This window comes from Dicentrarchus labrax, unplaced genomic scaffold (genome assembly GCF_905237075.1).
Source record: "Dicentrarchus labrax unplaced genomic scaffold, dlabrax2021, whole genome shotgun sequence".
Lineage (NCBI taxonomy): Eukaryota > Metazoa > Chordata > Actinopteri > Moronidae > Dicentrarchus > Dicentrarchus labrax.
Genome location: NW_026136711.1, coordinates 17,232,689 through 17,293,819, shown reverse-complemented (window position 1 = coordinate 17,293,819; position 61,131 = coordinate 17,232,689). Strand labels below are relative to the sequence as shown.

Below are 61,131 nucleotides of genomic sequence, written 5' to 3'. Positions count from 1 at the left end.
AAGGCACTTTGTTGACCTCATCATTTAATAAAATACACTGCACTGAAGGAGAAGATTGTTTAACCTTTAACGACATGCACTTAATGCAGCCTATCACAGTTCTGGCTGGACAAACCAATACCTGTTATCTGTTATTTATGATCTGTCATCTTAAGAACACAATAAACTCTTTATGGACTTAACATGTTTATATAAGTAAGGTACAAATCTTGCTTTAAGCTTTGGAGCTTTTTCAAATTTTTATTTTAAAAACAGCTAAAGTGGCCCAATAGTCTGTAGATAAACAAATTAGTAAATAAAATGCAAGAACTTACAGTATAAATCAGAAAACTTCAATGATCCCCAGGAAGGTTGGCATCACACAGGTGTTTAGATAATCATATCTCAGATACATGATGTTTTACTCTCTTTGGCTAGCATCAGCAGGAGATACGGTATTATTAGACCTGGGTATTACTGTATGTGGAATCAAACTGTGGCCCTAACACCAAGTATTGAAGCGGTCAAATACCGTCAAGTACTTGTTCAGATTCTTTATCCTGCTGGCTTGTTAACTGATCAGATGTCAAAACAGAGTCACCTATAAGTCGTATAGTGCGAAAGAAACCAGCTCCGGCCACAGGCCAAGACGTGATATTGAAAAAATATAAATTACTATATCTGGAATGGTTTTGCAACATGATGATGAGCAGACATCATAGGAGACGCAATTCACTCTTCATTAAACAAAATAGTCCAATGCTCATTATTCAGTAAACTATCAGTTGAGAAGGAGATGCTTTTTTTCTGAATTTCAAATTGAATTCAATTGGATGATAACCTGATATTGTATGTTATTGTATACTGTAAATCAGTTTCGAATTCTACATTGACAATAGCATATTAAATGTTACATAAAATATCATGTTTTACACTTTTCTTCTGCTTCCATGCTGTAACATAAGATATATAATGTATTCACCATCTTTAAATGCTCCGTTATATGCTCATTTCCATTTTCATCTGCGAGAGCATGGCTTAAATATGTTCCCTAGAAAATGTGCTACAACATATTATAAATAATAAAGAAGATACATCAGTGTATTTTTAAAATAATTTATTTCAAATGGAATTTCTTAAATATAATACTTTACATTACCCATTTCCCCTATTAATAAGTGTCATATTTTACACTTTTACATGTCCATCACCACTTTACATACATACACTCCACTTTCAACAGGAAATTTTGGTGATGGCTTAATTAAAAAATGTATTTTATCTCTCCAACATAATCAATCACACATCTGTCACACTTGCAAACAAGTGTGAAAAATCTACATTTTGAAATAGTTGTCATGACAATAATTTAAAAATGGAAAGACTCATAATGTGACAGCTCAGACTTTGGTGTCTGCAGAGCTCAGCTGTCCTTTTTCATCATTGCTCATGGGGGTCTTGAGCTCCTCTATGCTGTTAAAGTCAGAGGGCATGTCAAAGAAAAGTTCATCATCAAAGCAGTCCTTGTCAGATGGGGATGCCATGAAGGACAGCTTCATGACCATACCAGTGAGCAGCCCACCAACTGCAGATGCTGCTATGGTGGTGAAGACAGCTGCCACCTGGTAGAGAGCTTGTTCCTGCGCAGTGCGACCCAAGCCTGGTTTCAGCCCAGGAATCAGCTTCTGCAGTTCCAGGAGCTTTGGATCTCCTACAGGTGGAGCACGATGGGAAAAGATCTGGTACATGCTGGGCCCGTAGGTTTCCTCCGTGGCTAGGAGGATGGCACAGATCCCTGCTGTGGATGATATGAGGCCAGTGAGCCCGTGGAGGTTGTGAATACCACACTGGTCTTGGATCCTCATGTGTTGGGCCATAAAGGGGGTCAAGTACCTGTAGCCAAAGAAACATGCTGTGCAGCCCATGACGCCCAGGGCATACGCAGCTACAGGGGAAATCATCATGTCCACAGAAGCCCCAACAGTCACACCACCTGCCAGGGTCACATTCTGAATGTCAGCCATTGTGAGCTTACCTCTCTTATTGAACAGTGCTGAGAGTGCGAAGGCGGTGATAGTGGACGAACTTAGACCAATAAATGTGTGGAGTATTGCTCTGTGTTGATCGTCACCCTTAAAGGTCAGAGCAGAGTTAAATGAAGGCCAGAACACCCAGAGGAACAGGGTTCCCATTACAGAGAGGATGTCGGAAGGATAACTAGTGATCTCTTTGGCATGTCCATTATTCAGGCTTGGGCGGTACAGCATAAATGTCACCCCTAGACCAAAGTAGCAGGCAAACAGGTGAATAAGAATAGTGCCACCTGCATCATTGATCCTGATGTATTTCAATACAGCCCACTCTGTCACAGAAAAGACAGGGATCTCCAGCAAAGCCATGACCAGGAGCTGAACAGGACTGGTCTTCCCAAGCACGGCTCCGAAAGAGATGAGCACCACAGCGCAGGCAAACTCTGCATTCAGCAGGTTGATCACCCCCAGGTGAATTTTACCATCATAGTAAAACTGGAAGAAACCTTGGATCAGGATGGCCCACTGGATGGCGAATGTAGCTGTAAGGAAGTTGAAGACCATTCCACTGAACCCGTAGAATCGGAAGAAGGCCAGCAGGCAGCCGAAGCCTATGAAGATCATCACCTGCACGTCGGCAAAGTATGGATAGTCGCGATACATGGAGTTCTCCATTGGGTTAGTCTCATTGTTCTGCAGCTTAGCGTTGGCATTGTCGTCATAAGTGACAAAGACAGCATAAAGAGTTATAATGACAACCTCCAACACTAGCACGAACGCCGGCAGCCGCACCTTCAAACTTGTAGACACATTCATGATGATGTACAACTCAGTGTTGCTCCCCCAGCTGCAGAAACATCCCCTTTATACTTCTATTTTATCAGATAAGAGCAGCTAATGCCATTGGGTAAGGAGCATAACCCCGCACAGGACACGGTTATTCACCGCTGCTCTACTTTGAGTGGAGACTGTACTTTAATCTTTCAGATTCCTCAAAATTACCATCTCTCCTCCCCTCTTATTTTTCATCACAGTCCTGTCTAAAGGTGGATTTCAAGAGCATGATTTAGGGTAAATAAAGGATTGATAAAAAATACTGTACAATAAAGGCTTGTCTGTGACACAAAAGGAGCAAAATGAAGGGTGCATACTAACAGTAAAGGCTGTGCCAGTCTACATTGATTGAATTTCAGTTTTATTTACATTTATTTTGAGTTTAAAAAGTTTAATTTAATTTGCAATCCCTATGAAAACTGTGTGTTGTATTGCTCAAACTATAATAATACACCATGATAGTCACTACTGTTGCTTTGGGGTTACATAAAATGTATCTAAAATGAAAACTAGCAAACAACAAATTCTTATTTGTTGATATTACGGTTTGTAAATGTTCTTATTTCTCATTTTTTTACTGACAAAGGGCAGATGACGGAAACATTGCACTCTGTAGTAAATACAGTGACTTTAACTTCACATATTTTACAGACAAAACTGATCTTTGCTTAACCTTCTTTTGATCATAAGACCTCTAAGTCCAGGAACAGGCCGACAGGACCTCCAGAGAGTGAGATGAGTGTTGAGTGCCAGTGGACCTTTCTGAAGTTCATCCCCTTTTGGAACCTTGGTCAACTTTGTCCTTTCTCCTATGTTCAAAATGTCTTTTCAACATACACAAGCCTAGCAAAAAGCATATCTAGGTACAGGAAAGAAAGTTGACAGAGGTTCTGACCTGGCTTGCTTAACTGTTATTAAAGTACAGAGCAAAAAGGGGTGTGGGGAATAGGATGGGTCAATTGGTGATGAACCTAGGCCAGTTTATCAATTTATGACCTGCCTTCACAGATTATGCATGGCATCGCCCTAACAAGGACCCTCATAAGGGCCCATTTCCTATGATATCTGGCTTCCATCAAGGACACAGATGTAGATAATGAATGATTAAAAAGGTAAAGTATGTACAGGTCAAATCAGAAAATTGGTCTTAATTGATCAAAATAAGACAAAATGCACATTAAAGGTCCATTTCTGTCTCTAGCACACAGGATGAAGGTGTGTTTATCTATTAACCCCCTCCTCTTAACAGACACATCCCTTTAATAGAAAGACCACATAACTTTGAAGGTCCAGTGTGTAACATTTATGAGGATCTATTGTTAGTAATGGAATATAATATTCATTAGTATGTTTTCATTAGTGTATAATCACCTGAAAATAAGAAAAAGTGTGTTTTTGTTACCTGAGAATGAGCTGTTTTTATCCACAGAGGGAGCGGGTCCTCCTCCACGAAGGTCACCATGTTGAACCGCCATGTTTCTACAGTAGCCCAGAACGGACAAACCAAACACTGACTCTAGATAGGGGCTTTTGCATTTTTCCCATTTTTCGTGGCTTTCGTGACCAATGTAGTTTCTACTACATGCCTGGAAGGCTGAGCTGTATTCAAATGGTTGCAATCTACAACATCACCACTAGATGCAACTAATATATATATTTAATTTAATATAAATATTGATTATTTCTGATAGTCTAAACTTTAGCAAGTGCTAAGATTTAACTTTTAAGGTAGTCATGTATTGATGGAGAATTCCATGCCAATACTCAAGAATTAGCTCATGATGGGCTGAATAATTTCTCTTGAGAGTGAACACAGGTGCAGCTAATAACATTAATTATGGCTAAGCTCCATTTAGCTGCTTCAGTCTTTAATGTTATTAGCAACACCTGTGCTTTTTCTGCTCCGACGGGTTAAAATGTCCGCTGTACAAAGGGCCTATTATATTAGGAGAAGTTGGAGGATATTTTAATTTAGCCAAGAAATAAGAAAGTTTCTGCTAATTCTTCCCAGAGAAAGACATCAATGTTTTAAAATGTGACACTGAGACCTGGAAGCCAAACCTCATTTAGATTTTGTAGATTTCTAAGAAGTGGTCCTATAATTAAATAACACATTCACGTTTACCCTCCGAGCCAGTGGGGGCAGCACACACAGACAACAGAAAGAGAGACGAAGAAGAAAGACAAGAAGAAGAAGAAGAAGAAGAAGAAGAAGAAGAGGAGGAGAGGAGAACGACTCCCATGATGCATTGCACTGCCAACGTATGCAAACAGGAACATGGCTACCGGTGTATAACATCAGCAGTCCGTCGTTACAGTTCACTTCTGTTGGCCTGACACAGTCTGAGACATTACAACCCTCGCTGTGCCTCCGCCACGGAAGAAAAGCCCTTCGTAGAGTTTATCGGCGGAGCCAGCAGACCCTCTGAGACCAGCGTCCTCGTTGTCCATCAATCACAGACAGGTAACGGATCGGTTAGCTCGGTCCACGGCTAACGCTAACTATCAGTCTGCTACATCGGGTCTCTTACATTTTTTAACAATTTGACGAGATGTCCATTTGGAAACGAGCTTCCTAAAAATGATAAACTGGAGCAAGACGCCGCAAAGTCACCTCAATGCTGTAGACGTGTGTCGTTAAAGACAGGACGGAAGCCGGTGTTGGATATGTGTTTGTGACGAGCGGAGGAGCTTTGACACGACTGCACTTGTTGTGTGGAAACCTTACACTGTTTCCACATCAGTGGTTGGGTTTATTTAAGACACAGGACGTATCACGACCATGGTGGACATCAGCAACACGTTGTTCAACTACTTTATTATATAATAATGGCTGTTTGCATGAAGGCCTTGCTTCAAGAGGATCAGACAAAATAAAATGATAGATTAAACAGATATAATTAGCTGAAGCAGCAGGTAGGTAATGTCCATCAAAACCAGTCCGTTAGCTAACTGACTGCAGGAATCTCAAACCCTTGGTTGACAGCAACATTTTTATTTGCTCAGAGAAGCCACTGGTGGTTTGAGAAATGTAAACTTGTCAATCGACTGAGAGTTTCCTCTGCTGGTGTCTCAGACTCACCTGGATGTCTGTAAAGGTTTGTAAAGAGTGCCTCTCAGTGAACACATCACACCTGGCCGAGAACCCGCTCTGATACAGACCCTGCACTGTATATTGTACTGTCTCTGTGGTTATTGGATATAGTAACATCAGTATCTTTAAACTACAGATTAGACGATCATTGTAAATTTAATTGATTTGGGGTTTTTTGCACATATATTTATCACTTTTTATACACTAAACAACTCATCATCATTTAAAACACACCTTACAGTTTAAAGGATAAAGGTTTTTATATATTTTTGTTATTATCATCAAATTACGTATAAAGACCAAAACGAACAATGCGTTCTCTTAATACTTTCTGACTTTCCTACCCTCCTAGAGTCCTTGACACTCGGGCCCATTCATTCCTACTGAATGCATACATCTGTAAAACAAACAGCTGAGCAGTGTACTTTTCAGCTATCTTTATTTGAGCAGGAGTAAATTGTGCATTTGTTCAGGACTATTTACAGCCTGGCATTAATAAACATTTGATGCTTTAGGGAGTATTTACAGCAGTAGGACAGTCTATGTAGGATTGGCTCAAAATAAACTGCTCTGCCCACGTTCATTATACTGAAGGAACATGTCACCCAGTTGAACGTTGTGGCTACTTGTTTTACTAGTTTTGACAATAGACATTTATAGCACAGAGGAATAATATCATAAATCAGGCTATGACTGCATAGATTTCTTATTAGAATTAGTTCATTGTTGGTTTTAGTGTCTTCATGTGATTTGTTGACAAAAAGAAACAGACTTATCATAAAGACTCATATAAACTTATCCTTTGATTAACCTGACAGATCCAATTTGTTCTAGGATGAAAATTAGATGATTAAATGTCTAATATTATTAGTAACAACTGTGCTTTTCTTATGTTGACTGCTGTGACAAAGACCTATGTCTTAAATTAAAATAAAGGTAGGGTTAAAGCTGTGAACATATCACCATCACTGCTGTCATGGTAGTCGCTTCATTAATCACCAAGTGGGTTTGAGGTCTGCCCGGCCTTTGCAGTAACAATCATTGGTAATCACTACACAATGCAGGCAGGTTAGAGGTCGATACAACTTGCTGCTGACCTTCTGTGGCATCACAGTACCGGCTGCAGAAATGTCTTTACTCTAAGATAGTGATATATTTGGGGTGTGGACAATAGATTTTAAATTAAAGAAAAAAAAATCTCAACTATTTCAGAATTAATTAGTCGGTTAACCCATTAGTCGATCAACAGAAAATAACCAGTTTTAAATCTATCAGTTGAATTTTATCCATAATCAAGCAAAAATGAAAAAAACATTCACTTGATCCAGCTCCTTTATATGTGAGGATTTTCTGCTTTTGGGCTTAATATTAATATTGATAATAAACATCATTAGTTGCAGCCCTACTCACACCATATAATGATACTAGTAGTAATTATCATATAGCTTTTCCCTCAGAACATCCACGTCGGTAAACAACAATTATTTGTGACCTATAAAAGTTTGTCAGCAGTAACTTGCAGTCTGATGAATATTTAGGCGACTTCCTGTGTCATTCTGGCACGGTTTTACTGCGGCTTTTTGTTGCTTCCAGACAGCTGCTTTCATCCATTTTCCAGGCGAGGCACAGTTCATCGCAAACAAGCCTGCTGTCTGTGGAGCAGGGCCAGGTTTGCTTTAGATGACATCATCAAAACAGTTTCTCTCACTGCCATCCAGCTTTTAGAGAGACTGCTTCAGATTCACAAATTATATCTGACCTCTATTATACAGTAAACAATAATATGTCACTTCAGTTTTAGGGAGGAATTTGTCTTGGAAGAGGCAGTCCAATAGGAATATGTGGTTTCAGCATGTGAAATAGAGCTCTGGTATTAACACAACCGTTTTACACAATTATATCCTATTCCTTCAAGATGTAGCTTTGTAACATGAAGTTGGGTTCAGTATGGAGTATAACTTGTTTCGAAAGATATTTACATGACTATTTTGATACTCTGCTTTCATAACTCAGTGTTGTACTTACGAAGATCCTCTACAGTTCTCTTTCAGTGTGGGTCAAGATGGCGAGTCCAAGGACCAGACGAGTTCTGAAGGAAGTGAGAACTCAAGATGAGAACAATGTAAGTCTTCATAGCTACGTATTCATGTCGCTTACTTTCACTTCAAAAGTAAGTCAAAATAGTGTCACCTCACTAGAACTTTATAATTCACATAGTGGGTAGCAGGTGTTTGGGAGGCTTTCAATGTAGCACCTTCCCACAATCCTTCAAAAAAAACCTCCCTGCTTTCATCCTTGTTCAAATAAATGGTGGGAGTAATTTTAGGTGAGAACTTCATATCCAGTGGACATCTTGTTGGGCTGCATCTTTGGCTATAACAATAGGACAGATATGTCTCCTAACCCAAAATTAAATATATTATATTAATAAATGTATTATTGTTCTACTGGCGGAGAATATCTCAATATTTAAACATCAATCTGGTACAAAACTAATTTTGATTTTGCTCCCAAGACCTTAATTATGTGAAATGATCCTGTACAATGTTTTATGTATCTTCTTTATAAATGCAGGGTCAGCCTACATCTCATCTTTAATGTACAAACTTATTTACCAATGTGTCATTTTCTGTTTTCAGCTTTGTTTTGAGTGTGGGGCTTTTAATCCTCAATGGGTTAGTGTGACCTACGGGATCTGGATTTGCCTTGAGTGCTCTGGAAAGCACAGGGGCCTGGGAGTACATCTCAGGTAAGAATAGTGGAATGTTTTTACGGTGCAGATTGTTGTGGATTATTATAGCAGTGTTACTTATCAACAGCAGGACAGCCCCGATAAGTCTGTGTATGCCCTTTATTAATTCTCACTTAAATATTACAGCCTGTTAACGATATATTTATCTCTTCTGCCCTGTCTGCAGTTTTGTGCGCTCTGTCACCATGGACAAGTGGAAAGATATTGAGCTTGAGAAGATGAAAGCGGGAGGAAATGGAAAATTCCGCCTGTTTCTTGAGCTCCAAGATGATTATGATCCCACCTGGACTTTGCAGGAGAAATACAACAGCAAAGCTGCTGCGCTTTTCAGAGACAAGGTGAGGTGTGCAGACCTAATGGTCTACGATTTAAAGATGTTCAAACGGCTTGCAGGACGAAAAAACCACAACTATATTAATTATTTACTTATTTCTCATTTAGGACTAAATTCTCCATTATCTCAGTCAGGGAGTTAACACATTTTAGTGGTTTGCCAGTAGAAATTAGTGCATTCATAAGGTTTGAATGTTAATAGAGACAGATAAATTAAAACTACTGACTATGAAATGGACGAAACTTGATTTTAAATTCCTAATTGCAATTGTGTGTGTATGCTAAATAAATAGATGTATTTACATTAAGAGCTGGTGGCAGAATGGTTAAGTTTATGCCTAGCTTTCTATGAGATTTATAGATTGTAATGGTGTCCTCTGTTCACCAGATTAATCACTAACCCTAACCCTCTGTATATGACAGGTGGCCACTTTAGCAGAGGGTAAGGAATGGTCCATTGAGACATCACCTGCCAGAAACTGGACATCCCCTCAACCCAAGACCAGCCTTTCATCCTCTCATCGGTAAAAGTGAAGGAAATGTTGATCACAGCTGTGTGTAATCAGACACAGAACAGGTGTTAAATCAGTGAATTCATGTTTCTGTTCCACAGCTCTGGAGGACCTGGACAAAACTCAGCTAAACCTAACGACAAAGCTTTTGAAGACTGGTTGAGTGACGACGTTAACTCATATCAGAGGTAAGAGGGTCATACTTTTAAAATGTATTTTTATCATGCACTCTTCTGTTGTTTTCTGTAAATGAAGTGTTTTTGTTCTGCTTCTTTAGTGGTGGGGGTTACAGTGGGAATCAGGAGAATCGGTATGTTGGCTTTGGCAACACGGTGACCCCAGAGAAGAAAGAGGATGACTTCATCAACAATGCCATGTCTTCTATTTATTCAGTAGGTTACAATATGTATCTTATCTTGAGTTTTACTTTTTAATGTATTTGTCTTCGCCTGTGACGTTTGTGTGTTGTTTTTTTTTTTGCAGGGTTGGAGCAGTTTTACTGTTGGAGCCAGCAAGTTTGCTACTATCGCTAAAGATAATGTAAGTGTATTTATGCAATAAATGTTATTTGTGCAACATTGGATTTGAGTATTTCTGCATGAAAATAACAACCTGTTAAAAACTAAAGGTAATTAATATTTTCTCACTTTCTCTCCTCATACAGACATCTAAACTGGCAAACCAAGCAACCTTAAAGGTAAGACTAATATAGTCATGGGTTACCTGTTACCAGTACTGCTAATAACATTTTTCTGTCTGGATTACATTTGACTTAAGTTCTCCTCTGTCTTACTGAGTAGTATCAACTTACTTAAGGGGATTAGTAGGCTGTTCACCAAATGTATGCCGTATTGCTTGGTAAATCTCTTAACATATAATGTACACTTTCATGCTGTAATAACTTTGTTACTACTTTAATATCTCTTTGCCTTCTCTGGATGTAGTTAAAGGGCTATAAAGCGCCCCCAGAACCGGTAAAGCAGATAATAAGTGCATGGCACTTTTTCCGCATCATGTTTTTTTAATTTTATTTATTTTTGTCACTGTGTCAGTTCTTTCTGTGTTTTTTTTTTAACAGTAAAACAGGAAAATAGTGAATGTAGTCTTCACATGCTTCTGCTTGGATGTACTAACACAGGGCATTGTGTCTGTCTTGGTACCTGTATTTTGAGTTTATGGATAACCTGTTAAGACAGTCGGTAACTGTATTGTGGGATGGGAAATGATAAAAGGTTATCCATTCATGCATGAGTTTCTGTGTTGACTGCTGTAGAGGGAGGTGTAATGGTATATATGGTGTATATATTTATCAAAACATTTCAGCACACTTCCCTGAAGTTCGACCCTTAATTGAAATCAATGCATAACAACATTTGGTAGATTTGTTGGTGTATAGGTTGCTCAAACATTTTGTTATTTTGGTATAAATAAGTCAACAAGGAAAAATGATAAATCATTTATGCACCATGTTACTCTGCCAAACTTAGGCAGAGTAAAACATCACAAAAAGATGATGTCTTTTACTTTACACTGATGATGTAAGTTTATCTGAACCATTACACCCTCTAGTGGTAGTTTATTGTCATGGTGAACGGGAATGATCAGTCACTTCATACAACTGCAGAACAAGCAGCTCAGTGTCTTGCTCTACTGTGAATGTTAAACTGTTTCATTCAAGTGAATTCTCCCTTCTGACTTCCAACTAGGCCACAGAGTTAGGACAGACATTAAATGAGAATGTTATCAAACCTACCCAAGAAAAGGTAACATTGATGTTTGAAGTTGTTGACTTGGTGGTGGGATAGAGTGCTTTTAGAAAAAAGGAAAAAAAAAAAAAACAGCTTCAGATGTGAATGTGCTATTTTCTACACTGCGTGTATGTGCCAGTTTATCTGCTTTATGCCAGTTTACATTAAACGACAAAAGCTGACATATCCTTTGTTTTTCCCAGTTAGTGACTCAGCTGTGAGATTTGCAGAAGCATACAGCTGTGAACTATTGGGAACAGGTGTGAGTCACTGGACAGGGCTTAAAAGTGCATTAATATATTTTTAGGAGCTTAAAGTCTTTGTTCAGTTATCATGCCTCATTTTGAAGGCATTCAAAGTATCACATTGGTAATTTATTATTTTTTTATTATATTAAAGTAGGTTTGGATGTCAGTTACATTAGCCTTCTTTATGCTACACTGGCCTCAAACATTGTAATCCTAATATAAACACATTAAGATTGCATTAAAAAAATCCAGTTCAGCTTTATAGCTGGGGCACACCCTCCTTCACAGATAAGGAAATCTATATTTAAGATCTTAACCAAATGATTTTCCCATGTCATCCACCGAGACAACTGAATAAAAAATCTCTTATTTGGCCAGAAATGTAAGCTTCACTTCCATGATAAAAGTGCCCTCTAAAAAGCCACAATCTTGATCTTTATGTTTCTAAGTTTCGAGTTCTTCAAACATGAAATGACACAACCGGAGTCCCCTTAACTGACAATTGCTATTGCTTAGCAGATTCAGTGTGTTTGAGCTTTTGCATGAAAATAAGCTTTGTTATTGGCGACACGTATGAACTGAATATTATCAGTCACCATCCTTGAGGTTATGGTGAGTGTTTCCACATACAGTACATGCTTCCACATAGCTGCTCTAACGCTTAGTGTCAAATGGGAAACTCCTGGATGTGTCTTTTCATGAGATCAAATGAGTCCTGTGTAGCTATAAGAAAACACGCTCATAAACCAAAATACAGGAAGATAAAATAACAGTTTTTGATTGAAAGTTGAACATCTCATTCCTGAAAACAAAATGTTTTTGTCTTTTAATGTACAGCTGACATTGGTGTTTTAAGGTATCTATAGTATGTGCTTATATAAAAATCTCTTGCAAAATGGTTGTACCTGTAACTATAACTATGTTTACTGTAGTTATTTTCTCTTGGCAACAATAACATTTTGTTAGGCTCAAACAAAGTGTTATTGTTTCCTCATGATGATTATCAGCGCCCTTAACAAGACACAAATCACTTTTCTCACAATCAAAACCAAACTGTTGCTCACTACATGTTCTGTTTGACAAATGTATGTAGATGGAAATTGCTGTTTTTATCAGTTTTTAATAATAATTTGGCTCATCCAGGTGAAAGATGGCAAATTGCTAGATGAAATGGCAGTAGGCATGACTGAACTGGCAAGCAAGGTAGGATGGGCAGACCTCTGCCATGTTGTACACATGCAAAACCAGTCTCCTGAGCGAGGAACAGCAGCTCTGAACCAACACTTTTCTGGTCATACCTGGACCTCTTATCTACAGATATATGCAAAAACTGCCTCTGCAGTCATAACCCCTCAACGGAGACTGGTTTTGCTGTGATGATGAATGTTTGAACAATACTAATTTAATGTAATCTCTCATTTTCCTTGCTGCCATTTTTAATCTGGTGGTGAGTACTTAGTAGTCAATATTTCCGAAAGTGTTACAACATCTGTGTGCAGTTTAATTATTACTTCCTCTATGACTGTTATGACTGCAGCATAATATTTTCATTTGTTGAGTAAAAAAAACACTGATTGTACTTTAGTGAAGTTCCTTTCGATTATAACTTCTACCACTTATGGTCTTATGATGAACGTTTAACACTTGAAACAACAACTGCATAAAAAATATTGTGAGCTCAATTTTTCTCTGTTCTTTAGGTTCAGGGAGCTGGTGCAAAATTGACTAACCTCTTCACTGGAAAACCAGAAGATGGGTAATAATACCATCTTCCTTTAATTCAAATCTCCACATAAAAACATACTTTTGTATTGTGAGCTTTAATGCTATACAACACGAACTATTCAAGCATTTCTTCATGTTTTGACTGTTCAGGTCTGCTGGAGAGAGCTACCAGAACATGGATGCCACTGAGGGATATCAGGGCAGTTCTGACCAGCCTGTCTCAAAGGACTTTTGGGAAACCTTTGGCAGCAACAACTCCCTAAAGGCCAAGAAATCTCCCAGCAGTGACAGCTGGACCATCCCAGATAATTCTGCAAAGAAGAGCTCTGACAGTTGGGACAATTGGGGCTCCGAAGCAGCGTCCAACAACAAACACAGTACAGAAGAGAGCTGGGAGGCCTGGGACAACAACTGGGATAACGCAGATGGTAAGACGAAGAAGAGTCCCACGAAACCTGCCGAGGAAACCTGGGAGAATGCAAACTGGTAGTGACCTCACAACCATACATCTCCTTACCTTTTCCCACTCTGGCCTTTTCCTTTCTGTTTCTCTTTGTTCATCTCACTGGCACTTTCAGGGAAAGAGCTGCGTCAGCTGACTTCCTGTCAACCCATTCAAAATATATTTATTATAAACCCAAAAAACAATAAATGAAGCCCAGTGTTAAACTGAGCATATAATTATTAACTGAATATTCTTAAAATGTACAACTACATTAAATGGCAGTCATTTATTTTATTGTAAATTACCTTCATTGAAAGGAATTAAGACAAACCAGTGTAGATACGGTCATAACTTTCCCAGATATAATACTCGTAATGGTGAATAAGCCAGTGTTCTTACTGTATCATGGGTTTAATGATACTGGTTTTCAATTCACCACATAAAAAAAATGATGCATGAAAGAGAAAATCTGACATTGTAAATATAAATCCTTGTAGATACAGTATGATTGACTAAACACCAATGACATTATTTTCTGTGTTAAATCAAATTGATTTCTTCTGCCCCTTGACCTTTTGCACATTTCGTATTAGTAAAATTGATTTTGAAAGGCCTTCTTGATAGAATAGAGCTCTTTCCATACTGTAGTCACAACGTGTTATGTTAAATTAAAGCAACAAATAACCACTCTAACAAATTGGCTAACATTAATCAAAGTCTGTATTGATATGTACATTTGAAGTTAAATAATCTAATGTGTAATGGGTTAGGGCTAAGTGATCTTTTATAGTATTATTTGTTTTTGTCTTTTTATTAATATTTTTTGTTTAAAATGTGCAAATAGTCAAGGGGTTTGAAAGCAGAGAGCTGCTGATACAACATCATGTTGTCAAGATTAGAAAATGATACAACTGGATGCTCAATAATTGACCCTCTGGTAAAATGTTTAAGATGCTTTTGGGAAAATACATGTATTGTTTCACAGTGGTGTCGTGCAGACAGACCAAACTTAGCTTTTTCTCAAAATGGATGTATTTAATTAAAATCGATGAGCTGTTGAAACAAATTTTGATTGGTTGATACAATATTGTGTGTTTACTTTTTCCATCTTCACTGTCTGCTGTTACCTCACAGCTGAAATGTTGGGTTGAAAATCAATAAGTATGCCAGAAATTACTTGCAAAATGAAATTCAGAAGCATTAAATTCTAAATAATTACCATACCTGCCATTAGTTATTGATCTGCTGGGGAAGAAGAATGGGACTTATTGGTATGTTGTTCTATGTATTTGTGTTGTTTTTTTTTCTTTTTCTGACGTTGATGCAGGCTGATACCAGTTAAACTGAAATTGCTTCATCGATAATTTCTCAATTTTATTTTAAACAAGCAACATTTGGGATTTTTATTATATATATATATATATATATATATATATATATATATATATATATATATATATATATATATACATACACACAGTTTATTAGATAATTTCATACAGACATCACTTATTTCAGGGTGATATACTGTATACTTTTATATTTCATCTCGTATGAAGCAACTCTGTGTGAACGGCTCTACACATCTGTGCTATTGCACATTGGTCATTATGTATTGTGAGGATTTGGTGTCACAGATATGTTCTCACTCATATTAACATCTGAATTGTGGAGTAATATTAATGTGGATCATTATAAGCTGGATGCTTAGATGGTCATAGCTCTCAAACACTTGTTATTAATTAATTGAATCAACCTTGTGCATCCCTCAGTCAGATGAAATGGCAGCTGCACTCACATGTATCATGAAAAACTCATTGTTTTAACAAGTAGGAATGTAGTCAGTGTGAAATTGGGTATTTTACAAACCTAATACAAAGTTTACCTAAATCTGGTAATCTTAAAATTCAAATAAGCTGTCAAGGTTTCGAACTGGGCCAATTTTGCAGCACCTGCTCCCACTATGTGGCCTTTAATCCCCTATAACATAAGGTGTTGCAATTGTATCATACTCTCAATAATTTCTTTGTACATGTTATAACCTACAGATGCTCAGTCTTCATAAACGATGCAGACCACACCGATTAAACTCAATTTAAATTACACTTGAACCATTTCCAACTCCAGGTTTGGGTTTGATTTGTTTACTACAAGAAGATAAATGTAATGACTAATATCAGAAAACATCTTTCAGGCTAGTGTCTGTGATCATGAAATGGCCAGTAGTCCATTATTAGCTGCCCACCGAGCAGTGTACCAGTGCAATATAGCTGCTGGGTTGTTGTTGTTTGTTATCACATTTTTGCTGTACCTCTATTGGCACTACTCATTAGGCCTCATGATTTGTAAAAAAAAAAACATTTTTTTAAAACAGCTTTTAACATGTGAAGGATAAATCCTGGCAACTTTATTCCATGTCCTACCTCTAAGAAGTCTTCAGTTTACTGCCAAGTTTTCAGTAGTGAACATGCTTTTGTTTCCTTTCAGCATTGTTTTGACATAGACTTTATTACAGCAGGCTTGGTTTGCTGTGGCTCATTTTGTTGACATGTGTTGAAGCAAAGCTACAAAGATGAGTCTGCAGTGTTCTCAGTGACACTACAATGGGGTAAAACAAAAAGATCACTCCTGGAATATTTGTGTCACTGAACCTCTGCAGTCATGTGCTCTCATGTACCTTAACAGCTGTGATTGCTTTCTGTTGATGTCAGTGTGCCTGTGTTTGTCTGATGCAGTGAGGTGCACGTCAGTAAATCACCATCAAAGATAATGTCTAATGATATATTGTCACCCTCAGCTTTCCCTATATTTCTGAAGCTTCATGTCAGTTATTCTGTTTTTTTGTATGAATGGAAGAAGTGCTACGTTATCTCACAGTCTAAAACAAGGGAAATATATGAACAGTCACCTGTCTGGAATCTGTAACAACTTAAAGTTCTGAAACACCATAACTTTGGTGAATGTCCTGCTGGGGTTAATGGTACATTTGATTCATGGATAAACTGCAGAATGTGTCACTGACTGACTGCATACATTAGGTCTTGAGACATGATTTTATTTTATTTTTTATATATATAAACCTGATGTAATCTGAACCTAAATCTCAACTTTGAACTTTCCAGAGCAGCAGTTGAGCTCAGTGTCTGTGCCTGTCAAACATTTGAGATTGGGTATGTCCGTGTTTGTTGATGAAACTATTATGTCAGAAATACTATTTTTGATGTCATGCATGAGATGTAACGTGGAGCTAAAAATATTCAGCTGTTGTTAAATTTTTCAAAAGTTGTTTCCTCGGTGAGTTTAAGTGCAGTTGTCTGCTTGCCCCTTCAAGTTTCACCAGCAACCATCCCATGAGGTGAGCCAGTGTTACCCACTCAGTTGAGGCTGTGGATATTTTTCCTGTACACATGGTTTCTGTGCTCAATAAAAATGTACTGTGCCGTGAATGCCGTCGTATTTTACTGTACTGTGCCGACCCTGGAGACATTTGTGAAGTGAAACTTGACACACAACAATATTAAATGTTCCTTTGGGTCAAAGAGATAAGTTGTTAAATGATGGGCTTGTTTCATTGGCAAAACTTTACACAAGATTCTTAAAGCTTTAGAGATACTGAGTATGTGGGTGGCCAATATTCTCAGTCCCCCAGTAAATGAGAAAATAATAATGGTTCCTATGAGGAACTATCAGCTGACAATTGCAACAGCTGCAGATCTTCTGTGTCTGAATGAACACTGCAGGTTTAATCCCGTTACAGACGGTAGATGCATGTCAGCATGTGAGACTGTAGAAACGTATCATGCAACAAAGAACCTTAAGAGATCACATGAAGCTACATTAATTGCGTTGCTGCCTGATAGACCTTCAGAAAAGACAGAATTTGATTAAGATGACTTAAAAGTATAAATTACCTTTCTTGTGATTGCTACAATTTGTTACAAAAATTACTGACTGAAAATAAACTGGTCTGTCAAATGATTTTTGCTTTATTGTCCTTTTACATTTTTCGAGATGATTTTTGATTATAGCTGCTGGCCCTGACGTTCTCATCTCTAAAATGGTTGCAGGATTTTCACTGGACAGCAGTGTTTGGCTAGTTACTAAAAAATGCTAATTACTGTTTGAGAAAGTCATGTAATTATTACTCCCTGCCAACAGTAATTAGTTACACTATTACTTATATTACTTTTCTGCTATTCCCCACAAAATTGGTCATGGTGTCCTTTCTCCTCAAAATTCAGATTTACGATGATTAAAATCCAGTTTTCCAAAGTAATGGAATATTTCCAGCTGCTGAATGTTTCCATCTTTCAAACTAGTTTCCTCCACGATTACAAAAATGAATCCAAGGATGTGATTGAATTGTTGGATTTTAAATCAGTAGAGGGTGACAACAAACATAATATTTAAAATTATAATACTAGTATTATTACTGAAATTTATGAGGAATTAGTTACACTACTAGTTACTGGGGAAAGTAATATTATTAGTAAGTAATATTATTACTGTTGTGTTATTACTAGTAATGAGTTACTGCCCAACACTGCTGGACTATTTATGGATGTAACACAAAACGACCACACAGCAACTGTTTATGGATCATTAAATATTGAACTAAATGAACCAGACCACATATTTTAGATTTAGTTTTATTCTCAGTTTCTCGGTTTGGGCTTGAAATTAAGGAGTGGGAAATAAAATATTAAATTAGAACATAAAAAGAAATAGATGGATCCTGTGTACATGTACCTAATGAAACCTCACTAATACAACCCTGTCAGTTACTGCACTTACATCAGTCAAACACACACACACACACACACACTCACAACACACTCACTCTTACCTACAGTAACAGTGTATCTGAGTGTGGACAAATGATAGAGATGAAGGGCCTGCCTCATTTGCAGACGGTGACATTTCCATCGTGTCCCGCCTACAAGGCGTGGAAAATGTGTCTCCTTTCCAAAAGTACTCCACTGGAGAGAGAGAGAGAGAGAGAGAGAGAGAGAGAGAGAGAGAGAGAGAGAGGGGGGGGGAGATACTGAGAGCATCATCGATGGCCCAGTCACAGGGTGAGTAACACTGAACATCGACATTAGCAGCTAAGTAGCCTCCAGTAAAATCATACGGCCGTTTAAAGTAGATCCACCAGGACATCATCTGAAGAGCCGCCGACAGAGAGAGAGAGAGAGAGAGAGAGGCTGCATCATGACTGCAATGGAGGAGCAGACAGGCACTGGGCTGGATGACTGAGTAACATTAGCCGCCTTTTGAGGAATAACCCCGGTTCTGACTGTAATAGCGAGTGAGTTTGCTGTTCGGTGTCACTTTCATACAGAGAAATAACAAGAGGTGTATAACTGTCTGTGTTTGATGTTCCGACGCTAATAGACGAGTTGTGATTGATTTTTTTTTTTTTCCGCTGAAGATCACAAGGTTTCAAAATGCAGTCGTTGCTGCATCAGTCTGTGAGCTCCCTCTGGTTACCATAGCTTCAGCCCAAGCCTGATCGATCACCGATAATCAGACCTTAAACATTTTCTTTTTTAATACAAGTTACGTTGAGGCTTCTGACACGAGAAGAAGCGTATTAACAGTGACTGCTGGGAGATAAATAATAACAGATAACAAACACACGGTCCACCTCCTAACAAGTGGATGACTGTTCATGTAAAATACTGTAAATCTGCTTTAATTAAATCATCCCTTAATGAGAAGCATGAAGAAATAAAATTACCAAAGCTGTTGTTTCTGCACTAGACGGAGTCATCTCCTAGTAACCAGAGGGGGCGCCACACCGCACATTCAACTAGTTAACTAACTAGCATATTATAAAAGTTAGGCGCTTCACTGCTAACATGTGTGAGTGTTTAACAGGACAGGACCCCCCCCCCCCAGAAAACCCACATTATAAGTAAAAAAGTAAGATGGCGTCAGAAACATCCGGGTCGCGGTTGAAAAAGTGTGCGGTGGTGGTGGTGGTGGTGGGGGGGGGACAGAAGAAGTCTTTAGAAAACGGAGCTCAGAGCTCACTGTGGGAGCTCCTTTAAGGCTGGAGCTCCTTAGCTGTTGTTGCTATGCTACCACGACCACCACGGCGCGTGCGGCCAAGTAACTGTTGCTAAGTGTGTGAAACCTCCCCAGTGCAGCAGCACCCCCAGCACCCAGTCACACACCAGTGAGGCCACTGGGCAGCAGTGTGGAGGAGAGGAAGCGGTTCCCATCCTTTCACTTAGCAGCTGTCATCAGCATCCACCTCGGTGTTATCCTCACACTGGGTCAGTTTTTATGTGTGTAGGCCAATATCACAGGGGGATATACAGGCTGGACAGCATATGACATCCACTGTTAATTCAGATAAGGAAAAACTATCCCCCCCCTCCAAAAAAAAAAAAAAAAAGGCTTTTAAAGGGTCGAGTGTGTAACATTTAGGAAGATCTGTTGTAAGTAATTGGATATAATATTCATACAGGTATGTTTTCATTATGTATGATCACCTGAAAATAACAATGGTTGTGTTTTTATTATCTTCATGTGTCAAGTTGTGCCGCCATATATCTACTTGTTTCTATCGACAAACCAAACACTGGCTGTAGATAGGGTCTTTTTGTGTTTTTCTTTTTGTGAGTTTCACAGCCACTGTTGTACACACTCACAGCCCGCTGTCATTCCCATGTTGTTAAAGACAGACACGAGCGCTGTTCACCGCTAGATGTCACTAAATCTTTCTGCGGTCCTTTAATGGAATAAAACGTAAGAGCAACAGAAGGAGGGATCCCTCTTCAAGGAAGGACAGACATGCAGTAGATGTGTAATAGACCAACACAAAATTATTGCTAGACTGTATGAAGAATGTGGATCCAGGTGATAGAGAGAGAGAGAGAGACAAAGACAACATGCACACAAGGGAGAGAGAGAGAGAGAGAGAGAGAGAGAGAAGACAAGAGGCTGAATCTTCTGGAGGATGTACTAGTAGGTAGCAGTAATCAAGGCATAAGCAACTGACTGAAAGTTAAGGCGTAAAGATGAGTTATACGTTTGGATTTAAAGGATTCAGAGTCAGACTGATGTCAGCAGGGAGTTTATTCCAGGGGAAAGGGGGGGGGGGACTTCTTTTTGACTCTGGGGACAGACAGGAGCCCTGTATTCCCTGAGCAGATGACTGTTCATCATGCTTCATGCAAAAAAGAAATCAATTTGTCTTAAATACAACATCTTTTTATATGAAAAGGATAAAGGAAAATTGCCCAAGCTGAAACTGGTGTAATATGGTCAGACTTTCTAGTTGTAGTTTAGCTACAGCATCCTGAACTTTTTTTAGAAATGTTGCAATAATCGAGTCTGGGTGAGAATAGACAGAATTTTAGCTGTGTTGCACAGATGAAAACAGGCGGTCTTGGTGATTTATGTGCTGATCAAAAGAGAGAGTAGGACCAAACGTGACACAGAGATTCTTGGCTGTCAAACTTTGTGCTTTCAAAATGTGACTTTTCCATTCATGTCTGTTTTTTGTAAGATGCACATGGGACCTGACAGTGTTGTTGTTATTCCTTAGTGGCCATTTAATTTGGCTCACATTCCTCCCAGTAGTTGTGTAAAGGTTTAGTAACAATAAGTGAATAATGGTAAAGTATAATATAATATGTATGTAATATATATAAAATAATATGGGCATATTGCTCGCCACAACATATAAACATCTATGTAACGTAGCTATAACACTGTTTAACATCTTAAGCCAAATGTCAGCTCTGAAAAATGCAGATTAATATCAGAAGATGTGGGAAACATTCTGTTTTTTGTACAAGAACAAACTTTTTCAGCGGAGCGGGCTCAGAGATCACACATTATGCGATGTGATTGACAGTCCACTTGAAGATGCGGAGGCGGCGTGGTCTCTCCGTCAGATGGCTGGTTTGAATCTGCATTTGGTTGGCAGTTTTCACTCTGTATCATTTGCAGAATGCAACTTAATTTACACACACACACGCACACATATATATCTATATATACGTATATATAGATATACATATAATTTGAAACATATTATGTGAGGATTGGATGCAGCGACCCTGTGGTTCAAAGTTGTGGAGATGAAAAGATTCAGGCTTGCTTATTATTCATACTACCACAGCTTAAATTTTTATTGCAGCTTTGAGGTGTTTTTATCATGAGGAGTCTGTTATCTCAAAAACTTGTGTTTGAGAGCAGAATATCCTTTATTTCATGAGTGATCAAAGGACGACGGTGTCAGGAACCAGAGCCATTGCTGATGTTAACTGACAGGCAAACATATTTATAGAATCAGACAAACATTCAAGCTCCTCAGAAAGACTGTGCTGCAGTGCTACACAGTACACAGTAACAGTGGTAAATCTCTAGGGAAGACCGTCGTTGACTCAGGCTGGTTCAGGCTGGTTTGGTTACAGTTTGGAAATGATTAAGATCGCTTTTTATATGAGCACCTGTAAGCCGTAACAGTGTTTTGTATCCTGAAAGCACCTTGAATGCAAAGAGCTGTTGGAGAACAGCAGTGTCTTTTTCTTCTTTACAACCTTTTTCCAATCAGCTGTCAGCTGTCTCAGTCCGTCAGACTGCTCACTTCATGTCAGAGCGAAGAGAGACCTCTTCATGTTGCCAAAGACCAGGTCCCTGCTGTCGATCCTCTTGCTCTTGTATTTAAGTGCAAATAATAAGTAAACAAGCGTCAGTGGACAAATAAAATGCAGTTAAGGTGAGGTAATGTGGTTAATAAGCAGGAAATGTTTATGGCTAAATAATAGTGTGCCTTTACAATTATGTGAATTAAACAGCTGTAACAAATGAATTAGTATAAACATGATCTACATTAGAGTTAGCAGTAAAATGTGCTGTGTGAACAGATGGTTGGACAGTTATATGTTTTATTCCATTTTGTTTTCATTTTTAACTATCCCTGCCGTTTTTGGGGCATGCAATTCACTAATTTATGAATTAATTAATTTATTTCTCAATTGCCAAATATGAAGAGAGTCTGGTAAATTTCTGGACCATATTTTTCAAGTATGGTGATGATAAATAGAGGTTATCATTAAAGTTTGGAGGAAGAGCATTATATTTTTTACAGTGGAAAAATGTACTTGTTAGTTCTCTTTGTGTATGTGAAACCAAATGGGTTTCTAAATTACCTCAAACATGTCTTTGACATTTCAGTGCTGCAATTTTATCAGCCAACAAATACGACATATCTGTGATGAGCGAAAATCAGGAAATAATATCAACCATGCCGATGCAGAGGTCAGACTCTGTTTCACAGTTATTTAATGACAGAACCCACCATGAAAGTATTGTGTTAGTAAGTTGTGTCTTTATATTTCACCACAAAAGAAACACAGTTTCACTTCTTCAAGCTGTACATGACACATAAAAGTTGGTGAAGAAGATGTAACACAAATGGGGACTTAAGACATCTGGCCTATTGATTAATTGATTGTCAATAATAATAACAAGGGCTACAAAGCACGGCAAACCCAGAGCCCCGTAGGCAGAAGATCTGTGTGTATGAATGTGTGTGTGTAAGGGGGGGGGTTTGTACAACAGTCATGCTTATTGATCCGTTCACTGACAGATTCAGTTCAGAGGAGAGAAAATGCGTGGATGGAGCAAAGCTGGAGCTTCTGGGCTTTAAGGAAAAGAAGGTTTTGCAGTGACATGACGGCTGTGTGGGTTTCTGTGTTCACAGAGGAGCTGACACAGGGTTTTTTACAGCAAAGCTGTGAGAGTGATTGATCCCCTCAACGCTTCTCCATTAGGTGATGTATAACCTCATATTATTCTCAAGTTAATCAATCATCAGAAACTCACAAATGTTTTTACTCAGCTCCAAACATTTTGACATACTGTAGGAGTGCAGCATAATAAAATAATACTTGTATTACATTCTGAATGTGTTAGTTATCAATCAAGTTTCATTATTTAACATTAATCGTTTTAATGTCATTTATTTCCAGAGTCTCATTTAATGAAATTCCTAGTTCAAATGAAGCAACAAGTGTTTTAACGACTGGTCACTGCTGTTATCAACTACTACTGTCCAACAGATAAAGCTGTACTAGAGATAAAACTCATTTCTTTTTCCTTTTGCAGGGTGCTACGATACGACAGACATGCCACCCCCAGCTGACATTGTGAAGGTGGCTATTGAATGGCCTGGTGCCAATGCTCAGCTTATAGAAATGGACCAGGTCTGTATTTGCATAGAAACCGGGCAATAAATGCATCTCCAGTTTGCCTCTAATAACTCAACCTTTAGAGAGTGATTTGTTGGTAGAAAGGGGGAATTATGCACAGCCTTAATTTGTTCTGAACGTGAAAGGCATGAATAATGCAGAGATGTGCTTTAGTTATGTAGAATACAAGTAGCTTAATGGTTGTCATAATAAATAACTCTTCATGAGTAACAGATTTAAGAAGTGTAATTTAGCTTTTTGTAAAGTATATGCTCTTGTCACAAGCTGTCATTGTTCACATAAAACAACATAGCAGTTTGAGTAAGGATGATTTATGTTTAATTTCAGCTTGTTAATGTAATTTTTTATGTTTGCAATGTTTTTTTTCCCTTTGCAGAAAAGACCTTTGTCCTCAATAATACGGGAAGTATGTGACGGGTAAGCATCTCTCCTGCATGTTTTTATATTTTCCTGATGATTTTTATTGATTCTAACTTTCTGTTCAATTACCAAATTATTGAATATTGGCACATGTGTTATGGTCTTTGGTCTTCCTCTCTGTTACCTAAAGGATATAAGTGATTTTATTTAGGTGAGGTGTAGGAATGATTGCAATCGGTTTGGTCATTGTGGTGGTTTGGATGGACAGATTAGTGAAGTCACGTATTAGGATATCATTATTTAAAAGTTAAAGTTAAAGGTACTGTAAACAAACAAGACTACAATTGAAATGAATGGTAGTGATATATGTTACAGTTTGGAGGATCAAAGGTTTGTCTTTTTTTTCACTGCAAATGATGCACAGTGTGGAGGTGATTTATAGTGTATAGAGCGTATACCCAACACTCTTAAGGTCTTTCGTCAATAACACCAACCTGTTGAATTTGTTTATTTCTGACAAAGGCTAACCTCTACCGGAGGCTGTGGCTGTCCCAGGCAAAACAACAGCGTGCCCCACTTCAACCTATGTTTTAATTCTGACTCAGAGTAGGATGAGTGTTCTTGAGCGTGTACTTGATTGACTGGTGGCGACGTTTAATAATGTCTTATGTTTATGTAAAAGTGTTTGCTTCTTAAATCTGTCTTATATTAAAATGTTTGCAGGTCTGTGAGTCTGGTAGGAAATAAATGAGAAAATGGCAGCTGATGCCCAGTCCTTTCACTGTTGGTGCGATTGTAGACACCAGTATCACAGCACTCCAGTGGGCACACACATGGGGGCACACACACACACACACACACACACACACACACACACACACACACACACACACACACACACTGACAGATCTGACTCTTGATACCTTACATAACCATTACCACTCATTATTTTTTCTTTTATCTGCTGTCATTTCTTCTCGTATCTTAATCTGTGATTTTGGGCCTCACTGTCATCTTCGTGTTTTAACCTGCTCTTTTGTCTTGTACTTTACGGGTGAATATTTAAAATTTTATCTCACCCATACACCTTTTGGCTGTATCTCCCACTGCCTCCCTTTTCTATTTGAAACTGCACTTTACTGTGAACACCCACTGAGTAATTCTCCTCCACAGTCTCACAATTTAGCCACTCGTGTAAACACAGCGGCTGGAGGGAACAATTTGATTTTCAACAACATTTTGTTATTGTGTACTAGAGAAAGCTACATTAAAAAATTCAACAAGTTTACTGTATGTCCCACTGCTTCTTTAGTAGGTACCTAACACTCATAATGAATTTTTACTTTTTTTCTCTGTCCTCAGCTGGTCTTTGTCAGGCTCAGAGCAGTTTGCTCTGCGTTATGCTGATGGCCCTCAGCTTTATATCACAGAGCAGGTGAGCTTCACTCTTTTCTTCTGTAACATGTGTTGATGGCATTGTAAATTGGTGTTGAATGTGTAAAAACATTCCTCCTTTATTATCCTTCAGAGCCGAGGTGAAATCAAGAACGGGACTATCCTTCGATTAGCCATTTCACCTGTGAGTCCACTTTGTTTATTCCTTTTCAGTTGTGTCTTTTTTTATTTTGTGTAACTGTTATGTATTTCGGCTCTTCTCTCAATTTTCTAATTCTAAAGGTCTTAACGCATGAACATCACCAGGCTTTTGTGCAGACCCATGTCATAAAGTTTTTGTCCTGCAAGTTTCTCGTCTGTACTCAATAACCAGACTCAGTACAGTACTGTCATGGTGGAAGAGCCCTGCTTTTAAAAGGATGAAAAGAGTTGATTTGCCATGGTTGATAACAGCCTCTAACACACTCAATAATAATGTATTATAATTTATTCTTCCTAATCCCGCCCTGCCTAAGTGCACCGTGGGTGCACCTCACCATCAAAACACTAAAAGTGCTACTCAATTCACTGCTTTTTGAGGAATAATTTGGATTTATTACAATTTGGGTTTTAAACATTCTCAAGTCAGACTTATTTTGCAGACAGAATGAAGGCGAACTGTAAAATGATCAAACCCAGACTGTAAACATCTATCACACTTTACAGAAAAATGTCCTGGTTCAACTTTGTGATTTATCATTTAAAGTAATTGTGCATGTCTGGATTCCCAACAATAGAGCCTTTTATGTTTTATTTTGAAGTTCTCTAGCTAGCCTTTTATTGTCATCTAAACACAACAAAGGTATATTGGACAAAGGCAGATAAAATGTAGACCTTCATTAACCATGTTGAGTTGAAGCTGTAGTCACACTGTCACAGCTTTTCATAGATTGTAGTCTCATGAAATTAATTCAACAACAACATTTCCTTGAAATGCAAAAGACTTAAACAAGTTAACTTCTGGATGACAACATGTAAAACACGCTGTCATTTTTAAACAGTTAGCACTTATTATAATAGTATATAATATAACTAATATATCAATGTTCAAATACATGAAACCAACAGAAATACAACAACAAACCTTTTCTAAGTACTTTTACATGGGTCTTATTAAAAATGACCCTAAAATCATAATTCAGTGATTGGGTGGGTAAAGTGATGTTTTTTTTGTGGCTGACAGGCTCGTGCTGCTCGTCAACTCCTGGAGAGGATCCAGTCCCACGGTATCGACGCTCGCCTGGAGGCTTTAAAAGAGCTCGCTAAGCTGTCCGCAGACCCAACCTTTGCCACAGAGTTCATCAATATGGAGGGCATTGGGACACTGGCACGTCTGGTTGAGAGTGGCACCCAGTGAGCATGAGTTTAGCTTTTTTTCTGACAGTGATGATATGTTGAAGCTTTAAGAGTTGCGGGTTCTAAGCCAGTCCTGCATTTAGTGCTGGAAATGGTTAAAGCTATGCCACTGAGGCCATGGTTGAATCTGATTTCACTTCTTTATACATGTATTATTATTTCTTGAATGTTGGACTAGGTCAGAGGATGTGAACGACCTACACTAACTGCTCTTTGCTTTCTTCAGCTTTGGTGAAATGCTGGCCTTCACTCTCACTGCCTTCCTGGAGCTAATGGATCATGGCATTGTGTCCTGGGACCTTATCTCCCTCTCCTTCATCAAACAGGTACCTCCTCCAACAAAAGAGCAATTCATCTGACACATTATAGTTTCACAGGGAGCCCACTGGACAAATCTCCACTGTTTAACATTTCAAGGTCTGTCTTTTTTATTTCTTTATATTCATACGCTTTTATTTAATTACTTTACCTCCCTTTCTTCCTACGGGCCAGAAATGAGTGGGCGCTGTTGCCAAGCAACTCCTCGCATGTTGGAGCTCCTTCAGTGTGTATGCAATGAGTTTTCTTCGGAAAACTTCAGTGTGGCCTTGACTGTCACTCGGGGGGAACTTTCTGAACTCTAGATTCAGTTTTTTTTTTACAGGAAGTTTAACTTTTTCAGTAAGAGAGGGAACTCTTTTTAATTTTTAATGTTAATCTTTCAAGGAAACTTCTCCTTTGTCCTCCCACAGATTGCAGGCTACGTGAACCAGCCGATGGTGGATGTGTCCATCCTGCAGCGCTCTCTAGCCATCCTCGAGAGCATGGTCCTCAACAGCCACAGCCTCTACCATCGAGTGGCACAGGAGATCACCGTAGGACAGCTCATCGGGCACCTGCAAGTGTGAGCACACACACACGCACAGGGGCTTCACGCACTCTGATATGGGGGGGCAGAGGAGTTTATATAGCAGTGTGGGGTAACTTAGAAGAAATAAAAAATATGAGAAATTGGCCACAGTATTTGGCTTGTGGCACTACGTAAAGAATGAGTTCAGGATGCTTAGATAACCCCAATCAAACATCAGGGATGGTGTTATTCTATAATTTTCTTATTGTCAACAAATCCCATGGAAAAAACGAAACCAACAATGTGTTAGTCTGTCTCAATACTTTCCTAATTCTGTATCATGTCTGTGGCTCTCAGTCTAAAGCCCATTGGTTCCTGCTGAAACAGCCCATGTTAATTTAAATGATGGAACATGTCACCAGTGTTGTGCATGAACACGCCATGAACGTGCGCATGTTTTTGGTGAACTGAATATATCCGTTTATAACTGATGAATGCTTGAATAAGTTTTATGAACAAATAAGTACAGATTTAAGCTGAAAAAGTCTTTAATGCAAATTGTGCCCACCAGTTCTGAAAAAACAAGTCAGAAAGACACATTGGCAACGAATTTAAGTTGAACATCGAGTTGAAGCTTCCGACCAGCCTTGGGAAATGTGATGATCACAAGAAAATCATTAACAAAGGCACATGAGCCAACAGCCGCAAAGTTCCTCCCCCAAGTCAAACATCAACGTTTTTTTTAAAAAACGGATGAAGTTAACGTGAGTTCATTTTCTGGAAGCTTCAAAATTCAAAGTTGTGAACGATGAACGTGAACTCGTTCATTTTAATCTGCGTGAACTGAACTTTGAGCTAGCGCTTGTGAGTTGTGAACTTGCACAACACTGCATGTCATCCAGTGCGACAGTGTGTCTCTTAGATGTGTTTTTAATAGTTTCTGGACAACAATGGAGCTCTGTGGCACAGATAAGCTACAGTAGGTTTTGGCTACTTAGGTGATATTTGTTAGTAGGATCAGTTCATTGTTGGTTTTGGTCTTTTTATGGTAGGAAAGATCTTGCCAATATGTTTAGATATTCGAGTTTTAGAGCTTGTGTAACAATAAAACTGAAAAAATATCAGGCCAGTTTGAGTCTCTGTACAATTATTCAAAACTGATGGTGTGAAATGATGGCGTCTAAACATCCTGCACCCATTATAAGTACTAGTAGTGATAGTGATAAAAGTATTATTGGTTATGTAGCGTAGTTGTTAGCCTGTTGTTTAAACTTTGTATGGAGACTCGTGGAGCACGATGCTTCTAACTGGTTGTTATGCTGCTTGATATTCCTTCAGGTCAAACCAGGAGATCCAAACCTACGCCATCGCCCTCATCAATGCTCTTTTTCTGAAGGCACCGGAGGACAGACGGCAGGTCAGTGCCCAGCACCCACTGCACACTGTGCTGTATTAGAGAAAATGACTGAATTCACATAATAGACGGACGTAACTAGAATACTAATAATGTTCCATCCTCACATTAAAGTCTAAAAAAAGCCACCAATACATAATAGACTGACAGTTATTCATGATAGTCGTATGTTTTTCGGTGTCAGAGAGCTGCAGATATTGCCTCATCCTGGCTGCAGCAGTAGTAGCAGTAGTTACCAAAGCTAATCTCATGAATAGACGTCTGTCTGCCAGCTGTCATGTTGTGGATTCTGTCTGACAGTCATCGCTGTAATGATGACACACACACTCAAAATAGTGCTCGCTTTCCTTTGAAGTTTGCACATTTGTCATGCTGCAGTTATTTCAGAATAGCTCAGCGAGGTAGAGGTACCATCCAGCTGCAACTGAGCAATGACTCGATAATTAAGGATTTATTTGTAGGCTAAATTCAGCGAAAAGTGCTTATTTCTATTAATCTCAAGGATTGCACTCGAGGCCAGCAACCGGTGCAGTATATCATATACGTATCATCGTAATGTGTTTATGATGGAGAGTAGAGTGTGAAAATGTCCACTTAGACGACGAGTGAGCTCTGACATTGTTAGCAGTGTAGGCAGGGTTTAATGAACGTGGCTTGAAAAACTATTTAGATGCATCCAAAAATACTAAAATATGACATTAAGTTCAGTTTGATTCAACAGAGTCAGACAGAAACATCCCAAACGGACGCATTCAGATTCTGAAATATCTTTGTAGCACAGCCAAATGCACCGAACTAAAGGAGTGAGTGCTTCTTTGGATGCCTGTCCAGTATGTTACTCATCACCTTCATTATGTCTCATTTGTCTGCTCACCCTGCAGTGATAACTTCTATCTCAGCTCACACAATGCGCTGGCATACTGCAGTGTTTCATCCCGTTTCATACACCGTCTTGTCTTGTGTGTGTGTGTGTGTGTGTGTGTGTGTTTGTGTGTCTCGTTTATAATGGCCGTTCTCCATGTTGAGCTTTGATTTTTCAGTTAATACAGCAAGTTTAATAATGTGTTATTTATGTATTTGCAGGTTTTTTAGAAAAACAGAACACTTTAAAGCCTGGCTCTATTTAAAAGCTGTTTTGTGCGAGACCTAGAAAATAATATCTCAGGAAGTAGAAACTCGCTAATTACATCCTACAGCACAATCAGATCTCATTTAAATGAAACAGGCAAATCCATAAACATATTGTCCCTTGTAGCATAACTGAAGTACAATTTAAATAGCATTTATTTACAACTAGCTCAAAGATTTATTTTCATTTTCTTGTTTTCCAAAATTTTTTGATTTACCAACAACAGAATAAACAAAAACTTTTGTTGGCAAATACTGTATAAATTAGTAACAGTTATAAGTATAAGTATAAGTTAATGAAATGAGAAGTGAGGATGTACAGGAGAAGGGCGGGGATCAATTTAAAGGAAATACAGAGATAATTAACAAATACATAACTGCAGTAGGTCAATGCTGCTCATGTTGGATTTTCTTTGTTTTAATAATAGTCCTAACACTTCATCTCATGTAATCCCTTTAATCTGGCCAAATGTCACAAAATAACAACATGGTTAATAAAACACAGCTTTGACTGACTGGGACTGAAGATGTATGTGTTGCAGCAGCCTAACTGTAAATCACTTTATATTGAACTTCGGGCAGATGGAGACCCAAAATATTTTCATAGTAAAATGTTTATTTTTTTTAATTCCAAATGCAAAAAAAGTTCTCACTCAGTTTTATGATTTCTAATTAAAAATATAGTGTTTATGAATCTGGAGGGTTAGCTGACATTGTAAGAAGAGGAGGTATAGTATTAGCCTTGATGTTATCGTGGGTTGTAACATTTTCTTTTTCTACACTATGTTCAGACAGCTGTCCTTGAACATGCATTCATCTCCAGCTGCTGTTGTTAACCACTGGAGGGCGAACTGAGTCAGTCCTTTTGAGATAAAGATAGCAGAGCGACATTGAGTACTGTACTGTACTATTGAACTTTGTACATTTTGATTTATGGATATTTTTCCTCACATTTGTGCATTTGTGATACTTTTCAAAGAAGTGACTTGTTGAAAATAAGCCTTAAAATTAAGCAGCAGTTCTGGCAACAGCATACCAGCAGAACAACAGTCAAATACCATAACGTCCCTGATGGGGTTGTCACTCCAGTTTTGGTGTCTTTCTGCATGATTTCCAGTAATGGAGCACAACACAGTGATTTTCATACATAAATGGTGGTTTAAAGATCACTTTTCCTCTGTGTGTTGATAAATATTCACAACTTTTAGGTTTGTGAAATTCTTTCAAACCCATTCAGATAAACCCAGTAAATGCGTGCTCGCCTGATACATGATAGTCAGTACTTAAAGTCTTTATTTGACATTATGTTGTGTCATGTTCTTATTTCTGTTGCATGCTGTGCCGGTGATGTATCCCTGTATCTCATTGTCCGTGTGTGCACTCTTTGTTTCCATTGCTGTTACACCCACGTCCCTCCTCCCTCCCTTCAACCTGTAGGAGGAGTATACTAACCCGCTGGAGCAGCACCTCACTGTGAGTACACATCCCTCTGCATCTCATACCATCCTCTCCACCCCACAGCCCTTCTCCTCCTTCGCTCTCTCGCTCTATTCTGTGTCATGGAAAGCCACTGCATAATCCATGCAAATGAAGATAGAATCATAGCTTGCTGCAGCAGCAGACAGACTGTGTTGACACATTGGAGTTAGACCGTGTCATAATGCTTTACAGAAGGTGTGAAGGGCTTAAAGTCAGCAATCTAAATCAGTGCTGGAAAGGTAGCTTCAGAGAGTTGTCGCATTTCAGAATTTGTCTAAAACTCCCATTTACTGTAGGTCGAGTCAAGTAATGTTACTCCTGTGCACGTCTTTTCCGTGCAATAAAGCATCTTCCCTTGTCTGACGTGTACATTAAATTGATGCGTTTGGTATTTCTCCTCAGGAAATGGCGAGCACTTTGGCTCAGAAACACCTGCGATCCATCATCCTCAATGTGAGTATCAAGTCTGAAATGCAGAAAACAAAGTATTTCTAGCAGTTTCAAGATTCAAGATTCAAGATTCAAGAAGTTTTATTTATCCCAAGGGAAATTACTGTGCAACAGTCTCAATACAAAGGTGGGAAAGTAATACAGGGTTAGAGTAAAAATAAGCTAACATAAAATAAAATAAGATAAATAATAAAATAAAGGCTAACATAAAATAAATCAATTAACTAAATGCAACAAATGCAAGCCCTTTCAGGTAACATAAGGAGAAAAAAAAAAGAAAACAAGTAACTAAATGTGACAAAATGCAACAAAAAATTGCAGTTAAACATAGGTACAGTATATACAATATATAACAATACGAACAGTGCAGTTTGGCATCATTAATTTAAATAAAATAAGTGCAAACTAAATAAGTGATAAGGAGCGATTGGATAAAGTGGTAACAGTGGTAAAAGTGATAAAAATTGTAGCAGCATTTGTTAGCAGCATAAATTATCTAAGGTACAGTACAACTAAATAAAGTGGTGAAGTGAAATTGGGTAAAAAATTATAAAGTGACATTTGCTCAGGGCACAGTGTCTCCACTGTCCCTCTCGCGACCGGAGGTAGATGCGTTATACAGTCTGATGGCCACAGGAAGCTTCAGCTTTCAGCTGCACTTCAGAGTCAACGCTGAAATATTCAGGTGTGAACAGTTTCAATAGATTTCGTTTGAAAGCAGTTGCTATTAAAAGATTGGAAAAGGGTTCTATACACAAAATATTTATGTTGGGCCTCCTTTAAGACTATCTTCTGTTGGGGTTTGGTGGCTGTTGGGAGGCTGGAAGTTTCATTTTTGGGACCAGCAGTTCAGAAAGTGGAAAGATTTACTCACTTGGAGAAGCTGTGACACAGAGCCAGCAAATGTGATATGCTGTGAAATCCTTGAAGTGGAACAAAATCTGCTCTGAAAATGATTCTTTTTGGGTCTTCTGGAAGTGCCTGACTGAACGGGCTGCAAGTGTCATTGCTTCTGGATGTTTCCTTGCTCCAGGAAGCAGCTCCAGCACTGTGTACTCTGAGTCCGTGTTCTGTTAATGAGACCTGGTTACCTGTCGGACTCTCACACTGTGTTTAATGATGCCACATATTTTATTAGTAATTTTATTTTCCTTTTTTTATTGCGTTTGGTAATTACAACAAACATTATGCGTTGCATGCAGCATAATCAGTCCAGCTTTCTGTCTTCAGGTGATTTTCCAAATGTTACAGACAATCTTTAGTTCCCTGTCAGTGGAGGAGAACAATTTATGAGGCTTTTTGTTTTATTTTTTTAACAGTTCGGGTAGACTTGTTTTGTTTTGATGTAGCCAAAATAAAGACTTAGCTCTTAACTTAATGCCTTTTTTTCCCCAGCACGTTATTAGAGGAAATCGACCAATCAAAGCGGAAATGGCACATCAGCTTTATGTGCTTCAGGTATTGACCTTCAACCTCTTGGAAGAACGCATGATGACCAAAATGGATCCTAATGACCAGGTAAAAATTTTGATTAATAAATTGTGCATTCAGTGAATAATAAATGCAAATCACTGGCATGTTTATTTCTATAATGCCACGTATTTGTCGAGACATTCTGTCACATTACTAAGTGAAAGTGTAGATTTACCTGTATGCACAAATCGAAAATTAGAATTTGATTTAGATTTAAGTGTTAAAGTTTCACAGACAGGTAACTTCTGATCTGTTTAACCTGATATCAGTTGTTTTATTCCATAGAAAGTCTGATACCACTGTCAGAAATGGAACTGCTGACCACTGATTCACCCAACTTGGTGTTTTATTTATTACTTGGCAGCTATAACTGTATAATTAAAAGTGATTCTATGTATGCTGATAATATGTTGGCTTGCTGTGGTTCAGGCTCAGAGAGACATCATTTTTGAGCTGCGTAGGATTGCTTTCGATGGAGAAAATGACCCCACTGGTACAGAAAAGAGAAAGGCCATGTACACCAAGGACTATAAGATGCTGGGGTTTACCGTGAGTCTCCATTACATATCTCAGTTTCCTCTGTAACCCCTGTAAAACCAGCTGTTAAAGAGATTTAAATACATTTAATTTAAAAGACAAACAGTTTAATTGTCTCCTGGTTCAAGTCCTTTCTGTTTTAAATGCAGAACCATGTGAACCCGGCCATGGACTTCACACAGACTCCTCCAGGGATGCTGGCCTTGGACAACATGCTGTACCTCGCCAAGGTTCACCAGGACACGTACATCAGGGTTAGTTTTGGCCTCAGGCATGACTTTGCTCATCTCACAGAGGTGGAAGAGTCAGTCACACCTAACAGTCTTCTCACTCATGACAGATTGTCCTGGAGAACAGCAGCCGCGAGGACAAGCACGAATGTCCCTTTGGCCGCTGTGCCATCGAACTTACTCGGATGTTGTGCGAGATACTCCAGGTTGGAGAATTGCGTAAGTAGAGAGGTGTAGCTGTTGTTGTTTTTATTAATCCACAATCTTAAAATGTATTTAAAATCATCAGAAGTTGTGGTATGACACTCAATACTCCATTCCAGGAGAGTTTGTGTGAGAGAGGAAAATGCCTATATATTAATTTTCTATTTTCTATTTTACAATTGAAATATTTCTGTAGCTAATGAGGGCTGCAACGACTACCACCCAATGTTCTTCACTCATGACCGAGCATGGGAAGAGTTCTTCTGTGTCTGCATCCAACTTCTTAATAAAACCTGGAAGGAGATGAGGGCCACAGCTGAGGACTTCAATAAGGTCAGAGATTAAAGCAGTCAGTTGTATTTAACACATTCATATGTTATTCATATACACATGTTTATATTCCCTGCTTCGACCTAACTTTCATCGTGCACTTACCTCCTAACCAGACCTGTCAGATATGTATGTGATATTCATTGTTAACAGCAATGGATATGGCAGCATTTATAAAATAGAGTTAAACTTTCTTCTTTTAGAATTTAAAAAGAAGTGAAATAGGGACAATATACTGAATTTCTTTAGGCATCATTAATAGAGGCACCCAATTGAAAGTGCTGAATGAATGAACTGCATCAGTAAGAATTGTATTCAAATGTTTTGCTGGAAAAGCCAAATAGCTAAATATACAAACTATCTTTCAATAAAATGTGAATGCACATGACTCTAGTTCAGCTGTGAACTTTCAGTGTCAAAACAGCAACAGAGATCAGGGAAGAGAATTGGCAGTTTGGTGGCTAACAGTTTGCAGTAGGTGACCCTTGTTATCAAATACCCTCCAGATGAGGTTTCCTCAGTATGAATGTGAGTAAAGTCAGACTTCAAGTTTAAACAGATTTAAAAACGACGGCAGCTGCTTCGTTCTTCCACTGTGTGTGACTGAGCAGCTCACTGAAGTAGGCAGCTGAAATGTTTTGGTTTTGGTTTATTAAATAATATATGACAATTATATGCTTAAAGCTGTCAAAGTACTTTGTCCAGATGATCGCATTAAAATCAATTACTACTCATACAGACATTTACTGTTACAGACTACCTGGGACAATCTAGTATATATTTTAAATATTAATGCCTTTAGATGGGGAAAGATATCTGTCAGCAGAGTTTCTGAATCGGAAAATATTGATTCTGTGAATTACAATAACAATATTCATGGTTCACTAAAAACCAGTACTGGTAGATCTGAAAACGTTACAAGTGACTGAATATCTCAGCCAACTGCCAATAATATTTTTATTCTACCTTTACTCACTCATTGAGTTTATATGTGTGTATGTGTGCTTAAAACCTGAGCAGGTGATGCAGGTGGTCCGTGAGCAGATCACCAGGGCTCTGGCGATGAAGCCGTCGTCTTTAGACCAGCTGAAGAATAAACTGCGAGGCCTCAACTATTCTGAGATTCTGCGTCTGCGGCAGTCAGAGAGAATGAGCCAGGATGACTTCCAGTCTCCACCTATCATGTCAGTCGATGTTACTATATTAACATGATCATTTCTTTACTTTTCTAGAATCTTAGCAACATAGAATCTCAGCCTTTTACCCTTTTCTTGAAGTAGCAACAGGTTACATTTGCTTCATTAATCTCAAATCTGAACTCTGCTCTGTCTCTATAATAGTAAATAGTATTGTGTGTTGTACACATTTGTGTGCATGTGTCTTTGTCCCTGTTGCTCATGCTGTGTTTGTGCTGCAGTGAGCTGCGGGAGAGAATTCAGCCCGAGATCTTAGAGCTCATCAAGCAACAGCGACTCAACCGGCTGTGTGAGGGAAGCTGCTTCCGTAAACTAGGGAACCGCCGAAGGCAAGGTACATACAGTGTCAGTACAATCACTTTTTCTACTAAAGGAGCACTAGTGTTGTTGATTACTTGCTAAGCACTGTGTTGCCTGCCTTTTTTATTTCTTTTTAGAGAAGTTTTGGTTCTGCAGACTCTCCCTGAATCACAAAGTGCTGCACTATGGGGATCTTGATGAGTCACCTCAGGGTGAAGTGCCTTTCGAGCTACTCAGTGACAAGAGTAAGATACTCTGAAACCTTTGTTTCTCCAACTGGCTCCATGTCCCAACTAATAAACACTTTATAACACATATGATGACACATTCACTAGCAGACCATGCTATATCTGTCAGTAGGCTGAACTTAATAAACCTCTCAAATTATTAAGTTGTTTCTTTTGTGTTCCTTCTAGTCCCCGTCTCTGATATCAAGTCTGTGGTGACCGGGAAGGACTGCCCTCATATGAAAGAAAAAAGTGCTCTGAAACAAAACAAGGTTATATGATTTTAATTTGTTTTTTATTGTCATTCTAGTCACAAGACTGTTCTTTCATTCTTTTTGTTTGTTTCTCTCAGGAGGTGCTGGAGTTAGCCTTCTCTGTCCTCTATGATCCCGATGAGACACTCAATTTTGTTGCACCCAACAAGTATGAGGTAAGCTCAGCAACAGTGAGGCTTTACGCTGCACTGTTCGTATTTTTATATGAACAATAGATCAAATATGTGTAACTGGAAAAGCGTTATAGTGATGAGCCCACAGAGAATTATCGCCTGACTCTGCATTTCCCCTCGGCTCTACGGACCATTTTAATGCCTTTCACCTTTTGGTTTTCTTGCCCGTACAGCAGCTTTCATCAGCTTTCACAGCTTTCAACGAGCAGCTGTTTTCAGTGAAAAAAGCTGAAAAGGCTGAAAAAAGGCACAGTACACCACCTGCCCAATACCAAACTGCAGACAGACATACATAGAGACTAGCTAACTTGTCACATTTAGCTGCTAAAGATCCAGATATTGCCCCCTGTGTGTTGTGATTGTAAAAAGGCAACTGCTTGCTAATGTTCACTATATCCACAGTGTTTCCAGTTTGTTTTGCCGCCCTCCAGTGGCCAAAAAAGTTATTAATGTTGTTGTAACTAAAGAGCTTGAACCTAGTATTATTTGTGTAAAGACAACCTGTTACAACATATATAGCACAATGTGTATAGCATGTGCAGTAATAGCCACTGTGACTGACTGACTGTGTGTGTGTGTGTGTGTGTGTGTTATGTTTTCGGAGCAGTACTGCATCTGGACTGACGGGCTGTGTGCGCTGCTGGGCAGAGAGATGGGCAGTGACCTGACACGCAGTGACCTAGATACTCTCATCAGCATGGAGATGAAGCTCCGCCTCCTAGACCTTGAGAACATCACAATCCCAGAAGCCCCGCCCCCCGTGCCGAAGGAGCCTAGCTCGTATAACTTCACTTACAACTACAGCTGAGTGTGTGTGTGTGTGTGTGTGTGTGTGTGTGTGTGTGTGTGTGTGTGTGTGTGTGTGTGTGTGCGTGTTTGCTATGCATGTGTGTGTTTGTCAAGGATGAGTATTCTCGATCTTTTGATGAATTTAACTGCAGATGTGTGCACTGTAATAGGTTACGTTGCATTTTTTTTTTTACATTTCCGAACCCAGGAGACTTCTCTCCGTCTGTGTTTGCGATGCTGTATGGTTCGTCAAATAGGAGAAATGTCTTTAACGCTTCACATGGAGTTTAGAGGTCAGGGTCCACCACAGAGCAGTACTCCTGGAGCTGGTAGAGATTCAGTGAGTGAATCTCATTTATCAGTGCAGTCTCCAGGCAACAGCTTGATTTGTATTCCCCATTCTTCTCTATTTAAAGATTAAAACCTGCCTATAAAGTTAAGGAATACTGTGCCTGATCCTGAATACGGATGGCGAGCTGTACAAATCTGCTAATTAGGCTTTACTTGAGTATGTTTTAATCAAATTGTGACTTAATTGGTCACTCAAGCTATGTGTGGTCTCCATGGCAACAGAAGATGAAGTGGCCACCCTACCCGATTTAAGACTCCGTTGAGTTCGATTCTGTCTGTCCGTCTACACGAAGAGTGAAACATCACACAGGGAGAAATGAGTGGGCTGAGAGTTTGCACACTCACACACTTCCTGAAAAATTCAGCTTGTGTTTTGCTCGAGGTCACTCCAGTCGAAGGGAGGGTTGATGTCATGGAGGGATTGAACATGATGTTTCTTTGAAGGTTCAGAAAATGTTTTTTGTTCTTGATGATACAGAGATACAGAGAGCTAGAAACTTACTTTAAAAAAAATCAGATAGGCAAATAAGGTGGAAGAACAATACCTGTGTCTCACAGTCTGGTACTGTTACTCCTATCATTTGTGTCATACTGGGACACAGAAACCTAGAGCTGCTACTAACAACTATTTCCATGATCAATGAATCTGCAGACTATTTTCTTTTCTTCATGAATTTACTGATCTATAAAATTTAACAAGTTAACATATTTAAATTTCTTGTTTTGTCTGAACAGTGTTTCAAAACCCAAAGAAATTCAGTTTGCTATGATGGAACCAGAGAAAAGTTACGTAAACGGTTAAGTGATTGAACATTTTTGACGATTGTCCATCACCTAATCAATTATTACACTGGTCCTGGATCTGTCTAGTAATAATTAATAATTACACAGTGTTTCAACTCCACAAAGGTGGTGCTGTCAGCATTTACCTGTTATGGCGATTGTTTACTCAATATTCATGCTGCTTCAGATCGTTTGACTAACACACCTTTTCATAGCCTGTTAAACAGAGTGAGTAAATATATCCCATTGAATTGAAACGAAGTATGCGGTGCGTGAAGATTGATCTTGACGATGCCCTTGCCTACTTTATGTGTCTGTGAGTGTGTATTTGTGTGTATGTCTGTGTGTGTGCATATTTTGAGATTTAGTGTAAGGTGGTAATGTTGAGTGATGTAAGGAATAATCTCAATATTTCATGAGTATGATGCTAATGGAAGTCAGGGCCAAAGCTCTGACATCCAACCCATTAAAAAGCATGAATGATAGAACCCTTTTTTTGTTAAATCATAGTCACTTCATTGCCTTATCAGTCATACACTCACTATACATCTTGGGTAACATTAGCATTTATAAGCAGTATATGAATGATTGATCATGTGTTACTGTATACTTTGTTATCAAACATTCATTAACTGTTCATACACAAGTTATGAATGATTCATAGGAGAAGTAACTAATCAATAAACACTTAAAAATGCCCTCATATCTGCTACAACTACATTATAGTGTGTTATTACTTGTTTATGTACTGCATATAAATACTATATTGACTTAAAATAAAGTGTTACCATATTTGGAAAGATTATAGTGACATTGTAGTTAATGTGGCCATTTTGTATAAAACACACTTACCTTACATTCCCAGAGTGTTTGATTCCCCAGATGTTTGAATTTATTAGCAGTTTTTAAGGCTTGTTTTCAGAATATTAATCACATTGCACAAGCAAACAGGACAAAAGAGCAGCTCCGTTGGCCTGCTTCAGTTAACGTACCAGAAGCATAACCTTCAAATGAATGCTACAGTTCAAAAACAGCTGAGTGACACGGCCGTGGGCATCGGGAACATCTAGTTCTGCTTATGTATCCTGTGAGCATACAGTATTGTGTGCTTTGTATGCCGTGATCTAAATTATAATACTATTGTTTGATGTCCTTTTTCTTATTTCCATCTTGTCACTGTTTCTAAACTTTTTGTGTATTTTTATTCATGTCACTCAATGTCTTGTCCACTAATCACTGCTGTCATTTGTTAATGCAGAATAGAAGTATATTTTTGTAAATGATTGTACAATCTTATCTGTGAAGAGAATGGGTATTCAACTAACATAGCATTCCCCTTATGTCACTCTGTACAGTACATTCAACGTGCTTATTAATGTGGACGTTTCTCACCGAAAAAAAAAAAAAGTTTTTGGTCTTCACATTTTTTAAAGTCACAAAAAATTTTTCATGGCACAATCACCTCATGTTGTTTAGGAATGACACCCACTCCAGCACCTAATGATGATGTCAGTGTTAATGTATATTATATTGCTAATGGGAATAAAGAAAATTGCCATTGCATTGCTGTTTGTGAAAAGGAATATATTTGGAATTAGTTTTTTCAAATAATGTTTGTTTGACTTTTTAACTGATGTTGGAGATTTTAAAGGTTCTCTGTGGAGTTTTTTTTTTTTTTTTTACCTCTAGTATTGCTATAGAACAGTTTTTCAATACACATTCCTGCCAACGGTTTCACACTGTTCCACTGATCTACAGGTGGCAGTAATTCACCGAGATACACAGCAGTGCACCAATAAAGGCAGGATTGAAGAAAATTGCAAGCTAGTAAATCGATTTTTACTAAGTTTTAGATACTTTGAAAATCTGCTTTACAAGTGTTTCATGAGGAAGGAAGATCCCAAGTTTTAGTGAGTAACACTGAATGTAAACATACAAGAAAACTCCACAGGGCACCTTTAACTGCTTAAAATGGTTATTTTATATTCCAGCAAGTCATAGAACCTTTAAGCTGCTCTGAGAAAATCACAACTGCAGCTAAAATATATCAATATTACAGTGAGTAAAGGATTGTTGCATTGGATGTACTAACAGTATGACTTGAAGTTTTCGCATCTGGTACTCTTTTACATGACTTGCTAAACTATTTATTTACACTTGCTAGTGATAGTAAAGAATGACATGTTGTTAGTCAAGAAATAACAACATAAAATCTAAATATGGTATACATATAGATCATTGTATGTATATACAGTATTGTGTTGCCTTATTGAAGAAAATGTATTATGTTTTGTGTGAATAAATACAAAGTCTAACTACTGTTGAAAGGTTGTTTTTACAGTCCAGTTCTTTTCCTGATCTACTATTTACAGCCCCAACCTGTATTTCTCCAACCACATTAATATTCAAATATATATTCTTTTGAGTTTGAGTTTTAGACTGCAAATAAGAAATTGTGTTTCCCAGAGATGAGAAATTAAAATATGGGGTCATTTTACCTCAGTGCTTACTACATAAAAAAGAAACCTTCCGCAGTGTGAAAGAAATATTTGTGTACACTGGTGGTGTTTTATTAGGAAGGAAATCCATTTGCTTATCACCCTTGTGTTCGTTGTGATTTAAGTTCTAGGTGATGTAATGCTAAAGAATGAATATATTAAAAATTACAATTCATTTCTGACCCATAAATCTCCAGTGCAGCCAGTTTGTATCAGTTGTATCAGTGGCAATAAGGAGGATATATGTAGATTCATGTTTTTTCATGTCTTTCTAAACACAATACTCAGTCACATTGAAAGGTAAAGTTATCATGAGGCTTGAGTTATAAATCTATATCTTTCAAAATAAGAATGAGGTTCCCAGTGCTACAGCTCAGCAAGGAAACATCAAATCTTATCTTATACTGATTTAGTTTGGAAGATAACTTTATTTCACCAACTCAGTCTGCTGAAACCTCATTTTACCTGTGGCTGATGTTTGGAAGTCACTTCTGCACAAAGTAAGGACTTGATTTAGCCCCCAATCTCTGACTTTGGGGTCACGCTACAAAGGGATCTCTTCATTTCCAATATGAAGAGGAGGAATGAACACAGTAACCAGAGACTCAACATACAAATGGACACGTGAGTATAAAGACTTTAACCTGGATGAAGCCTGCGCTCAGTTCCAGGTCTTATCCAGCAGGGTGCACACCATGTCTTGTGTTTACAGAGTAGGTGTCAGATGTCTCAAGCTATTATTGTACTTATTCCTACTGTGGAGTAAGAACACCTGCATACAGATAAGCAAGGAGTTGTAACTGAAGATGAATCCCTAATATGTGATTCCTACATAGAGACTTTAGTGTCTCCCATCTGTCATGCAATGTTTACACCACTGTTGATTGAATTGATCCCCTGTCAAATTATCCTTACATGTTCTATATAATCTAAACTCAGTTTTGTGGTAAGAAAACAGAAATAAACAGTAGAATTGTTTAAATTAAAAAGATTTTATTGTATAATAGCTCAAAATAGAATTTAACACAACCACTTTTAGATCACTTGTATACTGAAAGAGGATGTTAGGCAGGGAATCTGGATGAATATACGGTATATGTACTGCAGGATGGACAACCCAGTCCAAGGTACTGAAAGCTAAGCAAAAAGGCTGTTTACATCAATGCGGGAATTTCACTCAGTATCAGTCTCAAGACAGAGTTTCATCTGCTTGGGGAAAGTGTGGTTCAGTCTGTGGAACATGTAGACAGGAAACATGACAAATACCCTGGAGGTCTGAGCCGCTCTCTGTGTAAATATCTGTCCCTGGATTGAATCAGGTTTTTTCTTTAGTTTCAGTCCAGTGGTCATCAGTAGCACAGACTCATTTGTGTCTCCTGTGTTCACTCACTGTGCTGCAGGAATATGATTGTCCAGTTTTATTTCCCTGGTTAGGAGTTTAGGCATTATTTACAATACATCTTAACACATAAACAATGTCAATATATACTTTTTATGGTATATAAAATAAATACAAATCTCTTTCGACACCACTGCTCTCATCTATGAAGCCTCTCTTCTAGCCATGATTCACAAACTGTATATGTGTGTGTATGCGTCAGTGTTTTTTGTCTTTTTTGATTTGAATGTGCACAAATATAATTATCTCAACAGTCCTGATGTAATAGCAGTTTATCACTCTGCTCTGGGGTATGTTTGTTGCTCCCTTCTGTTTTTTGATTGACAACCAGAGCCTTGGGACTTTTGATATCCTGGAGGACAGTACTGTGGTACTTCCCTGCACCCTCAGTGTCCCAGCCCTGGCCTGCCAGCAGCAGCAGTATGAGAGCGAGGAGCAGTAATGTGACTGCTGTGGAGGTCAGCTCTGGGCTTAATTGCAGGCTGGGCTGAGGCTCTGGGACATCCTTTGTCCTGAATGAAACACAGTGAGTCTTTTTGCTTTCTCTTGATCTTCTGCCGGAATGCTTGGCGCCCTCACTCACCCCTAAATGTAGACACACTCTGTAAAATGTCTCTGCCTGCAGGTGGGTTAGGTTGAAGCTCTGTGTACCAGCCAGGATGCGTGTGGTGTATGTGGGCGTGTGTGCATTTGAGTATATGGCTTGCCAGGACAGACGAGTTGAAGGGAAGTTGCGCCCGGTTTGCCAGGACAGGATAGCATAGTGTTGTCCAACCTCCCTCACCTCCAACCTGGCATCTGCTCTGTATAGTGGATATCTCTTGATATTAGCAGCCACCCCCCGCTTTCTTTTCTTTTCTCTGCCATGCACACCCACAGTAACACTGCGTGTATCTGCTCCCAGTGCATTTTCAGCTACACAGGTATACAATCCTGCCTCGCTAGGGGTGACCTTGTTCATCTCCAAAGTTCCCTCAGGCAGTAGCTGGTAGGGTCTGGAGGGGTTACAGGGAGTATCATCTTGGCTGGGAGAAGCGCTGGAGGCAGATGTGTGGTTGAATCCCTCAGAGGCTGTCAGGCTGTGGCAGGGAGCAGGAGCTGGTAAATGTTTGGATGCATGGCTTGGGGCAGGACCAAGTCTCAGCCCAGAGGGAGTCACCCAGTACAGTTCAGGCTGTGGTTCTGCAAGAGCTCGACAGTGCAAGACCAGTTTTCCTCCTTCTCTTACCCCAACGTAGGAGGGGAGGGAACTGGTAGGGATCATGGGGAGGCATGAGGCTGACATCTCCCTGGATGACACCTCTCTCACCCTACGAGCTCTTAGCTCCGGGGGTTCAGAGCACAGCGTGGCCTGGGGTTGGATGAAACGCACCATCCGAGCTGTTCGTGCATCTGTTTGTGTGTCTTCACTGTGAGGGTGAGAAGCTTCCTTAGCAGCCCAGTGAAACAGGCAGTCACATCGCAGAGGATTGGAGTGTAAGCTCACCTCCTGAAGACTCGGCAGGGAGAGCATGATGTGCTGGTGCACGGCGCTCAGGGAGTTGGAGTTGAGCATTAGACTCTCCAGCCTGCTCAGCTGGAGGAAAGCCTGCGGATGAATGTAGGACAGTCGCGGGTTGTTGGTGATCTCAAGCTTGGTGAGCTCTGGAAGGTTCTCCAGGGCGGCTCTCTCAATGGACACCAGCTCCTCCATGTTGTTCAGGCCAAGCTCCTTCAGGTGGATCATGTCTCGGAAGTCTCCTGTCTCGATCAGTTTGATGCGGTTCTTGTTGAGATCAAGGAACTTCAATCCTGGCACTCTCCTCAGGGCCTGAGTGGGGACCTTTGTCAGCCGGTTATCGTAAAAGGAGAGGCTCTCTAGACCCTCCAACCCTTCCAGTGCTTTTTCAGCCAAGCTTCTCAGACCCATACCACCAAGGACAAGACTCCGGAGGGATTTAAGGGCCTGGAAGCCTCGCTCAGGCAAGACCTCCACAGGGTTTCCCCCGAGCATGAGAACTTCCAGGTGAGGCAGAGACCTGAACCACCGAGGGTCAACAGTGGTGAGCCTGTTGTTGTTGATATGCAGACGCAGTAGGGAGTCCAGACCGGTGAAGGCTCCAGGTGCTATTGAATGTACGTTGTTATGGCTGAGAAAGAGTTCCTGCAAAGTTGGAAGCGAGGAGAAGGAGCCATCAGGGAGGCGACTGAGATGGTTTTCCTCCAGGTGAAGAGACAGCAAAGACGGCAGGGAGGAGCTCTGAGTTATTGTCCTGACGCGGGTGAAGCGATTCTGGGAAAGGTCAAGGTCGGTGAGGTTGGGGAGCCTATGCAGCAACGCAGTGTCGATCTCAGACAGAAGGTTACTCTGCAGACGCAGGGTGTGTGTGTTCGTAGGTATGGGTAAAGGGAGCTTGGTCAACAGCAAGTCATTGCAGTCCACAGTGGGAGCTTCATGGTAGACAGAATCAGGGGAGAACCACGGCTTGATCTGACACACACACCGCGACGGGCAGGAGACGTGCCATGGTAGTGCATGAGGTAGTGAGCCCACTACGTCAGGCACACATACACCAACGAACACACACAGGAGACACTGTGTCTGTAGAAACACTAAAGTCGGCCTCATAATCCCCACAGGTAACAGGAGCTGATTCAGACAAGGTGAGGAAGAGTTTGTTATGAGGATGTGAGATAAATCATTTGGACCAGAAATGTGTGTGAAGTTGTGCTATTAACAGTCTCAAGGTGTGGGTGCAAACTGTAAAAGGTAGGCCAGATGGTTCAGTGTCATCATTCATGAAATCTTAAAACAATTATAAAGCAATTGTATTGTTACACCAGTCCACAGTGACACAAATAAAGACTGAAATGTGTATGTTCCTTTTGTAGCCAAGGACTCTTTTATACCAAGAGTGTTTTATGTGTAACTGTGATTGCAGTGGTAGAACAGGAACTGCACAGGCTGTAGCTCGATGACGGCCTTTGTTGTCACACAATCGATCTCATATCCTGGACACAGGTGGAAGACTCATGGCTCGCAGCGTGGCGGCTCACTGTTTTGTCAGAAACACAAAAAGAGAAAGAAAAAAAAGGAGGAGAGAAAGGCTCAAATTACTGTGGGTTAAAACTGAGCCTGTCACTTAAATCCAAATGCTTTTTAAAGTATTATACTTCATCAGTTCCCACTCTAAACTAAACCTGTGTGAATTCTAAATACAGTAGCGAGTCACATGGAGTTTTCAAGAATGTATTTTGCAGACTCATTAAAGCAGAAATGCTCTGCAACCGAGGAGAGCAAGAGAGAGATGAAGAAGAGAAGATGGATGAGAAAGAAAAGGAAAGGAGATTTGTGGCTGCCCCAGTTGCTTACCAGGTAGATCTGGCCCTGTGCCCTTTGCATGTCATCCCATCTCTCTCCCCGCCTTTTCTGTCACTCTCTACTGTCACCATCCAAATAAACCAAAATGAACGATGAAGAATTTAAAAAAAGTAAAGGAGATCTGGCCTTGACTGTAGTAGCACTTTAAGACACATGGGAAAGTAATTCAAAGTAATTCATGAAGACAGTCATGGTAAAAAAAAAAACAATAGAACAAGGAGAAAAAAAATGCAAATATGGGAGGAAGGAAAAATGAGAAAAACAGTGTTCTGCTGTAATCTCCAGTGTTTCTTTCAGCCTATGGGAGAATAGGTAAATATGCAGGAGTGATGAAATCGTGTAGCACCTAAATATTTCATGCCATTACTTCAAATTCAGTGCCTGTTAGAACATAGCGTCCCACAAATGTTATTTATTATGTAACAGTTAAAAAGACCCTAAGGATCTTTTATATTATCAGCCTTCTGGACTTGAAGCTATAATGGGAAAGACTGCGTGAATGTAGCTGCACACACACACACACACAGACACAAATACACCAGTTACATCAGTATTTAAATGTACAGCGTTTGGCAGACTTGTCTTATCCAGAGCGACTGACAGTACTGCTCAGTATTCATGGTACACCGTCGCATTAAGGGATCGTAGACAATTGGCAGTAATGAGATCATCCAAGTAATTAGCTGACCAGTAGTGCAAAAACCCTTTTTATGTGTCGGACCATCGATTACATGTTCTCAGCAGCAGATTTAAACTTGTATAGGACATAGAAGACAGGATATGTTTTACAGAATAAAGTATGACTATTTAGGCTAAAGGGTTGTATTAAGTTATATTCAATAAGGAGTGTAACAGTATTTATTAGTTTCAATAAAGCTGCATTACCTGGTATTTTGGCCACTTGGGGGTAGCATGACAACTTATCATCACCTTGTTAAGTTGTTATGGCAGACTTGTTAACAAACGGTGGCCTATTTACACACCCAGCAAATACAGCAACATTACCATTAATTATAATTTCATTGTCTGTCCAACTGATGAATGTATCTCCAATGTTCAGTCTTATTTTAGCTCAGGTCTTCACCAGCTCCTGAGAAATATATCTGGCACGTTAGCTGCTAAATGTTTGAGAGCAAGTTGGTAACTTTTTCTGTCTGCTGTTTGGTTGCTGGTCAGGAAGTGTTTAGAGGGTTTTTAGGGGTCTTTCCTGAAAACAGCTGCTCGCTATGGTTCGAAAACTACGCTATTAAGAGCAGTGAGAATGAATCAAAATATTATGCTACAGGTTGTATAACTACAACAATGAGTTGGAACACGCTGAAAGGCTCTGTAGAGCTGAGGAGAACTGCAGTGTCTGGTGCTCAAAACTACAAGTGATCCCTTTCACATTACACATATAATAATATGAATTATTGCAACTTCATTAGGACATGCTTCTTAAGAATTTGTTGCACTAGAAACCTTTTAAATCGTGTGGAATTCTTTGATTCTCATCCTTCAAATCATTGTCATTTAAATGTCCTTCATAAATGTCGTTTATAGAGATGTTAGATAATCCAAGTTAAAATGAATGTAGTTGTGTTTGCCAAATGTAAAAACATACAAATCTGTCACAGATATGCTTTAAATTTGAGAAGAGACCAGGTTTAAGACTGATACAGATAACTGTACTTACAGGACTGTGCACAAAGATGCTTCTTGCTAATGTCAATGATCTGATTATTACTAGTTATATAATCATTTAAGCTTACTAGTAATGGAGTTGACATTGGTAGAGTGCTGTGTTACTGTCCTTTTTGTCTTCAGTGTGATGCTTTTTGTCACCCTGATAAGAAAAACAGTAATCTGTGGGACACACTACAGTTATATTATTTGATATTGGTATCACACACATGCCGAGAAGCCATGCAAGGCTTACTGCATAGTTGCTATGGAAACAAATCTCCAAGCCTCACTCTGTCTCAGTGTTTTGGGATTTACTTTGGAATTAGTTTTGGTCCAATCTGTGTATCAGTTGATAAGAAACAACACTGGCTGGACCAAGGAAACATCATGACTACATTTCTGAAGCCGCAAACTGCGTCTCCTCCAATCTCCATGTGTTCTACAAATCTGTCCATTTTCTGTGAGAACTTCTGTATGATTCTAAATAAAGTTGTCATTCGATGAACTTTTAACCTCTCAGTCTTTCCATCCTGGCAGCTGGTGTGATAAAACTCTACATCTGCCAATGAGGTCTGCAATCTACATGACTAACAGGAAGTACTGTGCAACTCCAGGCTTTAACGTCTGCTAGTGGATGACGAGAAAGTGTGGAGAGATGCTTGCCAAGTTTTCTCCACAAACAGGAAAGAGAGAGAACTTCAATTTAGCACAGTTATTGAGATGAGGAGAAAAGCTATTAGCATTCAAACACAATGTAGTTCAACTGCGTGAAATTTGTGTGTACTAAGTGCAGTATCTTATCCAAACTCTGAGCTATAACAGTAAAAACACAGGAGCAGTTCTCACCTCCTGGGGCTCTTCTTACTCTTCTCTTAGTCATTCACTTTCATCTCCAGTCTCTCATCTTTTCATATGCAACCTGCTCACTAATGGATTCATCATTTAATTTTGATGTTTTTGTCATTTGCTCTCAAAAGCTCACAGTTGTTTTTTTGTTGTTTTTTTGCAGATCTGAGGAAGCAGAACTGTAAGCTGATGTGTGTATTCAAAGGGCTTGTGCTGCCTTGTAATTTGAACTATTCAGAAAAGAAGTGTAAAATAGATGTGTATGACTCAGTGGCTACTTTCCTAACTCTGTGTCTTCCCTGTGGATTTAAAGAGAATATTTGGCCATTATTACTCTTCTGACTCAGATTTCTTTGAAAGTATGTATGACTGCACAGTGGCTCACATACAAGGATGAGCAATAATAACAAAAGATGCAGCTGCACTGACCTTAATCTAAAATTTGCTGTGATCCCTCGGTCAACCAAGGTAGATATTTTTCCTAAACTATTTGTTTAAGTTCATAGTTGCAGGATGTTGCATGACTGAACATATTGATCTAAGTAAAAATAATGACTGAATAAAATTGTAATGAACAAAATTTTAAAGTTGAGAAAGTTAAAAGCGTTGGTTTTCATTATTTTGTTAAAAACTTTTTTGGCTTTTGATTCCAGTTCCCATAAATTCTCTTGCAAGTGCTTGGCTGCTAAAGGATGCAGATGCACGTCGGTCAGTCACAGCGAAGCAGTGAGACAAGAATATAGCTCATGTTTCAGTTGGATGTCTCCTCGCAGTAGCTCTTCATTGTTAAAGTGGTGTACTAATTTATATACATACGCCAACATTAACATCATCATTTTATCACACTAGTCCGTCCATGTTGTGAAGACTCCACAAAGAATACTCCACAGATTCGCACTCCATTGTTGGACTGACAACAGACAGTTTTAAAAAAGGTTCCCAACTGATACAGCAGAACCAGAGATATTTTTTATTCCACACATTCTTCTTTCTTGTCAAAACCTGGCACCTACGTTACCCATATTGCAACATGACTGCCAACAGTTCGTTGGCTTTGAGATTCGGGTGTAGGAGCTAATGTAGCCTTTTAGCTGTTAACCTCCAGCTACTGAGGTCCTGTAAGTTTACATCTTTATAACTCCACATCCCCAGATTCTTTTCATTTTCAAACTTGTGGTCTTCAGCCCCAACGCTGACTCAGGTGACATCACTTGAGGCAATGTATCAGACTTACTGCAGCTTTCTCTGGAAATACAAGCCTTTATAGACAGACTGAACCCCTTAAGCAAGGTGGGTATTTGTTAATTATTGTTGACTTTAATTGTAACAGTCTCTTTCTCAGCTCGCTGTCCTGTTCAGCCTTTTGTACAATTTCTGGATTGTTTGACCTTCATATATGTCCTGAAACTAACAGATGCTGTGAAAGTTCCTGGATATTGATACCTAATCAGTGTTTCCGTTTGACAGGTTTTTCTTGTTTCTTTTTCTTTTAAACCAAATTTTCACATTATCGTCTCATACATAGCCTATACATTGATCTATTTCTCACCCACAAACCCAATGCCTATACATATTTGCCAAACCTCTACTACAAATACATCAAAAATAACATCAGTTTGATTACCTTTGTTAGACTTTGCTGGCAATTTGTCATTAGTGTGAGCACCTCTCACTTAGAGTTCCTGTTTACATTTGAGCCTGTCTGGTACTTTAATGATTAGATGGATGTAACAGACACTTAACATTTGCTACAAGAGAGGAAAACAAGCCAATACAGTGATACAGTGAGGAGGCTTAAAAGCATACAATAAAACCCTAGACACACTCACACACTGACACACACTGACACACAACCCATTGCTTTCTAGAGAGAAAGACTTTTGAATTTATTTTACTGTAAGTCATTTTTTTAGAGAACATCTGACACCCTTTTTTACTTTACCAGAAACACTTCTTGCAATATAGCTTGTGATATACAACTCTAGATTTAATTTAGACAATTAGGTGTGGCATAATTGATTAGACCAGAAAGCCAATGGATTGAAGTTTTCAGAACTCCTGTAGAGGTGAAAAAACACACAGAAATTAAAAGTCTGTGTTATTTCAGACCAGCCACATTAATGCTTCAGAAGTTAAAGTCAAACATGCCTCTCCTTTAGCTCCATTTGACTTTGCTTTTTGCTTTGTCCAATCTAACAGAAAGAGAGAGCCAGAGCGAGCAGGAGAAAAGCTTTTAAGACCTACATTATCTAATGGACAGAGGGAGAAAATAGGTATGGAGTAGAAAAACATGCTTGCATGAAGCGATCCATTGCATAAGGTTTGTTTGTGCTGTGCAGCTACGACACAGAGAGAGACACTGCAACAGGGCGGAATAGAGAGAGGGAAGATTTAGAGAGCAGGAAAGAGGGATGTATGATAGAGATAGAGGTGCTGGATGCAGATCCTAATAATAATAATACAAAACAGAAACGTATTGGGCTGGAGCTGAATCTGTGCCAGCATGCACACAGACACACATATACACCAACTTATGATTTATTGAGCCCCCCCGCCCCCCACCAAAAGAGACCCCCAAGCTTCTCCATTTCTAACAGACACACACACACCTGCTACAGACACCTTTGAATCAATACTGCTTTCACTCAGAGAGACTGTGTGCATGAGTGACTGCATGTCTGTGTGAGTGCTGCAATGTCCTGTTTGGTTAGAAAATCAACATATTTCAGATTTCTTACCGCAACAGAAGCACCGGCTACATCTCTCCCTGATGTTTCCTCTTGTCTTCATCTACTGTCAGTCTTTCTTTGCAAATGCTTCACGTGTTGGGATGTTTTTTTCCTTCCTCTCCCTCTCAGTCACACGTTTGTGGGTATCTTAAGATTCCTGAAATATCACTTCCCTTGCTCCCCCTTTCTCTGTCACTGGAGCTGAAGAGCAAATTGGCACAGACTGGATCTCTCTCCTTCTCTCCCTCCCTCCCTCTCTCCCTCTCTCTCTCTCTCCCTCCAGCTAAAATGGAGATGAGGTGTGTTCTGCAGCAGAGCTTCTGTCCCTCTCATCTCTCCTCCTCTCTTTCTGTTGCCTGCCTCACTCTCTCCCTCTTTCTATTTTCCTGTGTCACAAGCCGAAGGAAAATCACTTGCGTTAGTTACAGTGTGTTACTTTTCTGGATGAGAAGTTTTCTTTGGCTCCTGGTGGCATTTTAGTTTTCTGCCATCATCTGCAGATTAAAGACCTGTTTATAATGCTGGTTCATGGATAGCACGTTGAAAAGCAGCAGGACAGACACAGTTTCAGTTCTGAAAGTCTGTGTTTCTGTAATTTAGTAGCCTATCTTTATTACAGTATCTCCACAGAGCGGATTATAACTTTTTTCAGAGCCGAAGCTGTATCTCATCTCAATTTTCTACTGTGTGAGCTTGAATCATTGTGTAATCTTAGGCAACTTCAGGTTTCAATAAGGTCCTAATGAGCCTTATTCTAAAGGTGCTCTGAGCTCAATAAAGCGTTCATACTTGTGTAAAGGGAATGCCTACAAGTGTGTATCATTACAACAATGAAATAAAGAAAAAAAGCCAAAGAAAGTGATTGAGCAATTAAACCCTCTGTTCATCCTCTAGAAAGCAAGAATATACACAAAAGAGAAAATAATACACCAAAGAAGCATTTCACTGGGTACTGTTTAGAATCTGGTGTGTGTCCAGTTGTCTCAATATTTTCTGCTTCTGTAGTTTTTATATTCTCTCCTAACAGCTCCTGTATAATTCCTCATTGGCAGGTGGTGGATACTGGTGGTAATTTATGTATGAAAGAACAGTAATTTAGACCAGTATATGCGCAGACGTTGAGGCTCCCAGACTTGCTGCAGCATGCATATATTATTTCAATAACACCACCACATCTCTGTAAGGAATAACTGTCATTACTTTGGCTATATATTAAAAGTGACAAAGGCAATACAGTTGGACTGTACTGGAATATAAGTATACCTCTACTTTGTGGATTGCTCCAGGCTGCAGCAACAGAACAGTAACATGATAAAAAAGCATGCATGCAGTAACCTCCCGTGGGAATTAACTTGGAAGTAAATGACACCCCACATTTCATACAAATGGTGTAAGTCAGGTGATTGAAAGTAAATGTAACTTAAGCCAAATGAGTACATTATGGGTTCATGTAGCATGACATGACTGAAGTGAATTTCACATTGCTCCCTAAATCAGTTTATTGCTACCTGTGTGACAGGTCCCAACACAGAATCTGGACTTGGTTTTGTTTTGTTTAGCTTTCGGTTTGAGTTTTTAAACCTGCTATAATCAATATTTTTATATTTACAATGGATCAAATGAATATGTGAAATATGAAAAGTGTAATTTGTGGTGCAAACCCACAGAGAATTATCACCCAACTCGGAAGTTCCCCTCTGCATCTTTCAGCTTGTTGTTTTGGCTCTTTGCTCCACGATTAAACTGGTTCAGACTCACCGCTCTCATCAGAATTGTTCCCTACCACTGCATGCAACTAACTCCAGCAAAGAAGTTCTAAAAAGCCACTGTACGTGACCTTTTCAGCACCAAACTGCAGACAAAAAAAAATGACTATCTGGTAAACATAGTGGAACATTTCCCTCAGAAGTTGGTGGAGACCTAGAACAGAGCTAAAAGAGCTAAAAGTCAACGTTACATTCACCTGATGGACAAAAATACAAATGGTCAAAACTTTCAAGTAACAAATTAATGATATGATGCTCTTTATTTGGCTGTATTAATAGACAATTGTTTGCTAACATGCAAACCATTTCAACTTTATACAGCAAAACATTTCAATGTTATGTTTATAACTTATTTTTGCTGCCCCCAGCTGGCTAAAACTCAGCTAATGCTGGTTTAAGGATACTTCCTTCTATCCCTGTGTGTAATATGTTGCAAGTAGCATGTGTGTGGAAAGAAAATTAAACACATTTACTAAGTTGACTCTAGAAAGCAAATACTACCCATCTGTATCTGTTTTACTGCAGAACACCACAACGTTATACACAAATGCAGGATATTCAGCCTGATGCATGCAAAATATTCTACCTGTAGAGACAGAATTGTATGATTAGGGCACACATCTTCCTGCATGGCCACCATATCTAAAAATATATATTAGGCCATTAGTGGATTGTGAGACTGCATATGCCATATCACATCTCTGGATCATCAGATATGGATACAAATGTCTGTACGGATATTCTTCGTGACATCCAGAGTCTTTAGTGGGTCAAATGATGCTGGCAGCTGGCAGAAACTTGCATGGGGACATGCATTTTTTATTTGAGCACTAAGAGAGCGAGAGAGGTGTATAGAAATCCAGCCTCTGGTCATTGATGAAAAATACACCACTGCTGATGTTGAATCATGCAGACTTTGAACAGTTCTTCCACAGTATGAAAACAAGAGCTATGAGTTTAAAAACTGAATTTATGTGACCATGTTTGTGTGCTCATGTATTCTTGAGACAATGTAAAGTTGGGACCATAAATACAGTAACTATATTTATCTGTGATGTGATCAAATACTTGCATTACTTTATTTTTCAACCTAGCAAATGGTGGAATTCGAGGGCATTGCATACAGTGTCACCTCACTTTGAGGTGATACTGTTTCATGGTATTGGATTGAACTTTTGCTAATGACAAAAAAAAATGACAGACACACTCACATAGCTCCCTACCCTTGTTGTTTAGTCCATATTTACAGGAAGTAGTGAGAGGATATGTGTATATTTGAAAGAAAGAAAAGAGAGGAGCTACTGCAGAATATAAGTATGAAGCATTTTTGCAGAGTGGGGGCTTATATTAATGCGTATTAATGTGTGCATGTGTATGTGTATACATGTCCGTGTGTGTGTGTGAAACAGTCTGACTTGGCTCTCTAATGGCTTTCCCCTTCATTTGCTTGATTCATTCAGAAGCCAACACACAAAAGCACACACACCCACATGCCCTGCTGACTGAAAGGCAGCAAAGATAAGTGGTAGCTCGCTGAAAGGAAGGGAGCGAGAGGAGGTCGCCATAGCAACACTGGGGGGTTGTCGCTTTTATTAGAGAAAGAAAATCAGCTCTGCCTATCCTCTTCTCTCTCTCTCCTCACTCTCTCAATTCTTCTTTCTCTGTCTCACCTTTCTTTTCCTCTGTGTTAATTTCATCTTCCACAAAGCTGACGTCAACTCCCCGGGACATCTACAATCCACAAAAATTCAAGTCACGTCTGGTGTTAAATTCTTTTCTACCAGTTTAATTATGCAACATGGCTGAATATTTAGTATTATGCATGATAAAAAAATTGTTTTTAATAGTTCTGCTTGATGAACAAAATGTTTTAAATGTAAATCTGTACAGAGAAATAACTGCCGTAAGTGTGAGTCTCGTATTTTAAGGAAAAGAAGTATAATTAAAGTATATCATCGTTGCAGCAGTGGTGATATAAAGAGACGGAGTGACAAATATGTGAGAGAGTGTTTACAGCTTATGAGTAAATTTACTTTTTGTTCCCAGTACATCTGAACAGAAGGAAGCATGTCTGTCAAAGCTTGCATGTATGCACGCACACACACACACACACACACACACACACACACACACACCTTTTGGGGGAAAATCTGACACACAATACATGACTACATAATTGCACATGGTCCTCCTATAACAGAGTGCATGTGAAAATGATGAGAATGTGGTATGCCAACGTGTGGCATAGCATCCCTTCTCTGTTACAGCATTTGAATTCTGTTCACAGGTGGACTGTTCCCCAGCTGGACCTGGAACACTCAAGGACTCAAGGACAACCCTCCCACATCACAGCTAAACGTGTGTGTGTGTGTGTGTGTGTGTGTGTGTGTGTGTGTGTGTGTGTGTGTGTGCGCATAGAAACATGACTGAGAGAAAATGATTGAGAATTTGCTGCCATGGTGACAAGCCCAGCAGTATCTAATAGCGACGGGTTGTTGAGAAGCCTGCCTTTTGCGCGGGGGGGTAAGCAATGGGACAGAGATAGATGGAGGGAACTGAACACTGAGTGCTACCCACATGTTCACAGTATTCACATTTTGATCAACTTTTTATGTAGTGGGATATCATACTGTACATCCAATTTAATGCTTTTGCTTTTGTTTCCCCAGACTAATACAGAAACAGAATAAACACATTATGCCTTAAATATTCACTCCTACATCTCTGAGAAAGTTCACAGGATAAGAAAAATCACACATACTGTAGTGAGAAACTGCTAATTGTACAACTTAATCACACCTGTTCCCCCACTGGGAAAGACCTGAAAAAAGAAATGAATACATTATAATTACAGAGCTTCACTATTATTCTATATGTCATTTTATAAGCAAGAGCAGATGGCTGTATTTCAGTGGCTTCGTCCTGTCTTTCCGACAGAACAGACAACACAAAGACAGCGTGATTAGTCATGATTAATCATCATTTCCATGTGTCATATTTCAATTAACTAGTGTGTGTGTGTGTGTGTGTGTGTGTGTGTGTGTGTGTGTGTGTGTAGGTGTGTGTGTGGTATGCGGCTGTGTGTATTGCGTGGGAGATGGCAACAGGTCTGTGTTTATCTGCCCGTTTCCTGTGCATGGTTGCCATGGTGAAGGAGTTTGGTTTTTTCGGTTCAGTAAGTCGAATGTAATTCATCTCTACAGCAAAATAAAAGAACAAGAGCTGTTGTTTCAGACTTTAAGATGTGTTTCCCTAGCAGTGTACAAGAAAGTTTTGACCATCTCAAAGAGCAGACAACATCACTGGAGGGGAAACTATATTGATCCAAGAACAAATAGTCTCATAATGTTGACCATCGTAGACAAAAAGGACCAAAATGGACTCTACACGGCTTATTGACTCTATCTGGTGGCGAGATTTGGTAGTACATCTGACACCCATGTTTTTACAAAACAATCATGCATATACGGAAAATTATATTATTACATTATTATTATTATTTTAAATATCGGCCAAACATTCATTCAATTACTTTCTCCTTCCCACAGCATTCAAATAACTTCTGCTCGCGTGTAAAGTAAAACTCTGAGGGGACATTTCAAAGCACCCGCATATGAAAACTGCAATCCTACCAGAGACGTTCACTCCACTTACAGTAGACCAGCACCACCATCAAGTTGACGTGGTTGGTTTATGGTGAAATGTCTCTGCACACAAGATGGATTGCCAAACATTTTGCACAGACTTGGATTATCCCCGGAGAATTAATCTTGATGATCCCTGACTCTTTAATAACAGCAGTGCCACCGGCAGGTCAAAATTTGTATTGGTCAGTTAAAGATCAGACAGCCAAAGATTCATAAATACATACGTATATATCAGGGTTAATCAATTGCACACCAATTACCTTGGATCTAGGGTAATGCAAGTGTGCATGTGACTGGAAGGTTGCTAGTTTGAATATGTGCCCAGGTTGGAAAATGAGATAAATGAGTCACACGCTTCCCATCCACACTACAGATGGTGTCCATTAGAAGTACAGTGCAACTGCTCAGTGGTAACACACCAGTAACAGACTGGTTGTATTGGGCAGCTCCGAGGTGTGACACAACCATGAATGTGAAGTGCTGCTGCACTTTGTCAATGTCACAGATTGAAATATATATTGTATTACAATCTCTTCCACACCCATAAGATCCAGCTGTACATGCTTCAATTGTACGTTGTTTCTCACTGCTTCTCTTAGCAGTTGGTTTCTTTCAAATGTTGTGTAACTTTAAAGATGCAACTGTGTCTATTTGAACTGGACTTCAAATATCACCGTAATGAATAATAATAATAATAATTATTATTATTATTATTAGCTATAATGATAGTGATGATTGAAGTCATTAATCCAGAGTCTTTCTGTCCATCAGTTTATTACAAATATGACAACCAGTTTTCCCCACAAGCACCCGACTCTGTTTACCTTGGCTTTTGAATCTCCAACCAGTCTAACATTATTCATTTCAATATGGACATTCAAAAATAGGAAGCACATGTCAAGTTTTACTTCATGCAGATGATTTGTGTCTGGTTCCATTCCATGCCTATCATTATTAAAATACTACATAGATTAGGTTTGTTATTAATGTTTTCTGTTTTCATCTTATAAATAAACCTTTTGAAAGGTTTCTGTCTAAATTAAAATGTGCTACAAATGACAGATAAACCTCCTTGAAAGGTATCCCCTTTAATGAACCAACTGAAATTCTTACAGATTAAGCATAAATGGCATCTTTGAGTGTAAAACATTATCAGTCACTGACTGACTGGAGATTTAGATGGCACAGCTAGTGAAAGACTAATTTCACAATCCACATAGTTTCAAGGGCAGGACAAAAAGCCTCTTTCCATTGCAATATGACAGACAACACAGTTCCTTTCAGGGCCAGACTAACAGTAATAACTGATATTAAACCACGTCTAAAGGTGATAAAGCATGTAGCAGAGAACAGAGAACCACTGAGTAAATATACGTATCAAACAACTTATGTAAACAGAAAATGGTGTAACGCAAATTTTGCTGTCTAAGAACTATTTGGGTTTTAGTGAAATCCACCTCCAAAGACTTTAAAAAAAAAAACAAGTTACTTATAATTATTAGAACATTGATTAACCAGCAATGTACTCACAATACCGGAAAACGTGGTGGAAATGCAAAAGCAAAATGTAAACTTCATTGCTGTTGGAGTGTACTGCACTTTTTGGCCAACAACAATAACCTTGAAATCGGATTTAATCAGATCATATCATTATCAGAAGGCACTTGAAGGTTATCAGTGCTTTCCGTCAATCCAATGCGACACTAGTCTTGACCAAACAAATGAATGAGTCTGACTTTTGAGTTTTGCTGAGTAATCAAACCACATCAAACATATTTTTCAGATATTGCAGATATGGGGAGGAACCCAGGAGTATAAAAGAGTCTGCTGGTCCTCAGTTCATTGTACAGAAGCACCATGGGCAAGCTACTTATCTGCGTTGGTAAGCTGAACTCCTTGCTCATAAAAACTTTTGAAACTTTGTTATTACACTTTTCAACCTAATTTAATCTTGTGCATAATGCAGATTGATTCTGCCTCCTCCAGAGGGTGACTCTTTCATTCTTTCTTTTCTCTGCAGGACTGGCTCTCCTGCTGCATGTGCAGCTAGGTAAATATATCCGTTATCCATTAAGTGCTGGTGTGATATATATTGCCGTATTTCAGTTGGTTAGTAAGACTAATTGTTTCATATGTTACAGGATCATCCTACATCCTCTCCTGTTATTTTACTAACTGGGGACAGTACCGTCCTGGAGCAGGTAAGTATTTCCCCACCAACATTGACCCATGTCTCTGTGACCACCTCATCTATGCCTTTGCTGGAATGGACAACAACATGATCAAGACCTACGAGTGGGACGATGAGAAACTCTACGGACAGTTCCAGGCCCTGAAGAACCAGTGCGTATACTCAAATGCTCATAGTGATAGTGTGACTCCAGCACAAATAAAAACACACATTTATACATATAAGCATGCAAGCAAAAAGTGGATGATGTTGTTGTTGCTGCTTGCAGGAACAGCAACCTGAAGACTCTGCTGGCCATTGGAGGATGGAACTTTGGTACTCAGAAGTGAGTAATGAAAGAATGATCAATGCTCTCACCAAAAGGAACTTTTGACTTGAAGTAGAAACATACTGACTATCTTCCTGTCTCCAGGTTCACAGCTATGGTTTCCTCTGCTGCCAACCGTCAGACCTTCATCACCAGTGTGATCAAGTTCCTGCGCCAGTACGAGTTTGATGGTCTGGATATTGACTGGGAGTACCCTGGCTCTCGTGGCTCCCCAGCTGAGGATAAGCAGCGCTACACCGTCCTGGTCCAGGTCTGTTATATTCAGATTCTGGCTATAGACAAATCCAGGTTGTTGGTGGAAGTAGAGTAGCCGCCCTTGCTGTCGTGACGCCTCACTTGCAAACCTGCAGCTACACTGTATATAGTATTTTCCTCTTTAAGGGCTTTAGCTAAGATATTTGTCCAAGAGATCCCTTAGAACCAGTTATATCTTGGAAATATAGTCATCAAATGCCAATAAAATAAATGTTGTAATCTACAAAAATGTAACTATACTATACTTTACTATAAAAATATGCAATGATACAGATACTGTAACTGTTTCTTTCTCCTCACTCATCTGTAGGAGCTGATGAGCGCCTTTGTGGAGGAGGGCAAGAAGACCAACCGTCCCCGTCTGATGCTGACTGCTGCTGTCTCTGCTGGAAAGGGAACTATTGACTCTGGATACCAGATTGCCCAGATTGGAGCGTAAGTTCCTGATGAGAAAACATTACATACACCTTTACATTTGTTGTACAGAAGACAGTCAATGATAAACATTAATCCCTTGCCAGTGTGCTGGACTACTTCCACGTCATGACCTATGACTTCCACGGTTCTTGGGAGCACAATGTCGGAGAGAACAGCCCTCTGTACAAGGGCCCTGCTGATCAGGGATCCATGATCTACTTCAATGTGGTGAGTGAGAGCTCTTGCTGTAGATTCATACATTATTACAAAACAGACACTCACACCGTCACCGGCCTGTACTCTATCATGTGTAGGACTATGCTATGAACTACTGGAAGAGCAATGGTGCCCCAGCTGAGAAGCTGCTGGTTGGTTTCCCCACCTACGGCCACACCTTCCGTCTGGCTTCCTCTAACACAGCTGTGGGAGCTCCTGCCAGTGGACCCGGACCTGCTGGACCTTTCACTCGTCAGGCTGGCTTTTGGGCCTACTATGAGGTCTGTGCTTCTTTTTCTGAATCCATGTGTGTATGCATATAAGACAGAAAAACATACTCTATGTGCATGTATTGTGTAGATCCCTAATTTTAAATCATTGCCTCCCCACAGATCTGCACTTTCCTGAAGCAGGGAGCCACTCAGGCTTGGGACGGCCCTCAGGATGTGCCATATGCCTACAACCAGGGAACCTGGGTTGGATATGACAATGTTAAGAGCTTCCAGATTAAGGTAGGAAGTCATATTTAATCATTTTTTGTCAAAAGGTTTTTTTTTTATGTT

General features: G+C 39.3%; 5 protein-coding genes across 16 annotated transcripts in view; 3 read left to right on the top strand and 2 right to left on the bottom strand.

Annotated features, from left to right (window-relative positions):
- Positions 1-1,081: 1,081 nt before the first annotated feature.
- rh50 (Rh50-like protein) lies at positions 1,082-5,035 on the bottom strand. The gene has a single exon (XM_051416163.1). The coding sequence runs from the start codon at positions 2,823-2,825 to the stop codon at positions 1,380-1,382; it is 1,446 nt and encodes a 481-aa protein (XP_051272123.1). The 5' UTR covers positions 2,826-5,035; the 3' UTR covers positions 1,082-1,379.
- A 65-nt stretch (positions 5,036-5,100) lies between these two features.
- arfgap1 (ADP-ribosylation factor GTPase activating protein 1) lies at positions 5,101-17,146 on the top strand. Of its 8 annotated transcripts, XM_051416166.1 has the most exons (14): positions 5,104-5,307; positions 7,978-8,059; positions 8,577-8,686; positions 8,856-9,027; positions 9,446-9,546; positions 9,636-9,722; positions 9,812-9,926; positions 10,018-10,074; positions 10,199-10,231; positions 10,479-10,508; positions 11,241-11,297; positions 12,674-12,733; positions 13,231-13,286; positions 13,406-17,146. In XM_051416166.1, the coding sequence occupies exons 2-14, from the start codon at positions 8,000-8,002 to the stop codon at positions 13,743-13,745; spliced, it is 1,278 nt and encodes a 425-aa protein (XP_051272126.1). In that variant the 5' UTR covers positions 5,104-5,307; positions 7,978-7,999; the 3' UTR covers positions 13,746-17,146. The 8 variants fall into 8 exon arrangements, with proteins under 8 accessions (XP_051272133.1, XP_051272126.1, XP_051272128.1 ...); XM_051416168.1 differs by lacking the exon at positions 12,674-12,733 and having other exon boundaries at positions 13,237-13,286; XM_051416167.1 differs by lacking the exon at positions 10,479-10,508 and having other exon boundaries at positions 5,105-5,307.
- Positions 17,147-18,669: 1,523 nt separating this feature from the next.
- Positions 18,670-41,577, top strand: elmo2 (engulfment and cell motility 2). Of its 5 annotated transcripts, none has more exons than XM_051416139.1 (23): positions 18,670-18,775; positions 23,425-23,494; positions 23,829-23,926; positions 24,309-24,349; positions 25,655-25,727; positions 25,821-25,871; positions 26,910-27,079; positions 27,309-27,408; positions 27,814-27,965; positions 29,250-29,328; positions 31,891-31,926; positions 32,335-32,385; positions 33,778-33,900; positions 34,285-34,404; positions 34,542-34,646; positions 34,733-34,841; positions 35,023-35,159; positions 36,177-36,340; positions 36,574-36,686; positions 36,790-36,897; positions 37,069-37,151; positions 37,232-37,309; positions 37,935-41,577. In XM_051416139.1, the coding sequence occupies exons 3-23, from the start codon at positions 23,849-23,851 to the stop codon at positions 38,133-38,135; spliced, it is 2,172 nt and encodes a 723-aa protein (XP_051272099.1). In that variant the 5' UTR covers positions 18,670-18,775; positions 23,425-23,494; positions 23,829-23,848; the 3' UTR covers positions 38,136-41,577. The 5 variants fall into 5 exon arrangements, with proteins under 5 accessions (XP_051272099.1, XP_051272100.1, XP_051272098.1 ...); XM_051416140.1 differs by having other exon boundaries at positions 18,722-19,008; positions 27,814-27,959; XM_051416138.1 differs by having other exon boundaries at positions 18,722-19,008.
- Positions 41,578-42,721: 1,144 nt separating this feature from the next.
- Positions 42,722-52,019, bottom strand: LOC127372441 (leucine-rich repeat neuronal protein 2-like). The gene is made up of 2 exons (XM_051416137.1): positions 51,758-52,019; positions 42,722-46,182 (listed from the first exon to the last, which is right to left on the bottom strand). Exon 2 carries the CDS (start codon positions 45,753-45,755, stop codon positions 43,395-43,397), a length of 2,361 nt encoding a protein of 786 aa, XP_051272097.1. The 5' UTR covers positions 45,756-46,182; positions 51,758-52,019; the 3' UTR covers positions 42,722-43,394.
- Positions 52,020-58,967: 6,948 nt separating this feature from the next.
- LOC127371703 (acidic mammalian chitinase-like) overlaps positions 58,968-61,131 on the top strand; it is a 2,856-nt gene continuing 692 nt past the window's right edge. Inside the window, exons 1-9 of the mRNA XM_051414669.1 lie at positions 58,968-59,043; positions 59,182-59,211; positions 59,303-59,504; positions 59,621-59,677; positions 59,765-59,930; positions 60,246-60,370; positions 60,457-60,580; positions 60,667-60,849; positions 60,961-61,080. Coding sequence (XP_051270629.1) covers positions 59,019-59,043; positions 59,182-59,211; positions 59,303-59,504; positions 59,621-59,677; positions 59,765-59,930; positions 60,246-60,370; positions 60,457-60,580; positions 60,667-60,849; positions 60,961-61,080 — 1,032 coding nt within the window. The 5' untranslated portion in view covers positions 58,968-59,018. The remainder of the gene's footprint in view (positions 59,044-59,181; positions 59,212-59,302; positions 59,505-59,620; positions 59,678-59,764; positions 59,931-60,245; positions 60,371-60,456; positions 60,581-60,666; positions 60,850-60,960; positions 61,081-61,131) is intronic.

What these genes read in the sequence shown, in the direction of transcription:
- rh50 (XM_051416163.1), bottom strand. Translation starts at nt 2,825, where the DNA reads ATGAATGTGTCTACAAGTTTGAAGGTGCGGCTGCCGGCGTTCGTGCTA.
- arfgap1 (XM_051416166.1), top strand. Translation starts at nt 8,000, where the DNA reads ATGGCGAGTCCAAGGACCAGACGAGTTCTGAAGGAAGTGAGAACTCAA. An exon ending in GACGTTAACTCATATCAGAG is followed by an intron (nt 9,723 to 9,811) that starts GTAAGAGGGTCA and finishes CTGCTTCTTTAG; the next exon opens with TGGTGGGGGTTACAGTGGGA. An exon ending in ATAAAGCGCCCCCAGAACCG is followed by an intron (nt 10,509 to 11,240) that starts GTAAAGCAGATA and finishes ACTTCCAACTAG; the next exon opens with GCCACAGAGTTAGGACAGAC.
- LOC127372441 (XM_051416137.1), bottom strand. Translation starts at nt 45,755, where the DNA reads ATGAGGCCGACTTTAGTGTTTCTACAGACACAGTGTCTCCTGTGTGTG.
- elmo2 (XM_051416139.1), top strand. Translation starts at nt 23,849, where the DNA reads ATGCCACCCCCAGCTGACATTGTGAAGGTGGCTATTGAATGGCCTGGT. An exon ending in TTCGATTAGCCATTTCACCT is followed by an intron (nt 25,872 to 26,909) that starts GTGAGTCCACTT and finishes TGTGGCTGACAG; the next exon opens with GCTCGTGCTGCTCGTCAACT. An exon ending in CCCTCTCCTTCATCAAACAG is followed by an intron (nt 27,409 to 27,813) that starts GTACCTCCTCCA and finishes GTCCTCCCACAG; the next exon opens with ATTGCAGGCTACGTGAACCA.